This window comes from Neofelis nebulosa, chromosome 14, assembly GCF_028018385.1.
Source record: "Neofelis nebulosa isolate mNeoNeb1 chromosome 14, mNeoNeb1.pri, whole genome shotgun sequence".
Lineage (NCBI taxonomy): Eukaryota > Metazoa > Chordata > Mammalia > Carnivora > Felidae > Neofelis > Neofelis nebulosa.
In genome coordinates, this window is record NC_080795.1 from 11,371,495 (window position 1) to 11,443,583 (window position 72,089).

General features: G+C 39.2%; 2 long non-coding RNA genes across 3 annotated transcripts; one reads left to right on the forward strand and one right to left on the reverse strand.

The window, feature by feature from the left end:
* Positions 1-26,680: 26,680 nt before the first annotated feature.
* LOC131494919 (uncharacterized) lies at positions 26,681-34,879 on the reverse strand. Of its 2 annotated transcripts, XR_009253645.1 has the most exons (4): positions 34,522-34,879; positions 31,481-31,605; positions 29,976-30,052; positions 26,681-27,298 (listed from the first exon to the last, which is right to left on the reverse strand). It is a non-coding gene; the product is annotated as an uncharacterized LOC131494919 (long non-coding RNA). The 2 variants fall into 2 exon arrangements; XR_009253644.1 differs by lacking the exon at positions 34,522-34,879 and having other exon boundaries at positions 31,481-32,075.
* On the forward strand, positions 34,859-37,243 carry LOC131494918 (uncharacterized). Its single transcript, XR_009253643.1, has 3 exons — positions 34,859-35,060; positions 35,567-35,710; positions 37,028-37,243. It is a non-coding gene; the product is annotated as an uncharacterized LOC131494918 (long non-coding RNA).
* Positions 37,244-72,089: the final 34,846 nt, after the last annotated feature.

Sequence of the window (72,089 nt, forward strand, 5' to 3'; positions counted from 1 at the left end):
CCCTATGCAAGATATTTTTAAATAAATGACAGGAAACAAACAAGCAACCTATAACCTCAGAGTCTCAGACCTCAGGCATGCTGAGGGCATCTCATAAGTTGGATGTGCTTTAGGACAGTCTTTCATTTACCAAATAATGAGAATTCTCCAGTGGCCAATTTTCTCAAAATCTTTACCTAAGCTCTCTGTCACCAAGGGTCTACTTTGATCAGAAATAGAGTGGTATAGGTAATACTTTTATTGAGAAACTCAAAGACGAAGCAATGCCTTCTATAAAATAAAAGGAGGGAAAAGTATATGAAATGCTTTAATTCTTCCATGATATTTATTGGAAAGAAAACAACTTTCTGCTATAACAGTTAGGAAAAAATCTAAGATGATTCCAAGATGCTATTTAAATAGCAGACTCAGACCAATTCATCCATTCATTTGATAACACTATATTAATTGAATCCCTACTGTGAGCCAAAATAAATACAAAGCTCTCAACAAATTAACACTCTGTTTCTGAAAGAAATGTTTACTGATAAATTTCATGTCAAAGATAAAGAAGAATCAAGAATCCTGGGTACCTGGGTGGCTCAGTTGGTTAAGTGTCTGACTCTTGATTTTGGCTCAGTTCATGATCTCATGGGTTTGTGAGTTTGAGCCCTTGAGTCAGGCTCTATGGTGATAACATGGAGCTTTCTTGGGATTCTCTCTCTCCTTCTCTGTCTCCACTTCTCTCTCTCTCTCTCTTTCTCTCAATAAATAAAATAAATAAACTTAAAAAAAGATAAAGAATAATCTGTGGACCATGGAATCCAAGAAAAGAAAAATAACCTACCTCAGATTGGATGATAGATAAGGTCAACCTGTCACAAATCCAAAGGAAATCATAGATGGAGAAAGGGGGGAACAGCAGTTTCAAGGAAGGAAAGAACAAAGGTACAAATGCCAGGAGGATCACATCTCAGGTGCCTTTAATGGCAAGCAGTCTACACTTCAAGTTGTATGGGGTGAGGCTGGCATGTGGAGTGAATGATAGATAAAGCTAAAAAGAAAGATGTGGACCCGATTATGAAATGTCTTCTATGCCAAACTCAGTAGCTTAGACTTTCCTGAAGGCTATGAAAACACATTAACAGAATTTAATCATGAAAATGCCATGCATTTATTTGCATTTAATAACTCTCTGTAAGTCCTGTGAAAGATAAATTGCAAAGAAAAAAGTCTGAAGGCAGGGAGAAAATTCAAGAGGTTAATACAATAATCAAGGCAAGAAAAGATAAAGAGGTAAACTAAAGCAGTAACAAGTAGGGATGAAGAGGAAAGAATGTGTTCCAGACAAAATATAGAAAGAAGACAATAGGAGGTGGAGGTGGGGGGAGGGTTGCAGGAGGGAGGGGCTTAGACTGATTCTAGTTTTCTGGTTTAGGTGACTGGATACCATGGTATCACTGGTAAAATAATGGAAGGAACAATTTTGTAGAAGGTATGGAGTCCAGGTTTTGACACACTGATTTTGAGCTATGTGTAGAACAACCAAATGGAAAGGATCAGTTAGTGGCTGTGGTTATGGTTTTAAAGTTGAGAAAAGAAATCTGAGCAGTGGATATAAATTTGGGCACCACCAGGTTTAGGTAAATTTATGACAGTGAATGTATAAATAAGAAAAGAGAATGACCAAAGATTGCAATTTGGGAAAGACTGATACTTCAGCATTAGATCAAGACGATAAGTCATCAGAGGAGACTGAGAATGAGATACTAGAGGATAAGAGAAATAAAGAAATCAGGAGAGGGGAAAACTCAAAGGAGAGAATGGCCCACAGGCTGAGATATCATGGAGCAATCGTGTAAGGTAGGCAGAGAAGAAGGTGTGCATTATTTGGTGATTGGAAAGTTAATGATGGCTTCAGTTAGAGCAGTTTCCATTGAGTAGTGGAAAAGAACGAGGTACGTTGGTTTGAGAGGTGAATATATGAACATGTGGAAATGAGTGTTCATCATTTTAAGAAGTTTACCTTCAAATAGCAAGACAGATATAAAGTAGCTCTAAAGGCAAATGTAATTTTAAGATCTAGAGAGTATTAAGCCAAGTGAAATAAGCCAGTCAGAGGAAGACAAATACCATATGATCTCACTCATATATGGAATTTAAGAAACAAAATGAGGAACAAAGGGGGGAAAAGAGTGAGACCAAAAAACAGGCTCTTAACTATAGAGAACAAACTGAGGGCTACCAGAGGGGAGGTGGGTGGGGGCATGGGTTAAGTACGGATTGGAATTAAGGAGGGCACTTGTGATGAGCACTGGGTGATGTATGAAAGTGTTGAATCACCATATTGGACACCTGAAACTAATATAACACTGTATGTTGACTACACTTGAGTTAACATTAAATTTTTAAAAATTTTTAAGCAGTTCTGTAATAATTAAAGAGATTTTAATATGAAAAGAGCATATGGAAAAAGTTTTCGTGACACATGTGGACAAAATAAATGATGGAGCAAGGTTTCTAGAAGGTACAACGGATGGTTCCAGAGTATAGGAGGAGGTGATAGCTTGGGATATGAATACGTACCTCATAACCAACAGGGACACCATTTAGTAATCATCAAAATAGTGGATGGAAAGAATAAATGAATGAAAGACAACGGGCTTAATATTTCAAAGTCTCCATTTTCTCCCATAAAATATAGGGATAGAAATACCCATTTCACGGAACAGTACAATAATTATCAAGTTAAGATTTCAGATGTGAAGCAGTTAGTAGAGTGCCTGGCCTCAAGATAGCTTCTGTTGATTAGTAGGTCTTACTATTGTATTAGAGCCACCCACTAGCTTTCCACCATTGATAGTGATTTTTGCCAAGAGCCCCTCGTTGCATTTTCCCCAGATCAGAGTTTGTAACTCAAGTCCTTGAGAAAACGCAATAGCAGAAAGGGAATGACATAATCAGGTTCTGCTCTAGGAAAAAGGAAAAAGCAAGTCAAATTTTGTTTTGTCTTTGTGCTTTGAAATTATGCCTACTCTTACTCTTGTGGGCACACGCAAAAAAGCGAAAGACCCAGATCTTTCTTTAAAATGGGCAGTCATTTCCATTTTACCTCCAATAAAGGATCTCCCTTGGCAGTCTTAAAAGTTAACTAATAGCTAGATATGGGTGCAGCCAAAAGCAAGATGGGGCTTTCTCCCAGCCCCCTAACCCTGCTGGTCTGTTCCAACCTGTCAGCCCATATCCCAACATCTTAGGTTTACTCCTCTCTGTATTCCAAGCTTATGGAAGTGGATAGCTATCCACTTTGAAAGACACGCATACGTGTCTCCATTTTAATGCAGATGTTTCTCTCCTTAGCATTAAATAAAAAACCTTCTCTCTCAAACGTTCTTGCCAAATATTAAATGTATTCTACGTGTCAAATCTTATGTATATTCTACGTATTTCATATATTGTAAGTAATTTCCCAACTATATAATAAAAGTTATAAGATAAGGAAATACTTAACTGAAAAAAACATCTTTTTCAAACACAAACTAAGTGGTGCTATTATGATTAATCACAGGAATATAAATTGTTTATTTACAGCTTGACTATATTTAATTTTCTGACTCACTGTTGCCGTTGGTTTTGCAATTTTAATTCTGTTCTGATAAAATTTGGTAATGTGATAAAACTATTCAAGTCTTTTAATTTTGTACTAACAATATAATGAGTTTATTTCTATCTCAAAAAAAAATCCTTTTTCCCTTCTCCAATAACTCATTTGGCTATTGACATCAAGAATCCCAGATAATATAGTACTGTGATTCAGTTAAAAACAAAGGGCTCTTATTTTAAGGCTAACTTCTTCTTTCTTTTCTCCCTTCCTTACTTCATTTCTTCTTCTAACAGATAACATTTATCTAACTGTTGACCAGGGACATACTAGCCACCAAGGCAGATAGGAAAAAATGGTGAGATGTCTTTGGGAAGTTCACAGCTGCTGAGAGGACAGACATGCTATAAAAACCCAGTCAGGGCGCCTGGGTGTCTCAGTCGGTTAAGTATCCTACATGGGCTCAGGTCATGATCGCATGGTTTGTGGGTTGGAGCCTCACATTGAGCTCTGTGCTACAGCTCAGAGCCTGAAGCCTGCTTCAGATTCTGTGTCTCTCCCTCCGTCTGCCCCTCCCATGCTCATGCTCTGTCCCTCTCTGTCTCTCAATAATAAATACATGGTAAAAAAAAAAAAAATGAAACCCAGTCAAAGTGCTAAGTGAGTATAATGGGAAGGAAAGGGGGTCAGGGGCAGGTGGTGTTAGTGACTTCATGAAAGATCAAGGAAGCTTTCACAAAAGAGTTGTCATTGGATTTGAGCCTTGAAAGATGGCTAGAATACAACCAGATGAAGAAGACAAGAGATACATGAATATTCATAATAGCATTATTCAAAATGGCCCCAATACTAGAAGCAACCCAAGTGTTCATTCAAGAATGCATGGGTAAATGAAATTATAGTATACCCATACAATGGAATATTGTTCAACCACAAAAAGAATGAAGTACATGATACAACAAGGATGAATCATGAAAACTCTACACTAAATAGAAGAAGCCAGTCACAAAAGATCACATATTGTATGATTCCATATGAAATGTCCAAAATAGGCAGCTGTATATGAGACAGAAAGGTTAGTGGTTGACTAGGGCTGGTGACTGCCAATGGCTATGGATTTCTTTATAAGGGGATGAAAATCTTCTCAAATTAGATTGTGGTGGTGTTTGCACACCCTGTGAATTCACTAAAAACACTTCAAACAAGTAAATTATATGGTATGTGAATTATATCTCAATAAAACTGTTATAAAACAGATGAGAAGGGCTGCCTGGCTGGTTCAGTCAGTAAAGCATGTGACTGTTGCTCTTGATGTCAGAGTTCAAGCCCTATGTTGGGTATAGAGTTTACTTAAAAAAATTTTTTTTTAAAGATGAGAAGGTGTATTTTAGACAAAAGGAAAAGTCTATGTTCAGACTCGGTGGCATAAAACAGCTCAGTGAAGAGTTCCCTCTGCTGAACAATGAGCCACATAGTGGCAGGGGAAGACATACAATACTGGCTTCACCATTTAGTTGGTGAGATTTATGGGCAAGATGGAAACATCACACATCTTTACAGAGTGTGTTATAAGTGCATGTTTGGGAATAAAAAGTTGGGCGCAAGACTCAGGCATTCTAAAACCCACACTTCTGGAAAAAGGTGCACAGAAATCATGAACAATGCATAGTATTGCTGTTTACATTTATCAGCAATACACAAATATTCCTTTGAGCATACATGATGAATATTTACCAATATAAACAATGCTATTTTTAACAAAGGGAAATAATCAAAGCCAAATGTACCATATTTATATAAGATATAAATGAATGTACATAAGTCATGTTAATTGAAGACCAACAACATGTAGTTAAAAATATTTTGATTAAAAAATTGTCTTTCAGGGGTGCCTGGGTGGCTCAATCGGTTAAGCAGCCCACTCTTGATTTTGGCTCAACTCATGATTTCACAGTTTGTGAGTTCAAGCCCCACCACATCTGTGAGCACAGAGCCTGCTTTATATCCTGTCTCCCTCTCCCTGCCCCTACCCCACTCGTGCTCACTCTCTGTCTCTCAAAAATAAATAAATGTTAAAAAATTTAATAAAAATTGTATTTCTATAAATAAATAAAGTCAGATTGCTTTCAAGAACACCATATACTTGCAACCACTCAAGTCCTGGAGAATGAATTTTGAGATTTCTACCGCTGTGGCAGAATGTTAACAATGACACTAAGATAAAACATTTGCACAAGACACAACAAATGGAATTTTTCTCATATAGCAGGGTTTCTCCAAGTGTGGTTTGTGGACTATTTGCCTCCTAGCCTTAGCATATTTCAAACTCTGATTTCTGGGCCCTTACTGAGATGTAATGAATTGGGATCTGGAGGTAAGGGTGGAGAATCTGTGTGTTACTAAGTTGCTCAGGTAGTTCTGGCCTAAAGTCATCAGCTAAAGTCTCAGCAACTCATGGAAGACTTAGGAAGGAGATCATTCAAGATGGCAATTATTTAGACAAGTTTTGGGGGGGGTTGGGTTTTTTTGCTTATTTGTTTGTCTGTCTGTTTTTCCTGAAAATCCATACAAAGACAGTCATTCAAACTCATCTTGTGCCTGATCTCTCGTCCACTGGAATGTGAATGGCACAAGGGCAGGGCTTTATTCCTTCTGTATCAACTGCTATAACCCCAGCACCTAGAATGTTACTTTGTACCTAGTAGACATTCAGTAAGTACTCATTTAGTGAATAACTTGATGAGGCTATGTGTTTGTGTGCATATATATCATAATATATACACGTATAAGAATCATAGAAATTATTTTTATATACAAGATTTCTTTCCATTTAGAGAAAATTTATACAAGGTTCTCATTTAGTATGTCCTGTAGTATTCTTATTTTGCCTGAAAGTAAGTGCGTTACCTATAAGCTAAAGACAATGAGGAAATAAGGCTGTCTTTACTCTGCTGAAATCAACGTGCGGCTCTCGTTCTATAGCTTGCCTGTATCTGTCCTTTCAGAATAATAAAAGCAAGCATGCTCACAAAGGGCAGCCCATTAGGGGAGAAATTGTATTTTCATAACCAAGAACAGTACTTCCTTTTGGAAGTGCAAGTGCAAATGGATGAGGTTACATTTGATTTGAGTTTGTAGGAATTACAACTTGAAGCTTCTAGAAGCTTTCAAAGAGTTAGATGAAATCTCTGATTTTGAAAACCACAGGCCAGAGCTTCCATTGTGACCTCCAGGTGTTCCTCCATTGCAGTAGATTTTCTGGGGCAATCTCCCCCAGGTGGCTCGAGCACAACTCTAACACACATGGGGGACCAATGATACTTTTCAGATTCTATAAGATGATTCCTGTAGCCACTTCTTGCTTATATGGGCACAGACTGACAACTCAAAGTAAATGACTAAGGACTTAGTCATGTGAAAGTGAATATTCTATTTCAGGGGGATTTTCTCACCTATGCAACAATACTGTTAAGTAAATGCTACCATGTCTCAGTACCTAAAATTCACATAATGTCAACCACACACAACTAGATGCTTAGTTAATGATTTAAAATACAATGAAAAGGTGCTCATTGTTTCTTTCCACCGCAACCTATTCCACCTCCCGTATTTGGTCTCTCAAGTCACTGAACCCCCATTTCTTCTTTCTCCCTTATCCCACACATATTAGAAGTCATTAGGTCCAGCTTATTGTACCCTCTGCCTAATTCTGTCCATTTTTTCCAGCTCTTCTATCATTTTCCAAGTTTAGGCCACGATTCTATCTTAGCTAAATTATCACCATATCCCTGACAACCCTGCCTCTAATCTTGTCACGTCCCCATCCATTCTCCACTCTTCAGTATACTTCTTACCACTCTCTTAGGACACTGTGTGGCTCATGAGATCACGACCTGAGCTGAAATCAAGGGTCAGACGCTTAACTGAGCCACTCAGGTGCCCCAGTGATTTTTTTTATCTTTGGATAAATACCCACAAGTTGAATTTCTGGATCATATAGTAGTTCTGTTTTTAATTTTTTGAGGATAATTATTTTCTTAATAATTAAGCTTCCCAACTAGAAACTTTTCCATCATCTTTGATTCTTTTCTTTCTTACATTTCCAAATTTTATGTTTTCTGATTGCCAAATGCCTTCCAAAACCATCCACTTCACTGCTTATCAATCCTTAGTGGAACTCATGATTTCTTGATAGGAATCTTGAAAGAATCTTCTATCTGGTCTCACCACAATTCTTCCCAAAGGCCTTGACAAAAATAAAGCAGAGTCCTGCTACTCTTCATTGCCAACTAGCAGAAGGTAAATTTTCTTTTCTCACACAACAGATCCAGCCCAGTCTTGCCTTACTCTGGACTTCTGACCCATCTCCTTTCCTCTATCCCACACTGGTTGCAGACCCCCTAAATGTATCACTGTCACCCCCAATACGACTCCAGCTCTGTTCCTCCTCCTTGACATATCCTCTTTCCACCTCCAATCCCCTCTGTTCCGTCTCAAGAGCCCTTGAATCTGCCAATTCAAATAACTTCTCAACCTCCCCAAGCCGACTTTATCATCCATATCCCTTTACCTTGGTGATTTTCATAACATGTTCTAACTTACCAGTTTACATATTTGTCTCACTAGAATAGTAATTCTTTAGAGTGAGAGAGGCATAACTTACTCATCCTTTTATCATCCAACATCTACCACAGTGTGTGGGACATGATTGGCTCTCAGTTAATGTTTGTTGAATAATAAATGAAAATTTGAATGCAGAAATTATCATATGGCTTAAGCATATAAATCCAAAGCTGATCAATATTTAGGGGGGAGGGGTGGATGAGAAGACATATAGGAAATTCATTATCAAGCATCCTACACATACTACATTTTCCAGAGTGGTGACTTCTAATTTTTTTTTTTTTCACTAAGATGACCAATTTAGTTAACCATCTGCATTCATTATACTCATGTTTTGAAAAACCTGTGGATGTGCTGAGTTTTACGTATTTTACATTTCCTTTTCAGTAAAAAGAAAAGATCTTGTTACTGAGCCTGGGCTTTTCTTACCATTAAGAAAGGCTGAGCAAGCTATGGGGTAACATGGTTTGCACTGAGAAATGATAGGACAACTTCTCCTGGCCTATCAAGTCTTTCCTTATTCACCATCAAGTTGGATTGTGGAGTTTTTACACTTTTAAGTGGTAAAATGTTGAATATTGAAGGAATGGGTCCAAAAAGGTCCAAAAGAGGGAAGTAAATGGGTAAGGGCAGGGAGAAGGCACACTGAGTGTAGAACACTTTGGAGCTGAGTTTGACAATGGCTGGCTTCTTAAAGAATCATTCCAGAAGCCATTTATAACCCTGAAAGACTGTGAGTGGGGGGACTGGGACATTTTTTGAACTCAGGCACCAAAGTGATGACTTCCCGGGCTTCAAATCCTCTCCCACCAAATGTTTCAGGTTCCACATGAGGAAGCTTCCCCATAACATCTCAAGATACAGCTAGTTCCAGGAAACCCTACTCCAGAGCCTTCCAGTGTGTGCCACAAAGGGGTCACAGATGTACTTAGAACACGGATCCCCTCAGCCCCTGGGGAGGTCAGAGGAAGCTTAGGGCTCCTGGTTGGCCTTCTTCAGCCTTGAAAGTGCTGATCATAACCACAGAAATTACCACGGGAGTCTAGAGTACTGCCATGTAAGCATCGACTTCAGCCATCTGCAGTGCACACGAATGCCCATGTTAGACAAGTCCAGCTTTCTGAAAAGTCTTAAGGGACTCATAAATTATCTTGTCATGGGAGTTCTCAGGAGAAAAACCTTCCCAGTTATAAAAGGAGAATTACGCCAGGCCTGATTTTCCCAGACTCTTTAGACCTTAAAACCCCATGTATTCCCAATAGCCAGTTCATGAGCCAGGCTCGCCAGGTCTCCAGTAAGAGGCAAATACCAGAAATCATAAGGAAATAACTATAATTACACAACTGGCACTTACTGAATGCTTATTATGTGTCAGGTACCAGTTCATCCAATTCCTAATAACGTTGTCTGAGATAGGTAGTATTAATAACGTTATCAGGAAGCTGAGGCACAGAGTTGTTCAATTCCTTACCCAAAGTTATACAATCAGGAAGAACTAGGATTTACATCAAGGCAACATGACTCCAGACTTATGCTCTTAACCACATGCTGTACCATTTTAGCATCCTGTAGGTAAATGTAAAATATGGCCCAGTGGCAAGAGCTTCGTCTCTGTCTTTGGGTCTCAGAGCAGGTTTTACATCCACTGAGAGGACCACCATTATTACCCCACCTAAAACAGCCCAGTCCAGCCTGATTATCCTTGAGCCTTGATGTCTAATGAAATTTGCCCCATTAGGTTTTGGACTTACTTGGGACCTGTCACTCCTTTTTTTTTTTTTTTTTTTTTTCTTTTTCCTATATCTTCCTTTAGGAATGAGAATGCTATTCCATGCCTGTCATATGACTGTGTTTTGGAAGCATATAACATATTTGGTTTTACGGGTTTACAACTTGAGAGAAATTTTCCCCAGGATGAATTATACCTTGAGTCACACACATACTTGATTTAGATGATTCTTAGATGAGATCTTGGACTTTAAAGTTGATGCCAGAATGAGTAAAGACCTTGGGTGCTATTGGGATGGGATGAATGTATATAGAATGTGAAAAGGACAAGAGTTTAGGAGGCCAGGGATGGAATGCAATATATTGAATACTGGTATCCCCTCCAAGGTTCATGTGTTGAAACCTGACCCCCAATATAATAGTATTAGGAAGTAGGGCCCTTGGAAATGTGATTAGGTCAAAGGGTGGAGCCCTCATGCATAGGATTATTGCCCTTATACAAGGGGACCTTTGCCCTTATACAAAGAGACCCCAGTGGCACCTGGGTGGTTCAGTCAGTTAAGAGTTCCACTCTTGGTTTCGCTCAGGTCGTGATCTCACAGTTTCATGGGTTTAAGTCCCCCATGGGGATCTATGCTGGCAGCATAGAACCTGCTTGGGATTCTCTCTCTCTCCTCTCTCTGCCCTTCCCCCACTCGCACTGTCTAGGTCCCTCTCAAAATAAATAAATAAATAATCTTTTAAAAAAGAGAGAGGAGACCCAAAGAGCTCCCTCACCCCTTCTGCCCTGTGGGGACACACTGAAAATACCGTTGTCTATCAGCTTGGAAGCTGACGGGCCCTTACCAGACACCAAAGTTGGCAGCACCTTGATCTTGGATTTTCCAGCCTCCAGAACTGTGAAAAATAAATGTGTGCTGTTTCGAAGCCACCCAGTCTATGGTATTCTGTTACAGCAGCCCAAACTAATTAAGACAGACTTTCATTTACTAAATGGGCACGATGAAACTGCAGCACTGTAAATGTTTCCCAAACTTTATTGACATAAATTCCTTTTTTTTCCCCCCTCAGATCACCCTGTGATATATTAGATTTCCACAAGAAATGTTTTGGAACACACTGAATCTTAAAATTGTTAGGCATTTTTATTATTGTTCTACAATTACATAAACGGATCATTAAGTTGGCATTACCTGAAGCAGAACAAATGAAGCCAAATTAGATCCCCAAATCATATTGAATATTATGGTGGCTTGGATTAATGTGCAAAGCTTTGCTCCAACCTGGATAAATTTTAATAAATATCCTGTGTAGAACTCCATGATCACCAAGGAATACACTGCAACCTTTTGATAACTAGGTGATTCATCATGATAAGAAACGTTTGCAGAGGAAGCTCTCATTTTATTGTCACTTAGGTAGGATAATAAATTAGCACTGTACTCTGGAATAAGGCGTCCAATAAAGTTCTAACCCATAAAGAAATTCAGGGCATTAGGAAAATGAGCAGGCATAACTAGTTGCTATAGCCTATGGTGTTCCGAGTGGGAAATAAAATTGATTGCTGAAGGCAGAGAATGTCTTCTAAACTTTAAGTATTTTGGAATACCTACTATGTACGAGGCCCCCTGCTAAACACAGTAGCCTAGTCCTGGTAAACCGCTGCTTGTCCCAGAGGCTGCTACCTATCTGTGCCTCCCTTCTAACTTGATAGTAGGGTTTCTCGGGGAGTCACAGAGTTCAAGGCAGCACCTTTGAGGTGACAACACTGCCACCACATATGGGCTATACTTCGGACGTATCATGAGTTCTATTCCAGACCATGGCACTAAAGCAAATACTGCAACAAAGCAATTCAAATGAACGCTTTGGTTTTCCAGTGCATATAAAAGTTATGTTTGCACTATATTGTAGTCTATTAAGGGCAACAGCAGTATGTCTGCAAAACGAAGTACGCACCTCAATCTAAAAATTCTTTATTACTAAATACTAACCATCATCTGAGCTTGCAGCTGGGAGAGAACCTTGACTCAATGTTGATGGCTGCTAACTGATCGGGGTCGTTGTTGCTGAGTTGGTGCTGGTGGTTGGCATGGCTGTAGCAATTTCTTAAAATAAGTCACTGAAGTTTGCTACATCAGTTGACTTTTCCTTTCATAAGTTATTTCTCTATAGCATATGATGCCGTTCTGATAGCATTTTACCCATGGAACTCCTCTCAAAATTGGATTCAGTCCTCTCTAACCCTACTGCTGCTTCATCAACTAATTTATGTGATATTCTAACATCCTTTGTTGCCATTTCAACAGGCTTCACAGCATCCTCACTGGGGTAGATTCCATCTCAAGAAATCACTTTTTTTGCTCATCCATAAGAAACAACTCCTCATCTGCTCGAGTTTGATCATGCGACTGCAGCCATCCAGTCCCATTCTCTTGCTATTTTCACCACATCTGCAGCTGTTTCCTCCACCGGAGTCTTGAACCCCTCCGAGTCGTCCATGAGAGTTGGAATCAACTTCTTCCGAACTCCTGTGAATGTTGATGTTTTGACCTCTTCCCGTGAATCATGAGTGTTCTTGATGGCATCTAGACTGGCCAATCCTTTTCAGAAGGTTTTCAGTTACTTTGCTCAGATTCATCAGAGGAATCACTGTCTATGGCAGCTATCCCTAATGAAATGTATTTCTTAAATAATAAGATTTGAAAGTCAAAATTCCTCCTTAATCCATGGGCTGCAGAATAGATGCTGTTTTAGCAGACATGAAAACAATACTATTTCCACAGTACATCGCCATCAGAGCTCTTGGGTGACATTGTCAATGAGCAGTAATATTTTGAAAGGAACCTTTTTTCCTGAGCACTAGGTCTCAGCAGTGGGTTTTAACTATCCAATAAACCATGTTGGAAACAGATGTGCTGTCATCCAGGCTGTGTTGGCATTCCATTGATAGAGCACAGGCAGAGTAGATTCAGCATAATTCTGAAGGGCCCTAGGATGTTCAATGGTAAATGAGCATTGGCTTCAACTTGAAGTCACCAGCTGCATTAGCCCCTAGCAGGAGAGTCAGGCTGTCTTTCGAAGCTTTGAAGCCAGGCATTGACTTTTCTCTAGCTATGCAAAAGTCCTAGATGACACCTTCTTCCACTAGAAGGCTGTTTCAATTTATGTTGAAAACTCTCTTATTTAGTGTATCCATCTTCATTAATTATCTTAGCTAGCTCTTCTGGATGGCTTGCTGTAGCTTCTACGTCAGTGGTTTTGCTTCTTCACACTACCTTTTACGTTATGTTTACGTTATGTGGTTGGCTTCTGTCCTTAAACCTCATGAACCAATCTCTGTTAGCTTCAGACTTTCCTCCTGCAGCTTCTTCACCTCTCTCAGCCTTCACAGAGTTGAAAGAGATAGGGCCTTGCTCTGGATTAGGCTTCAGCTTAAGGGAATCTTGTGGCTGTTTTGATCTTCTATCCAGACCACTCAGACTTTCTCTACATCAGCAATAAAGCTGTTTCACTTTCTAATCGTATGTGTGTTCATTGGAGAAGCACTTTTAATTTCCTGCAAGAACTTCTCTTTGCATTCATGACTTGACTAACTGGTGCAAGAGGCCTAGCTTTTGGCCCATCTCGGCTTTCAGCTTGCCTTCATCACTGAACTTAATCATTTCTACCTTTTGACTTAAACTGACAGACGTGTGACTCTCTTTCACTTAAACACTTGGAGACCACTATAAGGTTATCAACTGGTCTAATAGCAATATTGTTGTGTCTCAGAGAACAGGAAAGCCTGAGAATAGAGAGAAATGGTGAATGGCTCTGAGCAGTCAGAACACACACAACATTTATCCATTAGGTTCGCTATCTTATATGAGGGTAGTTCACGGTGCCTCCAAATAACGACAAGAGTAACATCAAAGATCACTGATCACAGATCCCCATAACAAATATAATAATAAAGAGGAAGTTTGAAATACTTGAAAATTACCAAAACGTGGCGCAGAGGCACAAAGTGAGCAAATGCTGTTGCAAAAAAATGGTGCCGACAGACTTGCTCTGCTCATGGTTGCCACAAACCTTCAATGCATAAAATAACAACAATAGCAACAACAAAAAACAATGTCAGCAAAACACAATCAAGCAAAACATAATAGAACAAGGAATGCCTGTATATGTGCCCCAAGGTTATAGAGTTTTGTTTGCTTTAACCTGCTTCTGCACAAAACCCTTCTATGTAAGGGAGAAAATCAGACTACAGAGGGATACCAGAAAAAGATTGTAACATTCACATATTTATAATTTTGTACCAAAATACATATTTTACTGAGGAAATTAAATATGAGGCCAAGAGTCTTTGGATGTTTGTGCACATCTAAATGAACGTCTGGATTGTTTTTCTCTTAACCCAAATATTGTACTATTATGTGGCCAAAGCCTGTAGACAAATCCTTAGGAATCTGGACTCTGAAGATTTTGACTCAGATCCAACAGTCAATTAAATGAATGAGACTACAAGAAATAACTTGCAATTCTTGATTTAAAGCTAGCCAGTTTTCATCAACAACCCACTGAAGATTTATTTCAAGAGATCATGTGTTCTAATTTTCTGAGAGTTTCGTATCTATTCATACTCATATTTTATATATGTGATAATTGTCTGTAATTCTTAGTAGGTTTCATAATTAATATTTATGTTCTCTTCTATGCATTAGTACAGATTCCATTTGTCAGTTAACTTTATTGAAATATAATTAACATATAATAAAATACTCATATTTATAACTAGAGGTTAGTGAATTTTAACAAATATACACATCTATACAGCTACCAACCCAATATGTACATAGGTTTCTGTCATTCCAGAAAATTGTTTCATGCCCCTTTCCAGTTAATCTCCCCCTACCACCTGCTCCAGGCCATCATAGATCTGATTCTAATACCGATAGGCTATTTTTGCCTATTTTATTACTTAGTATTAATGGAATCATCCTATAAATTTATCTTATTTCACATACCACCTCTGTGGTTAGAATATGGATTTTTAATGACATGGAAGCTGTTGAATATAGACATTTGATGGTCTTTTCTTTAGGATTTGCTTCCTAAGAATCCTGTCCATTTGCTGCAAATGCCTTAATGGGAAAATATCGCCCACCAAATTTAGCATCCTGCCAAAAGTTATTTATAGGTTGTAAATTATCTAAAGACTTTTTCTTCCTTCCTTTCCAAAATTTGATCAAAATTTCCACTTCTCAGCCAGAAGAGATATTTGCCGTAAGCATTTGCAATCTGTCTAAATATGTAATAGTGCTGGTTTTTTTAAATTATACTTTTAATAGGTTTATTTTTAGTCTGGCTTACCCCAAAACCCATAAAAACACCCATACCGTTCCCCTGTCTTCTTGTTTATAATAACCTCTTATTTAAACTTTGAAACTTTTCCCCCTTTGACTCATCTTGTTAGCCTATTTTTCTCAGTTGGTTTCGTGTGTTTTTTGTTTCATTTTTTTCTTCGGTTATGCCAGTGGAAACTTAGTAATGTGTTTCCTAAGATAGAAGATTCTGAAATACACTCATCGTCATCAATTTTGATACACACCTCAGCGATCTGGTTACTCATACAAATAAGGAGCACGTTGTGTAAAGAGGAGAGGGGAAAAAAGAGAGAAAGAAAAAGATGCTTTTTGCAGTGTGGATAGAACCTCCTAGGCCTGAATCATTGTAGCACTAGGAAAAAAAAGACACAAACAGCAACGTAAACATGATTGTCAACAGTACCGTCCGCAATCATTCCCAAATTGGCCAGTGTGTCAACAAAGCAACCCCTGTTTAAGCAATACAACAGAAAATTGCAGAAGGCTACTGCCAAAATCTTGTAGGTTGCAACTGGCATCCACACTTGAGGAAACAGAGAGCTTCCCTGAACACATGAGGGGCAGGATAGGTGCTCTGCCCCTAATGATCAGCCTGGGAGCTAGACCACCCCTGTGGCACAGACACAAAGTCAAGAAGTCCATGCCTTTCAGAGGTACACCTCTGTCAAGGAGACAGAGATGAGAAGAGCATCCAGAAAGGCAAATGACAATAGTCATATATGGTAATAATGACCATATATCAGCATCTGTTAATCATATTTCTAGGTGCTACCGAGACAGCAATCCAAACGAATAAGAATTATTAGAAAATGAATAGATATGCAAACTAAGGCTCAGAAAAATTAGCCAGATTGCCCATGATCACTTGGCTCGAAGATGGCTTATCTGAGATTCAACTCACATCATCCCTTCTTTCAAATTAGTTACCACTTGTGAATGTTCATCATCTACCAAACACGGTACTAGGCAACCCCCTTGCCACTCACAACGGTAGATACGATCACCAGTGTTTCACAGAGAGACACAGATGCTGGGACAGGAGAAATAACGTTTGTGAAACCACTGGGAAAGGCAGAATGAGGATGCAAAACTTTGTGTATCGAGCTACAAAGCAGAAAAATGTGTATAAGCGTGTTGTCTCCCATTTGGCTTATAGTCCCCTCAACCTGAAGAAATTAGGAATTTGTTTTCAGGTGGAAAGCGAGCCTGTTCTTAAAATGGACACGAGTGCTTATCTTTCAGTTTTCAGCTTCTTCATCCCATAAGCTACAGATGAACTTTGGCAATGCAAGTTTGTGACTACATGATTTATAGCCTTATAAAGAAGGAAAAATATTTAAAGATAAAAGAAAAAGAAGGGAAAATAATAGACCATTATTGGGAAAGTTTCCTAACCTAGACTACAAACATCTGTTGCTATGTATTAAAAAGTAGATAGGTATGATAATATTTTTCTGAAGAATTATTCTAATGCAACAGAAGATACTCTCCAATTATGAACATAATTAAGTAAAGATTTCTTTCCAAAATAGAGGACTTTAAACTCAATGTCTTTAACGATAACTATGAAAAGAAAAGTAGGATAAAGCCATTATCTTTAGTGAACATGATGATTATCTATTTTTAAATATTCGAGTACAGGGGTGGTTGGGTGGCTCAAGCAGTTAAGCATCGATCTTCGGCCCAGGTCATAATCCCACGGTTCGTGAGTTCGAGCCCAACATCAGGCTGTCTCCTGTCAGCACAGAGCCTGCTTCAGATCCTCTGTCCCCCCTCTCTCTCTCTGCCCCTACCCAGCTGGTTCGTTTTCTCTCTCTCTCTCTCTCAAAATAAATAAATAAATAAATAAATAAATAAATAAATAAGCAAGCAAGCAAGTACAGGTTATTTTGCCAATGTAAACTTTGTATAAAAACAATCAACAACAATCATTTTATAAAATGCTGAACTGGATTCAGAAAGCATTGTAATTATACATAGACTTTCAGAGGCCCTTAACCAATAAGAAAGTTTGCTCAAGAAGTAGAATTTGAGCCTACACTATAAATCTAAGTCCCTTGGTGACATTGCTTTCACCAAAATAAAGTGTTTAAATATACACACAATTTGCTTAATAATATCCAGTCTGAAGTGAGCTATGGAAAGAAAGCAACTGACCATGCTCAGAATTTGCAGTTGTACATTTCTCTGCATATGTTCAGAATCGCAGTCCTGAGCAGGGTCCATGTTCCCGTGTGATTTTCAGCAAGCCACCTTAGCTCAAGTTATCAGAAACAGATGACAAATGGCTAAAAATATTTCTAAATAATGCTAAACCAGCAACAGCCCAGCTGACTCATCAAGTTTGGCAAATGCTGCCGAGAAATGCTAAAATAGTCTAACCTTTGGATCAACTGTCTTGTAATGCTGCTTCATCAGAACTAAAGCTCTTGTCCCAAATAAGAGGACAGAAACACGACTCTTAGCACCAGAGAAACTCAAGGGCACAATGTCGACAGAGCTCAGGCCCTTGCCTGTCTTCCGGGCGCTGAGGAGGGAAGGACAGGGTAGAATGGCCATCTCTGTATAAGCAATAGCTTCTCAGCTTAGAATCTTCATGTTTTTATCTCGTTCTTAGCTAAATCACTCTCACATCTTTTCATGGGAACTAAAAAAAGAGGAGGAAAAACAGTCACAGAATCAGGTGCGTGTCTTCCGAAAATTTTGGTTGTAAGAAGCGTTATCCTTGTGAGGTGCTCATTCCATCACTCCACGTAATCGTGCTCTCAGAGAAGATTCTTTTATCGTTGCCCCCTAGGTACCGAGAGATGGGATGATAGTGCTGATCCCAGACAGACAGCAAAAAAAGCACTGGAAGGTATTAGACCGGATTCATGGCTGTGCCACCTGACTAGGCGAAACAATAGGACTCGTGTCCGAGTAGGGCGAAGTGCGGCGACATCAGGGAAAGGGAAAGAAAGAGCAGGCATCTCCAGCCCTTAGTCGTTTTCTCCAGCTGACAAGCTGGATTCCTGCTCTATGCTAACAGGTTGTAGAACGCCCCCTCTTGCTGCTACTAATAACGATACCTGCAAGAAGGAAGCACAGAATCGTCTACCTTATCAAACCACAAATCTGAAACTGTCACAAAAAGTGCTGAGCTACTAATATTTATTCTGGGTATTTCCAACAGTAATCTCTTGTGAATGTGGGCACAACGTTACAAGAAAAACGGCTTACAGAAAAAGTTTAAAGCATCTGCAAATACTAGATTTTTCTAAAATATGTTTTTAATCCTGTCCAAATCAATCCCTGGCCATCCTGAGATCTACACATGATTAATTTCATTCGGGTCACGTCTAATGTTTTCTGAGAGACTGTCTTTCTGATCTTATGCCAAGGACAATAGCATTGTCTTATGTTCCCCCAATTTTTAATCATTAAATAATTCGGTTTTTATGTATTTATCGTATTGTTATCTTCCCTTTAAATTGTCAGACTTTACTTTTTCCCACATAGCTGCTGCAAATTTAATTTTTTCCTTTCTATTCAGCAACTAAAATGTTCAATTTGAATGAAGTAAATGTGATATCAGGAACTGTAGATGCCCTCCAAGTAAGACTAAATCTCTCACGCAAAGAAAGTGTTCTGCTATAAAATCTAACATAAAAGATTTCTCCCATATCCAGATTACTCTTGGGTTCTATCGACTTGGGCAGTGACACAGAGGTGACAGCATGGCAGAGTAGGCAGTTTGGACGGGTCATGTAGGACACTGAGACATAAGGACAGAACCTTGGCTCTGCGACTTATTTGCTGTGTGGCCTTGGGTAAACTACTTATTCTCTCTGAGCCTCAACTGCTTCACCTATGAACTGGGAGTAGTTATCCCCACTTATGGGTTTATTGTGAGGGACTGGCAAATGTTCTTTCTCTTTCCTTCCACGTAAGCAAAATGTATTTACCATGAGGTAAAGTGAAGCGAACGCCCATAACCACAAGGGACTGAAAACTTCCTCTCCTACCAATCTCCCTCCTACTCTCCCTATTCCAGTCGCCTTATTGTTCTTCCCCACAGCTTTAGATGGACTCTTCCTCTTCCAGGAATGTGTTTCCTCCAGACATCCCCAGACACAGCACCTCTTACACAACCTCGACGAGATCCACCCTGTGTAAAATTATAACCTTCCTTCCTTTCTTCTTTCCTACCTTCCTACCTTTCTTCCTTCCTTCCCTTCTCTCTTCCTTCTTACTCTTTAGTTATTGTTGATCTCACCTGCTACACTAACAAAAGTGCCACAAGGGCAGGGATATTTCTGTTTTGCTTGTTGATGTATCACAATTTCCTAGAACACCACATTATAGTTTTTCAGTAAATACCCTTTCCCTATTTTGCACTTAATAACGTGATATAAAGCTATGGAAGACAAGGCTAAAATTAAACAGCTCACTTTGCTATATCTGTGAACACCTTTCATGTTTGCTTAAACTTTATAAAGTTTCTGTAATAATTTTAGATTTACAGAGAAGTTACCAAGATAGTACAGAGAGTTCCCGTATATCCTTCACCCAGCTTCCCCTAATGATAACATCTTACATAACCATGGTACATTTGTCAAAACTAAGAAGTTAACATTCTGGCAGTACTTTTTAAACAAATTAATTGATAAAAAGCACCAACACATCAATGAAGCTTATGGTCATATGTTCATGCCATTAACCCAAAATAGATAGTGACAAGAACAGAGTGTCCTGAAATGATTTCACTTCCTCTCTTTTTTCTTTCACATTTGGTCATCTTGGAAATCCTTTCTATGTGAATAACATGTATATTTAAGGGCTTAGGTTGGTAGATTTGCAAAAGACTTTCCCACGAGGGAAATCTAGAAGACCCCTGAAAATCTCAGGTAGGAAAGCCTTTAGAACTCTTATAAAAATATCCTGTGACTGTCTACTAAATCACCAGCTGAAAAGAAAAGTTCCTTCGTTTCTGAAACAGTAGGATAAAGTACAGAGAGGACATGTAACATTATTCTTAACGAGAAGCTTGTTCTGTCTCTAACATGTAAATGTTTACTCAGTGCCCTGGGAAATGGTTCTAGAATGCCAAGGTGTTGACAAATTGCTAGGGACTCTGCTAAGCGCCCTCATTAGCTTAAGCTCAGATACAGTACCTCGCAAAGCACCCCCCCCCCCACGTTTCCCAATTTGTCAGCAGGAGATCTGCCGTACAGCAAGCCATCACTTTTCCCAGTCCGGAGCAAAAACAGCTGGGAAGATGCAAAGGCATGATGGCACTTGATCTGTGACTCAATTAAGCAGGATGGGACAGCTGTGCCTTTCGCAACTGCAAAACAGTCAGCAAGCACTCAGCACTCACAGAAGCTGGGTCTCCTCTTCTGTGCACCTAATCATCCTTGGTTCTGGGCTACCTTACCACCATCCCTTTATTTAATTCTCCCTCTTACCTTCCACCACCTCCAGTCTTGTTTCCGTTCAACTCCTTTTATTCGCTAATTCGACAACTGTTAGACACCATTTGCCAAACAGATTTACAGCCACTGTTTCACTTAATTCTGACCAAGGTCCCAGGACACATAACTATTTCATTTAATAAATGGGAAAAAAAAGGAAGTTCAAAGACCTTGAGAAACTTGCTCACATAAAATGACTGCTGGCAAGTGGCACAGTCCGTATTCAGACCCAGACCCGTGAGACCCCAAAGTCATTATCTTCTCCTTCTGTGATGTCCTACTGCATTTCAAGGAAAATAAAAATTACAAAGGAGTTCCTTTTTTTGTCAAATGATTTCATATAATTAAATAAATTTGTTGAATTGATGTTTTTTGGTCAAGAGTATCTTGATTGAGGGTAAAGCCACATTAATGGATTCTTGACCTCATGGACTTACCATTCTACCAATGCAGAGGGTGGGAAGGGGAGAGCAAAAGGGAAATATTTGCTTTTTTTTCAGCAGACGGTGGAGAAAACCAACAGAAAATGGGCCCTCAATTTGAATTTCTACCTCACAGAGATGTTCTCTGAACCCCAACTGAGTAAGAAACCTCATGCCCCACCCACCCTCGGCTCCCCAACTCAAAGCCTTTGCTCCTGAGGTCTCCTTGCCCTTACATCCTCCCCATACCCTGGGCTTTGATTTCTACTTCTCTGGTCTATCACACTGTGTTCTCCCACAATGGCATCTAGCATGATGCCTACATGCTCAGCAAATTTTTGATTCAGAGAACAATCTTCTCAAGACGGATATCCTAAGGACACATTACATAAACTATGGTTCACATTAGATAACTCAGTCATGGTCAAAGTGGCATCAGTGAGGAAGTGTTGGGAGAGGAGGCAGGGCAGTCAGAAAACAAAAACTCATCTTCTTACTCTCTCAAACTATTTTTAATGGTAATAATTATTTATTCTGAATCTCACAAAAGAAGGCCATGAAATTTATACTTGCTTTATCAAACTGGGGAATGGAAATCATTTTACTTCTCTGTGCTGCAATTTTTTTCATCTGCAGAGCAGGGAAAATAATCTTGCCTATAAGGACTGAGTAAGATCTTCCCTACTAACATACTGAGGACGTATCTGGCACATAGTAATCACTCAAAAGAAGTAGTTTTATCATTGTCAGTATTGTTAGTATTGGTATCTTTTAAATTTTAACTACCTTGAGCGTATCTCTGAGCCTCAGTTTCTCACCTGTGTGTAATTTGTGCACAACCTTTCATATTCCTTCCAGATATTAACTTCTAAGATTTAAAGTCTCTCAATATTTATATATTTCAAATTATCCCAGAATTAAATAAGAATCTCAGGCTCCTAATATTTTCTTCCACCACAGATTGTATATTTATATGACAATTTTATGTGTATATTTCTATGAATGAGTGTGTGGTGTGGAATAGAATAGTTTGACCCCACTAAAACTTATTTTTTACAACATTCTAAAGCAACAATCCAAACCTTTGGAATACTAAAAATATTTTTGTTTGGTTTTAATCTGATAGTCCATTGTTTGAAAGAAATCACTTTCAGAGAAAATTTAAATAAGATGTGCTCTCACCAATAGTTATTGCCTTCCTGAGATATTTTGAAATTCTAACTTTTTTATGGTTCTTTAAAGTAAATAACACTAAATTTAACCCAAAATCCAATATGTTGATATGAAAAAGTAATTTTTGATATACCATCACTTTTCTCTTGTTCTTAAAATAAGGTATTTTCAGCTTATCTATTTTCAAATAGTTCCTAAATAATAGTTTGCTTTGGATGATTGACTATAGGAATTTTGCCCATACAATACCTCCAAAGCATGACATTTTAAATCACATACTCCTTTCACTCGTGATATTTAAAGTGAATTTCATAGCGTTACACATTTTATCACTTGAAGATGGAATAAGATATTTACATGGGTTCCATCTCTACCTCCACAATTGAAAAAGTATGGCCAAGTCTTATTAAAAGCATGCATGCTTGGCTATTGAAGCTGAAAAGCAATACAGAAGAATGGTCTTAAATATACACGTTCAAGGGCGCACGCATGGAAATCAAGTCCCAGTGATGTAGGATGGCATACAGATCTTCCTTCTATGTGACCTTTCAGAGATCTCTGGGAGAACGTATTCAGTCAACTCCCCACTCCTGCACGGTACCACCCTCTTGCTTCCACCTCCCTGCCTCCCTGCCTTCTCAGTCACCTTTACTGGCCTCTCTTCCTTCAGCTTTTCCAGAAGCCTGCCAGTGAGCCCCCAAGTTTAGTCCTTGCCCCTTCTTTCATTCTAAATATTCTCTAGGCCCCCTCAAACGCTGGCCTGGCTTCCACCACCACTTCTGCGGTAACGAACTCCAAAACAGCATCTCTTGTCCATGCATCTGTCATGAGCGTCAGCTCTGTACAACCCATGCCCTACTAGACATTTCAATGAATGCAGCCCCCAGGCGAGCCAAGTTCCACACGTCTGAAACCACCTCGGTGTCTTTCCCTCAAGGTTACATGCTGGTATTATATGGCCCATCTTGTTAATGACGCTAAATTTCTTTGTCCTCAGTTTCCTCGTTTTAACAATTAAAAATCTGAATTTAGTATCCTGTAAACCTGTGAATCTTTGAGACAAGAATGAGAAGATAAAGCATCCATGGGAAATGCGGCACATCAACAAGCTGACGAATGAAATAGAAGATATCTAAAAGAAACACTCAGGGTGCTGGGTGGCTCAGTCAGTTAAGCGTCTGACTTCGGTTCGGGTCATGATTTCCCAGTTCATGGGTTCAAGCCCTATGTCCGGCTTTGTGCTGACAGCTTGGACCCTGGAGCCTGCTTCAGATTCTGTCTCCCTCTTACTCTGCCCCTCCCCTGCTGTGCTCTGTGTGTGTGTGTGTGTGTGTGTCTCTAAAAAATAAATAAACATTAAATTAAAAAAAATAATGGCTTTTGGGGAAAAAATAGAAGAAAAATAAAATAAAAGTACTCAAATCTCTATCAATTGAAAAGTATTACATGATTTAAACTTAGAAGAGCAATAGAATGGAGAAAAGAGAGGCAGAAATCTACAAGATGCATGCAAGAAAGCGTCAGGTAGCTTAGACTGTATAGAATAGAGGTGGCATGTTGGGAGGATTTAGGAAATAAATATCAGTTATGTGGGGCCAGGCTGGGAAAGGCCTTGAAAACTGCAGACGAGCTTGGCCTTAATGTGATTGGCAGCCAAGCAACATTAGTGTATTGTGAGGAATCACTATGAGAAGGGGTGACTGGATAGCAGGCTGTAAGATGGCCGAGAAGGGAAGAAAACGGACAGGACACTTGGTAAGAGGTTAGCGGCCTGTGCAGGCTTGAATCCCAGGTCAGCCACCTGACGCCACGTATGCCCTCTCAGCCTCAATTCCTTCTCTGTGAAACGGAGTGTAGTGACGAGGTGGAGGGAAGGCCGTGGAAGTAACTGTCAGCTCCTGTTGTGGTTTTAAAGGCATAAAGTATGTGATACAGTCATGAACAAGGTGGCAATGTGGCTGAGCGGAGGTCGCATCTGAGAGGTGCTTTGCAGGGGACAATATCAAGCCTGAATGCAAGAGGAAGAAATGGAAAATGTAAATCTCATGCTAGTAGCAGGGAAACTTAAAAGAATTACTGAACTTTAGCGAAAATCTGGATCAATTGGGAAGGGAATTTTGCCTGATGGAAAGAGTGCATGGTCACACTACCAGTCACCTTAGTTGGCTAAGTCATTGGATCATGGGTCATTTTATCACGTTTTGCAAACAGAGATATTTGGGAGAATAGAAGCCACTCATACAATCCTAAAATGAGAGAATAATGGTAGTTCCAGCTAGAAAATGATGAACAAGTTAATTTTTTACAAGTTTACTTGTAAGTTGGCATTTAGTATTTTATTGATTTTGCATATGGCCTCGGCTACATCATGTCAAAAACTCGGCACTTGACCCATTCCAGATAAATTCCTAAGGCCTTTCAGCTTTTGAAAACAAAGGGTAACATAATCTTAGGACAAACTTCATCAGGCACCAAATTATGCCTAAATAAAGAGGAACTAATTTGCACTGCAGGGTGGTAGTGAGGGTAGGGGTGTCTCTTTAACTGGTATTCCCTAGGTACAGAAAGGGACACCTGAATGCATTGCATTTGGGGGATTTGATGTTCAGAGTAAAACACGACCACAGAGTTTTCTAGAACTGTGATTTATCCACACACAATCAAGCATAGATTTCAGTGCAAAAGGGACTCACATAAAAGCAGTGTATAATGACACCAAAAATTGAACTCTGCATTGGGAATTGCTTTCTATATAAGAGAGACAAAACAGGAAAAATATTTGATGTATTTACTATCAACACTGCAGTAATAAAACTTCTCTGTGTTTTATAAAATCCATCTCTAAATGATGCATGCAGTATCTTTTAGATGTAAAATTGTATGTGATTCCAACATATTCAACCTCTCAATTAATATCAGGGTTTGTGAAGTCCTTATTCTAAATAGAGTGCTGCACTGGACACAGGAATACATCACTGAGCAAGAAAGGTACGAGTTCTGCCCTCAGAGCACTTACATACAATACCACTTGTGAGAGTTTTCAAGTTCAGACAACTTAAGTAGCACCAAAGGCTTTCCTTATAAGACAGCGGTAAACTCAAGATCAGAACCCACATCACCTACAGTTGAACATTCTATCAAACATATCATGGCCGTCTGACATGAAAACCAGCTGCACACCAGTCAATCCCCGGCCTCTGCAATCTGTCACCTGGTCCACCGCATCCCACCTCCAAGTCCTTCTACCCATGCTCTTCACATTTGTACCACCATCATCCAGTCCTTCTCGCCATATGTGTCTACCCCACTACGAGAGCGTCTTCACTGAGTGTTTGACATCTATTCCACCCACACCCACAGATACATTTCTCTATATAGAACCCGAGTGACCTTTCCAGACAGCATATTCTGATTATGTCACACACCCGTTTCTCATTCCCATGACCGAACCACTGCAATGCCTACAGTTTGCTCAGGCGACAGAGACCAAACTTTGTCATATGTTCTACAGGGTATTCTACATCTCCCAGTTTGTCTCACATCTTGTTTCCTCCCTCAGGTCACACTCCAGCCACACTGGGTTTCTAGCATTTTCTCAGCACACCACGTTCTCTTCCATCAGAGGTTGTACACATCGTACACGTGCTTTAATCTCTGTGAGAAGCAATTCTTCCATTTTCTCCTTCACCTTGTAAACTCGTCTTTCCTTTCCTAGATAGTAGCCCAATCATTACTTGCTTAGCGAGTCTCCCCTGATATCCTAGACAAAGTCAAATCTCAGAACACTCATTTGTCATAGTTTCAATTTTACACATGTATGTGTGATTACTAATATCCATTGCCCTTACAGGCTTTAGGGTGTTTGAACGGAGCTATACCCCAGGTAGCTAGAAAGTTGCCTGACATATAATAGGAATTCAAAGATTTGATTCAAACAGAAGACACCGTCTCTGTTTTTCCTCACTATTACATCCCAGTGCCCAACACTCAGTATAAGATTGCTATTTGCTAAGTAAATAACTAAACTGACAAATATTTATTAAGATTTAGAAAGGCCAAACAAGAAAAGCATGTCTCTGTCATGCTACTATATCATGTCAATATACATTGATAGAAAATATCTACAACATAGTTTTATATGAAAATAAAAGCATTTTAGATATATATATATATATATATATATATATATATATATCTAAATATGCCATGAACCATAAATATGGCATAAATATGGCATCTATATATCTAGATATGGCATGAACCCATTATCTTTTAGAGCTCCATGTAGGGGTGCGTGAGATTAGAAACTTCAGAAAGACATACGGCATCTCAGAGGGGACAAGGAGGCAGTTTTTATTTTTCATTTTGTCTCTTTCTGGCATTGTCTGAAATCTTAAAAATTGTCATGGGTTCGCTTTACATTCAGATGAAATAGTAACTATACCTAGTTTTATAAGCGAAAAAGAAAGAAATTTAGAAGACAACAGAACACAAAAATATTTTCAGACATAATTATGCACTCAATAGCTTTGCCACTTGGCAGCTTGTCAGAAGAAACTACTTGCAGATAGTCTTCGGCATTCAAAAACGAACTCAGAAGCAGCAATGAGCAAAATTGCTGATTATTTCTAAATGCAAACATATCCTATGAAAACATATGAAGAAATTTAGACAATTCCAATGTAGAAATGACAGGATGAAGGAAAAGAAGAGGTTGCTAATGTTAAGTTTTTGTTTGAAAGGACTTCTGGTAGACTTTAACCTTAGAGGAGAAATACATTTTTTGTGTGTATCCTAAAAATGTATAAGTAACACTATCGTATGTGCCTCTCAAGATGTGGTCTGAGGACTTGTGAGGGTCCCTGGGATCATTTCAGGGCGTCTGCACTGTCCAACTTTTTCCAAGCACGCATCTGCATGAGGCTTGATGGCATTCATATTCACCAACTGAAACGACATATCGGAACAGAATAAGTGCGGAAGCAGATCCAAGAATCCACCTCTCTTCTTTGGACACAGATATTAAAGACGTGTCAAATGTAGAACAATGCTCCTCTTCTCACTAACTGTTTTCGCTCAGGAAAATACATTTTTTCAAAAAACGCCATTACTTATGCTAACATATAGTAGGTTAAATTTTGTTTTTAACCAATAAGTAGTTCACATTTTTGCATATAGTAAATATTGAAAGATATAACCCACATAACCAAGAGGTCTTTGGAGTCCTAAATATATATTAAGAACGTAAAGGGTTTCCAAAACCAAAGTATTTGAGAACTGCTACACTGATATAATTGCTATATAACGTGTAATTTCCAATAAGCTAAGGGAAAAAAAGGAAAAAATTCGATCAGGACTTTTTTTTTTAATGTTTATTTATTTTTGATAGAAAGAGACAGAGCTTGAGCAGGGGAGGGGGCAGAGAGAGAGGGAGACACAGAATTGGAAGCAGGCTCCAGGCTCTGAGCTGTGAGCACAGAGCCCACACGGAGCTCAAACTCACGAAATGTGAGATCATGACCTGAGCCGAAGTTGGATGCTTAACTGACTGAACCACCCAAGTGCCCCAGGGCTTTTTGTTTTTTAATGACCAGATTCTCACTAGTTAATTAACACATCCAGCACTTCACATATTTATCATTTCTTTTTAGTGAGAACATTTAAGCTCTACTCTCTTAGCAAATTTTAATTATACAATACATTATTATCAACTATAGTCATCGTGTTTTACATTAGATCCTCAAACCTTATTCACTTTATAGCTGAAAATTTGTTCAATCAATTCTTTAGAACGAGAAAAGGGTAAAAAAATAACCCTTAAAAAAGCATAGTGAGTGGAAAACACAAAATAAAATGGCAAAAATAAGTCCAAATATATTAATAGAAATAAATATAAAAGGGTTAAATTCACCTATCAAAATATAATGTTTATTAGAGTTCCACAAAAATAAAATGACACAGAAAAAGTTAAAATAAAGGCAGATAATCACCTGAAGAAAGTCTAGGTTGACAAAACAAAATTTAAGCAAAAAAGCAAGAAAAAGGGGCAGAAGGAGCACTTCATGTTGAGAAAAAGAAAGTTCACCAAAAATATATAACGATTATGAATTTGACTATAATTTACAACATACCTCATGATAAGTAGAACAAAAAATAAAAGAATCACAAGAAGAAATTTATACCATAGTGATACTCGGAAAGTTTAAGCGTAATTTTCAAACCAATACATCAAGAAGACAACATTGACAGAGATTTGAATAACAACTTTAACAAGAAAATAGATCCAGAAATAGATCAGTTCCAAAAAATTAATACCATATGCACTCAGCCATCGTAAAGTTGATATCATATACACTGTCTCTAACCATAATGCAGTAAAACTGGGAATAAGATCCTGAATTGCACCTTTCCCACTCTTCCAAAAAAAACTGTATGAAAAATTTTTTAAAACTTCGAAATAATTCATTAGTAACAAAAAGTATGTAATTATTAGAACACAAAAATACATAGTAAACTTATGTAATATGAATATAGAAATATTTAGAAGTAAATTTCTATTTTAAACTCCTGTATTAGAATATAATAATAATTAAAAATATATGAGTTAAACAGTCAACTCAAGGAAGTAGAAAATAACAGTGAAACAAACTCAAAGAAAAAGAAAGAAGTAAGCATAGATTAAAGAAAACTTTGATGAAATAGAAAACATACAAACATGCACACATATGTACACAAAACAGTGGATATCAGCAGCGTAACAGATAGGTCAATATTTGATAAAATAAAACAGACAAACTTCTGGGAAGACTCATTCATGAAAATAATAACAATAGGAATTGTTAAGACTATTAACAGACTTAATACTTTTACTCAAAGGGGAATAGTCTGGACTAATAGTGGATAACATGTCAGTAAATAGAAACCCAGCTAAAATGGACAATTTTCTTAGAAATTAAATTTTTGAAAATCTAGACATAGTCAAAATAAATAAATAAATAAATAAATAAATAAATAAATAAAACCTGCAAATAGCTGAATAAGCATTAAAGAAAACTCTCTCTCCAAGACAGTCACAATGCTAAGTATTTTTTTTTTTACTAAATCTGAGAGTAATCCAAAATTCTTAACTTACACAAAATGTTCCAGAGAATGGAAATAGAGGAAAGGAATAGAAGAAGAAAAAAAGAATTTTATGAACCCCATCCAGCAGTGTTTCAAAACCTAAGATGTTGCAACAAAGTAGCAAGTATCCCAGGAATTCAAGAACGGTTTAACATTTGGTGATTTATTTGTGTTAATTGTCATATTACCATATGGAAAGTGGGGAAAGTCATTGAATTGAAAGTCATTCAATAAATTTAATTCATGATAAAAAATCTTAGGAAACATATTTTAGAAGGGAACTTCAATAGCCAAAAAAGAGGATTCATCTTATATCTGGCATCATGCTTAATGGGAAAAGTTTTGAAGCAGATATATTAAAGTCAGGCATAGGACCAGGATATCCACTGGTACTCCTAATATTCAACATTGCACCAGAGGTACCAGCCATTGTAATAAAATAGAATAAAAAATAAAGAAGTAGAAAAATTGTGAAGGAAAAGCCAACACTATCTTTACTCACATACAATGTGTTTGTGCAAAAGCCCAGAAGAATCTGCAGGCAATTTTTAAAATTAGTCTAGGAGTCCAGAAAGATTGCTAGAGGCAAACAAATGTACACAAATTAATAACATTTCTATATGCCAGCTATATCCAAATAAAAATATAATAACAATATTTCATTCAAAATAGCAATATAGGGGCTCCTGGGTGGTTCAGTTGGTTAAGCATCTGACTCTTGATTCCGGCTCAGGTTGTGATCTCATGGTTCATTAGATTGAGCCCCGCATTGGGCTCTGTGCCGACAGGGCAGAGCCTTCTTGGGATTCTCTCTCTCCCTTTCTCTCTCTCTCTGCCCCTCCCATGCTTGCTCACACACACATACACACACACACACACACACACACTCTCTCTCTCTCTCTCTCTCTCTCTCTCTCAAAATAAATAAAAATAAACTTTTAAAAAAGAGTTTATTTTTTTAAAAATAAAATAAATAGCAATATAATCTACAGAGCACCAAGAAAGCCAGAAATTACCTTTACATAATGAGTAGAACCCATGGAGTCAGATCAGTTTGGTTTCAATTCATCTCCTTCAATAAGTAGCCTCATGACTTTGGTCAAATGACTCAATCTCTCCAGACTGATTTTTCTCATTTGGAAAATGGGAACAATAATTGGCACTTTTCTCAGAGGGTTCATATGAAGATTAAATGAAATAATACATGCAAACTACTCAAAATGATATGTGGCTCAATTTGTGTGGTAGTGGTAGCAACACTTTTTTTAGTGTTTATTTATTTTTGAGAGAGACAGAGACAATGCGAGTGGGTTAGGGGCAGAGAGAGAGGGAGACACAGAATCCGAAGCAGGCTCCAGGCTCTGAGCCATCAGCACAGAGCCCCACGCAGGGCTCAAACTCACAGACCACGAGATCATGACCTGAGCCGAAGCCGGACCCTCAACCGACTGCGCCACCGAGGCGCCCCAAGCATTTGTAATAGACATATAGGCAAACCCTATTGAATTGGAATAGACTTGGAAAAATTTGGGTAGACAAGTCCATTATCTTGAAGATGTTTAATTTCCCCACTTTCTTCTATCAATTCATTTATAATCAAAATGCCAATAAGATTTTACAGAATTTGAAATACTAAATCTATTATTGTAAGGAAGAATAAAGGCATAAGAAAAACCAATATAATTTTGAAATATAACAAGAATACCAGGAATCAAAATATATTACAGAGTTATAGTAATAATAGACAGTACTAGTTAAGGGAAATGTCCGTGAAGATCAAAAACAATTTCTTGTGCATACATGAACTTGGAATGTGATAACATTGAAATAAGTGGGGAGTATTTTTTCAATAAATGGGACAACTGGTTTTCCTACGAAACATTACAAAAATAGATCTTTATTTCATATCATACACATTTCAAAATAAGAATAAATTATTTTTACATTTCTAAATGTTCACAAAATTCAACAACAGCATCTCCAGTGGTTACAGTCTACCAGACATACCTCAGACAGGAAGGGACGGACAGACCACGCAGCTCAGCTCCGTTCCCCAGAAATTTATTTTTCTTTCACCACTACTCTGCTAGCCTCGGTGGGGGAGGGGGAAAGGATGACGCTTCTCCTTTACACTGGCTCAAAAAAATACACAATATGATTTTCATGACTATCTATCTGTGTCATGACTAACGGGTTAAATAGTGGAGGAAACTGTCCAGGGAGACAGTAGGGAGAAAATGAAGCCGGTGCTGTGATCGAGCTGAGCCGTCAGGCTCCGGTCTCAGACGCCCTCATATTCCCACCTACTAAGCTGCCTACTGACACTTCTGCTTTCCCTCTGGTTCAGTGGGAAAAGGGGTCCTGCCACAGCGCAGTCCAACCCATCCGGTTGTGTTTAAGTCCTATCTCCTCCCACTTTCTTAAGGAACTTCAGAAAATTTAGCTTTTCTGTAGCTTGCTGTATCGGGCCAGGGTGGGGAGGGCCAGAGGTGGGGGTGAGGCTACTCTGTTCCTGATGAGATGGCAACACGTTAGCTCCTTCAACATGCACCACACATCCACAAGGAAATCTGGGAAGACGGGGCGAGGTTCTTGTTGCTACCTCATTTTCACTAAAAAAAAAAAAAAAAAAAAAAAAAAAAAAAGTGAATTGTGTTTTGTTTTGTTTTAACCTACATAAAGAGAATTTTTGCCAACTTATCCTTTACTGAATACTAAAAGCAGGATCATGCCAGAAGTACATGAATTTCAAACTGATCTGTAAATATTGCTATCATAATCATGTCCACTTGTAGGTATTAACTAACTGTAGCTGCTTCCTCGCCGCCCAGACGTTACAAACAAAAGTCTAGGGAGCCAGCGTGCCCTCCAGGGCTGTCCTGGCGAAGCACACAGCACGGCTTAATCTGAGTCACGGGCACTTTAAAAAAGAGCTTTCTCCCTTCTTTTCCCAAAGAGGAATCTAGTAGCATTTCTTACAGTTAATTATCTGTTCTCCTCTTTTTAATTGGAAAGAGGCTTTCAAGTGACTCATAACAAAAATTTGACCTCAGTAAAAACAGAAAGCTAGGGCAATTGTTCAACAGTGTGGTTTTTTGAACAGTTAATACTATTTTCATCCGTATAAAATTCCAACTCTGTCAAACAAGGAAGGTGATATAAGCCAAGAAATACATATCCTACCACTTTCACTTTTATGATTTTGGAAACCATTAAATAACTGAAGAAAAAAAAAGAAAAGATGAAATGCAGCCAAGTAAGAGAGAGAATGGGACTCTGTGTCTTTAAGCGAGGCAGAAAAATAAAACCCAATCATTCCAAATGTATTGCTTTAGTCATCTGGTTTCATTCTATTAATGACCTTTAACATCTGCAAAAATATTGTGAAAAGCTAATTTTGTTTGTACTGAGGTGGTGCAGAACAGTTTCTGGCTGTCACTCTAGGATATGCTATAAAATAAAATTGTCTTTCTGGGAGTCTGACAAAAACCTACTGTACGAATCCAGTTTATTTACAACATCTAGGAATGAAAAGAAAACAGAATTTTACAACATGCCAACATGCGAAAAATGAATAGTACTTACACATTTGTGTGTGTGTGTGTATTAGCAATACACATACTCCTATCTCCCAAGATTAAAGATTTTTTAATAACATTTTATGACACTCAACAAAAATTCTAAGCAGCAAACCTATTTCTCGATAAACGTTATGCTATTAAAATATGAGAAAGCGTTATTCAACATAATATGTTTTGATTTACTGCAGGAGCTCTTAGAAGGGCGAAATGGACTCATTTCCTCGGTTTGACAAGCCTTATGTTTCTATTACTTAAATAAGAATCTTTGTAAAGAGGTAGTGTCATCAGGGTTAATGTATTGACTTTATATCCTTAGAGGCCAAGGTTAAAAATATGCCAAAGAGCCATCAAAAAGAATAAATCTACTCATGCTGGCCTTGTCCTTACATCCTCATTCTCAACTACACTATCCAATCTTGTGAATGATTTGTGGACCCTGCCTAGAAGTGTCTGGGCGTCAAGAATGTAGAGCTTTCATGGTTCAGGAGTTTGATGAGCACAGTAGGCCCAGCTCAGGGACCATAGAATAGTGGATGTCAACGCTGGGAGAGGACTTGAAACCATGTAGCCAAGGCTCCAGCCTGATAATTAAGTCCTTCTGACCACATACATGCATGCCCTGAGGCCACACACACGGATGCTTGATAACTTCTAATACAAGGGAATTCACTACCTTTTAAGGCGGCATGCTATCTTGAGAAAGCTGTCAGAAAGTTTTCAAAACATTAAGCTGAGACATTTCTTCTGGAAGATCTCCCTTGGGACAACAGACAATCCCCTGCTTCATCATCATCATCCTTTGTATTTGAAAACAGGTCAAATTTGTCTGGTTCCATTAACATGTGGCCTATGGCCTCACTTAAGATCCACTCATTATCAGAGATTTTCAGCCAGTTACACATAGGTGAGTGTGGACTAAGAGATAAATAGATGGTAAGTGGACCTGCAGGTATAGACATCCTGAAAAATGATCACTGAGTCAGAAGACTATCACTTTCCTTGACTAGGGCATCAACCTCTTGGTAATATTCAGTACCAATTGGCAGATACGTCACAGCGTTTACCCCTACTGAGTCGACCAGCCAAAACCACTAAGCTTTTTACAATAAGTTCCTAAACTTATCTCCTGAATCTGCGATGACGATTTTCAGGACCTAGCTCAGAACTTCACATCATGTGTTTGAAATTTGATATTATTCAGTTGGACCGGTAATCCCAGGAGGTTGTAGCTTATACAAAACTGCAAGAAAAAATACCCAACCTTTCTGGCCATTTGATCCTCGACATCACCCAACACCCTGTCAAGAGCACCCAAGGATGGGGAAGGAACCCACACTTACCCAGTGGTAATTACATGAGAGTTTTCCCCCCTCCCCCGTTGTCTTTACCCTGTTTTATTTTGGCCTCCTAACTGTAGTCATAATATAGGAAGTTTCAAAGTTGCACTGAGTGGTGCCAAATAAATACCTGAAAGGTAGACTTCTCTGTATGGACAGGGAGAGGCAACGCCCTACAAGCAATCTTCAAGTCAGCTGACATGGTTTCTAGATGAATAAAGCGTTATTTTAACCTTTCCTTTCTGGTCACCTATTCTCACTCCCCTCAGTGATCATACCCCAACATTTTTGCAACAGCACAATGAATGGACTTGAGAGTGATGTATTTTCTTTTCATCTCCAAATATGTACAGTTTCATAATGGGCCATCTGTCATTTTGCTATTCCATGTAGACAACAATGCCCTAAAGTTTTGTTGTCATAGCAACCACACCAAAGTATCCAAAGCAAACTCTGTAGTCTTTCCTACTCTCGGATTCCACGCAACATAGGGAGGGGATGGGGGCTAAAATTTCGGAATATTTAAGTTCCTAGCATTTGTTACCTGTTCACAATTAATGCTCAACCTAGTGCACCTCAAACCTCAATGAACTAGATTATAACATTTTTTTTTTTTTTTTAAGGAGGAGCAAAACTGTCTTCTGTAAGCTGTGATTTATTTCATTTCAGGTTAGTTTTGTTAGAGACAAGTTAAGTCTTGGTTTGAATTCTGGAGAGATACATGTAGCAATCAAACCTTCCTTTTCACTTTGCTGAAGACCAATTTTAGAGGAGGCAAGAAAAAATTCAGCTCATTGTTCATATTCTTGTCTCCCATCTCATAGCATCCAGAGTGCCTGTGCCACATTATAGCAGGATAAAGGAACCGCGAGTGGATTCTGTGAAGAAGGGGGAGGGGGGGAGCACAGTTTTTAATCTTGATTTACTTTATTTCTTTTTTTCAGAGACCATCTTTTACTTATCTTTAACTTCTTTCCTGTCCCATAGGCATGGAAATGATTCATTTTCTTTCCCTTTCATTTGCAATCTTTAACAGCTTTCCCAGAAGGGGTGTCTGCATGGCACCGCGTGATACTGTTTCATAGGGAAATAAGTTGAATCTCCTTGCTCTTCTTTCTAATGTCTTTCAAGCATTTTTTAATCATTTTTTTTTCTTATTTCTTAAAAAAATTAAGAAACTGAAAGTCGCCCAAGTAGGAGGAGGAAAGGAAACAAGTTGTAAGGATATTACAGGCCATCGCAGAAATGTGGTCAAGGAATACAAGTAGGGGGGCTGTAGGAGTGAAGAGAAAGCCACTGATTGCAGAAAATACCTTAGGGTAAGCATTCATGCAACAAGATGGCGGGCACTGTCGTTGGCTATGGAAGGAACACAAAAATGGGTACAATACTATCCTGACTACTGAGGGTGTGGGAAGTGGACTCTTTCACAGGCAGGGATGAAATAGATACAACTATCTGATAGGGTAATTTGGCAGTATATATTTTTTGAAATGTAAATACTTTTATTTCATTTTTATTATACTTGCAATACATACTCATGATTTACAATGTTGAAAAAGAAAGAAAATATATTTAAAAAATATTCATAGTCTCACCACCTGAAGACAATCACTCTTAATTTTGGCATGCACTTTTCTAGATTTTCTCAGCTATATAATAACATAGCTGTTTTATATATATATTATATATATATATATAATATATATATATAACGTCTATTTAGATATAACATCTATGTAAAAGCTTATATATATTTATGTGTACATATAAATTGATATATATTCATATATATTTATAAATATTATATGTATGTGTGTGTATATATATATATAGCCAAAAACATGTTTTATATACATATATATATGTATATAAAATAAAATTCCGGATTGTCTCCCTTAATATGATGACACAATACTTTCTACATTAGCACAGATGTATAAACATCATTTTTAAAAATTGTGTGACTGTCTATAACGTGGTTATACCCTAATTAATATCCTCTAAACCAGATGCTAAACCTTAAAAAAAATGGTATCCACTAGCTTTTCCACTTTTGACTTCTTTTCTTAAAATATATTCACCAAGTGGAATTAAGATTTCCAGGACAAAGAAATTGTATCAAAATCAGTGGGTACCAATTTACATTTCATACCAGCTTTTCTTTTTTTTTTTTTTTTTTAATTTTTTTTTTCAACGTTTATTTATTTTTGGGACAGAGAGAGACAGAGCATGAACGGGGGAGGGACAGAGAGAGAGGGAGACACAGAATCTGAAACAGGCTCCAGGCTCTGAGCCATCAGCCCAGAGCCTGACGCGGGGCTCGAACTCACGGACCGTGAGATCGTGACCTGGCTGAAGTCGGACGCTTAACCGACTGCGCCACCCAGGCGCCCCGATACCAGCTTTTCATAATACTTTTTGGCATTCTGTTTTTCTTGCCCTGTGGCTGACGTATGATTTACTGAGTATTAGAACCACATGCCCAGGTAAATCCTTCCGGGGTCTTCTAGAGTCTGCATTTTTTTGTACTCTTTGTCTCAAGTCACATCTACCTTAATTTTATTCCTCCCTACCACCTTTCTCAATCAGTTCACTAAAAGAGTGAAATGCTCCCAATGTTTTTCACCTTCTAGGGACTTCATTAACATCTTGTGAATGTTCCTTCAAGTTTGATTGAACAAGGGCGATTTTCCTCCGCACAACTGATAGAGTTCGAATATGCTGGATCCGGTATTATTTTAGATTAATTTAATCTTCATGCTTTCAATGTTCAGCCCCTGATCTATTTCCTCTGATGGTCTGCTGTAACAATCCAGACTTCTTAATAAAGATGTATCCCCTGCAGTGAAGGCGTGCTTAATAAATAATAAAAATGATGTTGTCCTTTTCCAGATGAACATCCTTCTGCAGAACATGGAAATCCCACTCTATCTTAAGCTCATCTGAGTAATTAAGAAAATCCTCAGGTTCTGCTATGGTATCAAAAGTGTGCCGGAACATCTAGTTCTCCTGGATACTTTTCTGGATACTCCTGTGGTTTACTTTTCATGCACACCCTGTGAGTTTCATGCAATCCTCTACTGTTTTCTGACACCACAGCATACACAGTGAGGTCCAGCACCCAAGGTCCTTGGATCCCAGAGATGACTGTGGCTTTCCCCTCTTCTTGTGGCCAACTATCTGCCATAGAGAGTCCTCTTTGTGCTACTTGTGCTGTGAATGCTTCAAGAGTCACTTTACTAAAATAGACGGAAAAATATTCTCGGCCCAATAACATCACAGTCTGCAGCCTGAGGCACAAAATCATGTTGACATTTGCCTTCAGTATATTTTAGAGATTTTCTTGACACACTCCTATTATTTTTATAAGCTATTAAATGGAACTCATTTATCCCACGTCTTAGGTAGAAACCTTGGGGGTCTGGACTGAAGGATCATTTGAGAGAAAGCATACTTAAAAATCGCCTCCTTGACTTTCACCACCCATCGGTATATTCCTTGCCTTGAATCCCCTAGAATCCTCATAAGAATCAGTGCTTGAGTTGCTGATCCCACATCCCTCTAAATAAGCCTGGTAGTGTGTCTGATCCCATAACATGCACAGTTGGGGGTCTGCTTGTAGACACCCACTGCATAAAGCATTTATACATAAGGAACTCTGTGCAATCCAGAAATGAGATACTGAAAGCTAATTTGTATGGAATGCTTGAATGCTTCATCTGCACAAAGGGAAGACATGCAGCTTAGACGTGTTAGTCAACTTGTCCAAAGGGAATGACAAAACTAGGATTCAAACTGAGATCTGTTGACTCTGGAGGCTATGCTATTAACCTCCACACTGCTCTTGACATGCGCTAAAGAAGAATATTATGAGGAGTTCAAAAGAATGAGATATTGGTCATTCTCAGGGTAGTGGTCTATTGAGGAAGTTTAACTGAACTTGGCCCTTGAAGGAGGAGTAGAGTGCTAAAATATGGAGACTTGGAGACGTATGTAGGCTTAGAGAAGATTCAGATTAAAATCCTGAAAAAGAAGGATTCTAAGGGATTATCTAGGAGATGTTAAAGGAACTAAGAACTTTAGGTTTGTGAACAGGAAGTTGAGACAATCATGTTACCATGATATTCCTTCATGAAGGGTACTTCCCCAGAAGGCAGAAAACAACAAAGCTTGTAAGCTAACACATTAGAGATTTTAACCTTTAAAAATGATGAAACAGAGTGATAAAGTAACAGAATGTTTTGCCAGTAAAGACGGACATATCGTCTTGAAGGGCTTAAGGGGAACAAGCATTCCCTAATTCCCCATGGAGACCTGGAAAAGTTCCTCAGTGTGGGGTTATCCAAGCCCAAGAGTGCAAGTCTCCCATTCAGACAGACTGAACTTCCTCTTTAGAGGTGGAGACGTAAAACGGGAGAGTCTGTTCTAAAAGGGTCTGTTTGCAGTTCATGCATTTGACGTTCGTGCACCTGAAGCCTTCAAGTGATACAAGTGGTGTGTGTTAGTGTACGTACATAAGCTTGTCTATATGCTTTCATGCTTGTATACATGTATTTATGTATATGTGCATGCAATTGAAAACATCATAAATTACTCTTTTTACAGGACTTTACATTGATAGCACGGCTTAAAATGATGGAAACCACGTAGGTAGCATTACTCAGTCTTTCTTTGGAAAAGGCATGTCTCTCCTTGGAAATCTATGACTGAGGTAAGGAATCGTGAGCAATATAAGATACCAGTTAACCTTTATACCTAGCTCTGCATTCTAAACCAGAAAAATAAAGGCTGCTGAACACATTCATCTCACTGCCTCAATTACGTGAAGTGGATAATCAGCTTAGCACTGTAAGGAAGATACTGAATATGTGTTGATTTTTCTTTGGTATTGATTGCTGTGCTTTGACATACTGTTCTCGTTATTATGCTCCGAGGCACCACCTGGCATCATTGTCTGTCTTTCCTCACACGTCACGTGATCATCCTTTTTGCAGTTGTTTCTTCATTGTATGTAGTTTCCAGTGCACACGCCTAGAGTTTAAGACCCGGCTTATTGGTTTAAGTGACAACAGTTTATAAAGTCCTGTTTGATGAAAACTATACAGTTTTCGACAGATATCTCTGAAATTCACTGGCAGATTTTTCTAGAGTGTATTTTCTTTTCTCGTTTCTCTCAAGAAAAATGCCTTTTCTCATTTTAGAAAACACTTCCATTTCTGAATAGGTCATGGTCCAAATGTAAGTTGCAAATGCACCACGGTACACATTCTTCTCATAAATACCTTAATGTGAACAACCAAAACCTGTGTACATGTTTATTGAATAGCAACTATCGTGAGAATTATTACCGTCAGCTTCCACAAAGAAGCATATGCTTAAATAGGTCACTTGTCTCTGCCTACGCACCTGTCTACCTGGCATCAGGCAGGCCATATGTGTCCCCCTCCTCCCAATAATCAGCAAAACTTGTTCCCTGCACTTGGGGCACCTGAGGTCCAGGCATCTGAATCAGTCCAGCACCTGAATTGTTCCAAAAGAGAACTCTCTAAAAACCCTGCAGTTGTCCTTGTAAGCAGTCCCCCATCAAGTCAAAATGCTGCCAGAAATCTGTCCCAACCAACTCCCTAACCTTTAATGTGTAAGTATAGGAGCATATCAGCCTTGTATGTTTCCATGGTTCACATTTTGCCAAAAGATGAACTGTGTTGACTCCCCATAATCTATTAGTCTGAGAAAGTCCATCAGTCCAACCCCACCAGGGCCTGAGACCTAGTATTTTTCGGGCTGTGAGCCAGTAAGAGCCGAGCTCCTGAGCATTCCCAAAGCCCCAACCCCCACCCTTACTAAGTATGTGCCTCCTTGTCTGCTATCAAATGTGCTTGGGACTGAGCTTCTGAACACCACCGTGAGCACAGACTTTCCATCCCCCACCCCAACATACCCATGTGACATCTCTCACAATTCTCCCGATCCTTTGTAACTTGCTGTGTTCTTGCTCCCTGGACAGAACCACTGCACTGCCCTGGCTTAGTCGCCACATCCCACAATTCTTCTGTGACAAACCACATAGCCAAATGGCTGATGATGAGTCCCCTGCTTGCCCACGAGAACTAGCAATTCAGCTTATAGCAGACGCTCTTATATGGAAGTTGGTCTTTAGAAATTCCTCAACCAGAAAATGTCACAATTGCTTCTTCATAGGGAAACTAGAGCCTGCCCTCCCTGGAGATGTGAACTTTACTTTGGAACTGAAAAAAATGCCCACCTTAAAAATGGAAGCTGAAAAAAAAAAAAAAAAAAAAAAAAAATGGAAGCTGCAAAGATGAATTACAGCTGAGGAAACAACACTGTGCCTTCTAAACCATGAGAAATGCACTAGTTGTTGACATATTTAATCTCAAATGGAGATACTTAAGAAAGGACTAACGGGGCGCCTGGGTGGCGCAGTCGGTTAAGCGTCCGACTTCAGCCAGGTCACGATCTCGCGGTCCGTGAGTTCGAGCCCCGCGTCCGGCTCTGGGCTGACGGCTCGGAGCCTGGAGCCTGTTTCCGATTCTGTGTCTCCCTCTCTCTCTGCCCCTTCCCCGTTCATGCTCTGTCTCTCTCTGTCCCAAAAATAAATTTAAAAAAACGTTGAAAAAAAGAAAGGACTATCACTGGGGGCTGTATACTCAGCACAGTCATGCTTATTAGCATACACCTTCTTCCAACATGAAGTGGCCCTCTGACTTCTCTAGAAAAGTAAGTTGTCCATGCTAAGGAAGAAGCTAGGTTTTTTTAAATTTTTTTTTTCACGTTTATTTATTTTTGAGACAGAGAGAGACAGAGCATGAACAGGGGAGGGGCAGAGAGAGAGGGAGACACAGAATCTGAAACAGGCTCCAGGCTCTGAGCTGTCAGCACAGAGCCCGACGCGGGGCTCCAACTCACGGATCGTGAGATCATGACCTGAGCCGAAGTCGGACACTTACCCGACTGAGCCACCCAGGCGCCCCAAGGAAGAAGCTAGTTTCAAAGAAAGAGTTTTCACGTTATACATCTCTTCCCACAAAACATACACACACAATTGTTTCGATTGTCTTAGGAATTGGCCAGGACAATAAGATTTAGAATTTCAAGTAAGCCAATGCTCTTAGTTCATCAGTTGATGTCTAAGACCAGCAAAACCGGTGAATTGACCAGTTTCTGTTTTCACATTAAAATGTTTTTTGGCAACGTGGGGATTTGTAGACATTTATCATTTTTCTTCTCTGAGATAACACAGAAGTCGATATTTTGGGTGTTCAGGACTCTTAGCCTCTCCATAAGGAAAGGTTTCCATCCAATCTCTAACTACTGGACAAGCAATGAGGAGGGTAAATTTTCATCGAAGGCCCGATCTTGAACAGCGGGAACGTGAGACATTCCAAATTGTTGGTGTTCATTTGGTGCCTGCAGTGGACCAAGAGCTAGAAACTTGGGTTACGAGCTGCCTTGCAAAAATATACAAAGAGAATAGAAGGTAGTGAAAAGGTTGTTGCAACAGGCTTCCTCTCTTTTGCCTTCTCTCCTCAAAGCATATCTGTTATGGAAGTAGGTCTTTGGGTTTCCATGTAGCTCGGACCCAGATTCTGCCTCCCCCTTTCCCATCAAATTGCCAAGGCACCAGGGCAGAGATTCACTGAGGTCAGCGTCGGGCTTTTGCCAACGATGGACGGTGTGTGTTATCATATCAGTGCAGTGAGCCGCATGGGAGGGGGAGGGATACAGGAAGTCAGACTTTGATATTTCTTTCTGCTGGAACCTACTGTCAGATATCAAGTCACTATCGATACTATTCATATTGCTGAAAACAAAACCATCTTCAGGTTTTATCACTGACATCTCTTCAACCAGTCTTCCTTCTACTCTCGAATCAGTGTCAACATGCAGAGTTAAAACCTGCCCAGCCCCAATTAAAAGCCTTCTTACGCTTGGTCTGGTAGCACTGATTTGTTTCCTCTTTTCTTCTCCCTACCTCCACGTTTTCCTCTGATTCAAGAGGCAAGTTCATTTCCCGGTTAGGTCTCTTATTAGTCGCGTGAACTTGAGCAAACCACCTCTTTTCTCCAAGTTCGTTTTCAGATGAGAAAAATGGGAGGAAATAATGCTTGTTTCACAAAGTTGTTTAGAAAATCAGATAAGATATTCCTATGTGAAAGTTCTTTGATGAAAGATACAGAGTGCGTAAACACTTTCCACAATTGGGGCTGCTCCCTCAACATGTCAGAACCTTCGCTCTTGTCCTGCATCAAAATACTCCTAATAAGTCACATCTTTAATAAAATCCATAGGACTTATATTTGTTCCCAATAAATAAAAGCTGCCTATTGGTATGCACAACGGGAGGCCAAGTAGCTACTTTTCCTACGGCCAGATATTTTTAAACTTCCTATTTATTTTTACAAAGCAAGTGTGTGTCTCAGAATCAAAATCAACATATTCAAAAGCAGTGATCGTGCCTTAGCAAGTAGAGATCCGGGTTCTATCTTAACCGGCACAAGCCTTTACTTGGATTAGTAACAGTGCAGTCGACAGATGTAAAAAATCAGAACCCACGAATTTGAAGATTATTTTTGTTGTGCTTTCTCAAATGAAAGAGTGCATTTTGGAGAGTAAAGAGTCAAATCCCTCCCCTGCCTGAGCTACCATGCAAGCCCACTGCTTCCTCTGGCTGCTATCAGCCTCTCATAATGTAAAACATTTCTTCATTTCCAGCAGATAATACTTTCAGTGAAAAGGTAATTTTTGAAGTCTATTACTTGCATTCTTAGCGAAGAGCACAATGTAGCATTTTGTTCTAATATGCCATTGAAATTGTTTGAGTAGGTACACCATGGAATCAAATACAAAATGTCAAAATGGTTTCCATTAACTATGCACATTTGCACTGCTTCCGTTAATGGCCATGTTTTTGTTCTTTTCCTTCATCGTTACGTCTATAAGATGAAATGATTCAGTTGATGTAACTGAAAAGTACGTTGAAAAGGTAGAGAGCAAATTACAAAAGCATCAAGCCACAATTCCACCCACATACTTTATTTTATAATGAAGTTTAATAATGATGGAAACTGTCGCTAGATTTAAACATCAGTCATTTCAGCAATTGTAGTTAATGTGAATATTTCATACCGAGTAATGTTTTATAAAAACATGGCAGGGATTGTGTATTATAGCGAACTGCAATGTCATAATGAAATCTTAACTAGATGCTATTATTGTAATATATATTATGTTAAGAGGAATTTACTTCAACTTGAAAAGATAATGTAAGTACTGTTTCCTTCAACATTGTAAGTTCAGATAAAACCATTTTACTTGGAAGAAGGTGGGTTTTTTTTTTCTTTTCTAGAATTAGCATGCACACAAATGAACACCCACTACTTATGAGAATAGGCGTTGTGCTGACGTCTCTTGGTGGGAAATTCACAACAAAAACATAATTATTGTCGCTCTTTGACAAAAAAATAATGAACTCCAGAAAGACATTTGTGGTTCTTACACAGTATATGTTTTTCAAGCCCCGGAAGTATTTGAGTTGCCCCTTCTGTCTACCTTGAAAAGAAAGGGCATTCCTAATGACAGAACCCTAGACCCAAACCTAAAGCAGCTCAGTTCCAAGGGGAGAGAGCCCATGGCGGAGCGAGGAAGGCTGAGCCAGGTGGTCATGCTTGCTGAGTCATTCAGCAGGCAGCCTTTCTTTGCTTTGCTTCCTGATAGTCCGGGTTCCTGCTGATGACTGCAAAGCAGGCATGGTAATATCAAAGGAAGGCAGCACCTGAACACTCTCTCATTTTCCACCGCCTACCCACTTTCCACCCCACTCAGGGCAGTCTCTGCCCACATCAAAAAGGTTTAGCAAATCCCCGAGAGTGCTGAGGGCCATTTCACTTCATGCTCACATGACGAAGAAGGAAGCAGGAAGTACATTTTCACCTCCGAGTACCACCCCCTTCTCTCTCCTAGCCTAGGAGAAAAGTGGTGAAAGGCAGCAGCCTGCTTGCCGTGGCACCACATTTGCCCGCAGTCCACAGCAGTTCTGGAGAGATCAGGAACTAAGAGCCGTGAGCTGGCCACAGCGTTCCTGCCCTGGGCATGCACTCAGGTCGTTCCCGGCACGTTTACCGCACAAAAAGTTCCTCCTTGTTCGCTTTGGTTCCCTGAGTTCTCTGCGCTTCTGTGTGCATTTTCATATTTGAACTGGCTAAATGCCCCAGATTCCATAAAACAGCCAGAACAGTTAGTCTTTGCCGCCAGATGGCAGTATAATACCATTCAAGTATGGAGAGAGGTTTTTAAAAAATGGGCTTAAGGGACTTTGGATAAGTACTACTCAGTAAGCTATCCCCTGAAACTAGATATCATTTCCTTTGAATATTTAATACTGATCTATTTAAGATAAAGGGATCTACAGCTATGGTAAAAGAACCCTGTTTTGTTTAGCTACTGCTGTGCAACAAACCACTCAACAAAACTGACTGGCTTAAAGGGGTAATGATTGATTATTTACCAAAATTCTGTACATTCAGCTGGCTGTTCTTCTGGGTTTCTCTTCTGCTTCACAGGATGGAGCGAAGGTCTTTCACCGAGCACTTGCAGCTGGGACCATGGCTGGGGCTGGAACTTCTAAGATGTCTTTTCATCCTCTAAGGCCCCTGCCTACTTCCACTTGGCCGTCGCCATTTCAGTCTAGCACAAGTTTCCCTACAGCATGGCAACTGGCTTCCAAAAGATAGCCTTCCAAGTGAACAAGGCCCATTGTGCAAATGATTATAAAGGTTCTGCTTATATCTCACTTGCTAGCGTTCTATTGGCCAAAGCAAGTCAAGTGGCCAAGCCCGTGGTCAACTTGAGAGGGATCACATGTGGATATAAACATCAGGAGGCAGGGCCAGCAATGGGACGGTCTACCATAGATCCACAAAAGGATTTACAACTCAGAAGGAACAAAGAATCAGAAAATTCTCCAATTCTGATTTGCATTAGAAATGTCATAAACAGGAGCCCTTGAGTAGCTCAGTCAGTTGAGCATTCAGCTCTTGATTTCGGTCTAGGTCATGATCCCAGGGTCATGGGACCAAGCCTTGCATCAACGCAGAGCCTCTCTGTCTCTCTCCCTCCCTCTGCCCCTCTCCCCAGTTCACATGCTCTCTCTCTCTCTCAAATAAAAACTAAAATTAAAAAAAGAAATGTCATAAATAGATTCCTTCTTGTTTCAATAATCATAGATAAGACACATGGTGCTGACAAGCTTTTAAAATGTCAGAAAGATAGGCCTTCCGGTCTTTGCACTTCAGTAGAAGGGCAAAATTCCAGTCTCTGGCCTTAGAATCACAAAACTCCAAATTCAACTTTTTCAGGACACCCATCGTTGGTCAAGCTAAAAGGGAACAGTAGAGCTAAGTAAACTTACAAACGACAGCCTCATCAACCAGATATAAATTCGATAGGTTTCAAAGACAGACGTACCTGATTTACAAATGGAGACTATCTGCAGGCCCAATCTCGATAGATAAATCTCCCCAGGAAAACAAATTATAAACGCAGAGGTTGTTTTATGAACACAAATTTGGAGCAAGGGGAGATGAATATTCTCACTGGATACTTCCATTAAAGTTAATGAATTGTCCCTCTCTGTTCTACAAACATCTCTATTTTAAGAACTGACTCAGTTCTGTTAAATTACAGCAACACTGCCTCTTCAGAGGACTAAAAACACACTGATATAACACTATTTTCGCTAGCAATGATTATGAACAGGATTAACAATGACAGTCAAATTTTTTTCTCAATATTACATGTTGCAGAAAGCCAGTAATGTTTTTTTGTCCAAGATAATATTCATATTTATTATGCATGACCCAGAAAGTACTGTTGACACATAATGTTGATTCAGTAATGAGCGCACTTCCATTTTTAATCTGATAATCCCCATGGCTAACAGGTTGCCACAGCCAAATGATGCTTTTGTAGTTCAGTTAACATCTGCCGATGATTGAACCTAAGGACAGTATCCATCAACAATTGCAAATTTGCTTCCCAGAATCGAGATTACAACCAAACAGCAAGGCTTTGCATCCTCTAAGGCAGTCTATTAAATTCATTTACATATGAAATTTATACCCTCTACAAATATAGCTGATACATGCCACTGTTATTCCTGACCTTTCAGTGAATTCAAAACAAAATGGGCAAAGGGGGATTTACTGAAACTCTTCAGTAAGAGTTTGTGTTTTTGTTGGTGCATTAAGATAACAAGCCCACAGTCTGAGAAGTGGAATATGTGGATTTTACATAGAGCTTTTCCTTCTATGAAATCTGTAGGCCAAACTCTCAAAATTCAGCTTTCATGAAGGGAGTGCAATTTTTCTATGATGATTGTTCTTCCTCCCATGGCAAAATATTCTTCATTATATTATAGACTTGATTAAGTGATTCGTTAGATGAGGATGGAGAAATCGTCAACCCATTAACTGTGTCATATGTAAAAAAGTTTGGTCTCTTTATTTATTATTATTATTATTATTATTATTATTATTTTTAATTTATTTTTGGGACAGAGAGAGACAGAGCATGAACGGGGGAGGGGCAGAGAGAGAGGGAGACACAGAATCGGAAGCGGGCTCCAGGCTCCGAGCCGTCAGCCCGGAGCCCGACGCGGGGCTCGAACTCACGGACCGCGAGATCGTGACCTGAGCCGAAGTCGGCCGCTCAACCGACTGCGCCACCCAGGCGCCCCGAGTTTGGTCTCTTTAAATATCAAATAGCTCATGTGTCAACATTAAATTTCCAGTTCCCAAAACATGGCTCCACAAGTCTTTCTCAAGAAATGTATTTATCTGAGCATTTGTGGAACGGATGTTCCATGCATGAAGAGCCAGTAAGTGACTCTGCACTATGGAACCACATTGACCATTTTAAGCACCCAATTCTTGGATTTGCAACCCACAAGGAAACATCTCACATTTGAATGGTCTGCTATCACCTCGAATCCAACCTGTTCAGTTAGCATTGATCAATCATGTTCACGAGGTACTCTGAGAAATGCCAGGGGTTCTCCGAGCTAACCAAGAGGCCACAGAGTTGAGAGGGAATCATGTCGAACTCAAGATTGCCACCTCCCTTCGAGTAGAGAAATTCTTCTTTTATTTGTTTTATAGAATTATTTCCCCTTAAGCTCTTTGGATAAAGGGGAGCAAATATTGAGCACAGAGTAAATGCTCTGGTAAACATTATCATAACAACAATACCTCTATCTCCTGCGTGGGCAGATTTCTCCACTGTAACACAGACCCACCGAATCAAATGCTCTGGAAAAACCATCTGCATTTTAATTTTCCCCAATGAATCGCATGCAGGTGAAGCTAGAAACACTGACCCAGAGGGACTGATTGGTATTTAGTATATACAAGAGGAACATCACTGCTACTTTCAAGAATTAGAAGTGGAAGCGGACAAGTGAGAGGATACCAGTTTTGTGCGGTCCAAAAAGCAGAACGAGGATCTTGGTAAAAGCGAGAAGCGAATTTTGGCTCAATACAAAAAACTTTCCAACGACGTCTGTGCAAAGACTGTGTAGGCTTCTTTGAGAAATAGTTGTCTGCCCCCTTGTGCCTGAGATTGATTGTTCATTTAATTGTAGACTTCTCCAGGATGTTTGTAGAGGTTACTTGAGCATCTTTTGGGATGCTTAGACTACCTTCCAACCTTAAGTGTCATGATTCTGGGCATTATGTCACACGTGGAAGCAGACGTTTTCTAAATAACATTCATCCCCAGGTGCTTTTAGTTCTTCCTCACCTTCACCCAATACATTTGTTCAAAGAAGAGTCTTTTTCAAAGATTTTGGTATGCGGAGGGCTCTTTGGAAGATAGCTTCAGATATCCTCAGATCAGGATACTACACCATGTATCCTGAAAGCATAGGTACATGTCTTAGAAAAATACACAGGAAGCCCTCTCTCAGGGGACAGAACCACACTGTATGGGACAGAGCAAGAGTTTCCACTTGGTGCCCGTGTCCACCAGCAACCATTCCTTAAACAGTTCAACCACGCTCACGGGGCTCTTGAAATTAATCCTTGAACCCTGATGGAACCATTATGTTCCTTCGCACAGCTGCTACCGTGAGTCTCATAAGACACCACCTTGCTTATAAGACCAGAACGTTAACCATATGTTAGGACTGAAAACACAAGGTAAAAAGGCATAAAATCTAGACTGTTTCCATGCCACTATAGCAAGTATTAAAAAATATATACCTACACACTTTTATAATATAGATTTGTGGAAGGATGAAAATGCTGCTCTCATTTATAGTTTCCTCTCAGAACGGACACTTATTTATAAATGAATGGTTCTGTAATCACCCAATGGCACCTTCATAAATCTCTCCAATGTATGGTACCCTGTAACACATCTGATGAGAAATGTGTTTACTCTTTCAGGATTAAAAATAGAAAAACACAATAGAACAAGTTCATTGGCAGGTTCAGGTGGCCACTTAGTTTATAATAGAATCAGGAAATGAAAGTGCCCTGTGGTGCAGTAAAAAACTCTACTAGAACCCATTTTTTAGCTAACACAAGCAAAGCACGCTGGTGAGTTTCCTAAGTTGTCAGCATTAAAAAAAAAAAAAAAATTAACTGTATACCTCCTTTCAATCAGCTAAATATTTATTCAAATCTTCAGCTTGTTATTTCTTCATTAACAAGGTTTCCCCTGCTGCTCAGCAGAATATGTGAGGAACTTTGCAAATGTCAGAAGCACTCAAGTTGAATCAACCAGGGGAAGTGATAAAAAAAGCCTCATAATCAAGTGGAACTACAATAGTGGCACATTTCAAGCTGGGAAATAATAGATCAATACACAAGGCTCTTTCCCGTGGGGTAATACTGCTATTTGTTCTTATTTTGTGATTTGTTTTTACTCATCAGATCACAAGTACAATGCATTTCTGTGTTAACCTTCAATTTGTAAATGATCATTTGTATTCGAAGCCTCAGAACACTGCAACAGAGAAAAGAGAGTGCAATTTTCAAAGAAAGGCGGAGTCTTGTGAACAAAGGAGAACAACATAAAATAAGCAAGGCATTTTAGGGAAAGAATTAGTGCTTTAGGAGCTCCTGGCTAGTGTGTGACTCTCTCCTTCTAATAGATAAACCAAGCCTAATGAGGCAGTGTTTGTGGTGCTGGACAAATATAACTGTTTTCTCCTCATAGGAAAAAAATATTTACAGCTTTGGTTTAATTTGGCATTAGGAAAGTTTAGCATGTTCGTTTGCTTGTTTTGGAAGAAAAAATTGTTCATTATCTCAAAAGTGCAGATGTTTTACCTTGAATTTTGTGGTTTGGTAAGGATCTTAGTTTGTGAGAGCTCAGCTGTTTCTGATCTAATACAAAACCTTATCACTGATTTCTTTTACATAATTCTGTGTCAGCTTCAGCACCATTGTCCAATAATAAAACACGCTTTAGTCCATTTATCTTTTGACCAGTTTTCTTACATCATTTCACATGTATATTACAATCTAACAGCTCCCAGTTATTAAAAAAAAAAAACCTAGTTCATAAACATGAACCATAGATACAAACCACAGATAAATCTTTGCAGACCGTTATTTCTTCATAAAAGATAATGAAACAATATCAAGACAGAAATTCAAAACACTTCTCCAAAATCACAAAGAAGAAAAAGTTTCCATGTACAGATAAATAAATGAACCCGTGAGATTTTCACAGTGATCATGCACACCTTTCTTAGGAAAATTCTGTCCATTTTTCTCTTTCCAAGTACAAACAGACTTTTCTCTGCCAGAAAGTGTCTTTTTAAAAATAAGGATGTGACCCGCCACGAAAAGGAACAAGTGGCTGGTCACCCGGGAACTCTTCATTGCTAACTGATGACAGTGATGATGTTGTGAGAAGCTTCCAGAAGGACCCAATGGGAACCGTTCGCATGGAAGTGCTGGAGAAATCCAAAACTCACCCTATCAGTGTTTCAGCAGGACTTTCAAATCTTCAAATGTAGGAAGAAGAAAGAAGGGTCAGCAGCCAGGACACAGGTAAAGGTTAGTTTTTAATCCCCAGTGCCCATGTTCATTCATGGCCCCTAGAGGAGATTCTCAGACCTGGCCTCAGCATACTGGCCTTGCCCCTCTGGGAGGGGTTAGCACTATCCCAAAGGACAAACTCTGTAGAAGACAGACAAGAAATGAGGGCAAATTTGTATTACTCCCACCATGCTGCCTTTTGAAGACCCTGTCCTCAGGGTTAGACACACCAGCCCACTGTTCCCAGGCAAAGAGGTGACAGTTGCTGACCTGTACGAAAGGTTGGGGCACTGGGGGAGGAATGGGGGAATGGCTTATTTAATGAGGAGAAAAAGAAAAGTGTAATTCAAGGAGCAGCGTTTGATTACTCTGCTATTGTAGGGATCGATCTTCCATAACAAACACATGAAACATTAACAGAACAAAATGATTGCAAAGTCATCTTAAGACAAGGTCTATGCATGAACTAAATTAGGGGCTGTGGATAAAATCAGACAATACTTGGATTAACTTCATCCTTTCCTTTGCATTCAGATTCTGCTCAGGATGTTCTATAGGAAAGATCACGAGGTGCGTAGCTTGGGGCCAATATTTCCCAAGTAGAGCAAAGATGCTTCACTGGACTCCAGTGTTCAGGGAGATCTGCCTTTACTAGATGTTGTGAGTGGCTTTGTACAATAAGCTGGTTTCTTTTGTCAGACGAGTTCTCTTTCAAGCTGGCTGAGAGTTTATTTTTTACTCTGTATGAAAATTCTACAGAGAACCTAATAGCACAGAATGGAGTCCAGAAATCATTTGTAATACTCAACCACAACATGGATTTTATTTTATGCCTCCTTCTAAATAAGTCTTTTCTAAATATATTTTAGAGGGCTGACGGCACATAAAAGGGAGCTATTAAGGAGAACCACAGGGTGTCCGTGATGGGAAGGGCTGATTATCACTGACAGCCTCCAACTTTGGAATTCATGGAAAGGCAAACCACAAATATTTCAGAGAGACTAGCAAGCAGATAAATTTTATGCCACATTGCCCTTCTCCCTTCTCCTCTTCCCTCTCCCCTGCCTTCCCAATTTCTTCTCAAATGGTACATCTGGGTGAGGTGTTCTGGGAAGCCTTCTTGTGTCAACACAATCAACATAATGCAGACACGTCAGCATCTTTTTAAAAGGTAAGCTTGCTCAGTCCAGAGCAGCCTTCTAATTAGAAAGTGCTATATTTATTTATACCCTCCTTTGCACGGCATTAGGAGGCATTATTCTGCAGTAGGATACTCTGAGAAAAGCTCCGTGCTTTCCAAACGCTGGATTTCAGGGAGGTCCTCGGCAAAACTGTGAAGCGAATTTGAATCTTTTCCTTCATTCAGGTTTCAGTCTGTGACCTTGCACCCAGATCCCATGAATAGAACATTGTCCTCACAGGGCAGAGGCTCAATAACTGGACATTTTCTGGGTCCCTGAATTTGTACAATGAGATATCAACTCCAATCTGTGAGCACAATGCTCCAGTGGCTGCAAGAAATGGCAGCAATATTGATGTCTTTCAATGTAGATCACATCATTCACCCTGCAGAGCTCAATAAAATGATACTGTAGTTAACAAGTTTTATAACACAAAGTTACTTTAAAACATGGAACTAATCAGAGGGAAGCCTGTGTGTGCATGTCACTGCCAGGTTTAATTGTCAATAAATAAACAAAGATTTGCTTCACCTATTGTCATGTATATCCAGTAAGTCATTAATCTAAACTAATGAAGCTTAAGATATATGACAGACAGTTTTTATGGAGCGCCTCCTTAATGATATGTTTGCTTTTCATTTCAATGCCAAGAGCCCATTATCAAGAAAGCAGCACATTATGGTCCAAACGCATTGAAATCGACAGCACTACCCTTTGTTCTGAGTTCACAATAAGCCGTGCTTACACTTACATATTCATGTACTCTCGGAGATGAAAAGCGTTAGTTAGAAATGGATAAAGGAGGCGGGGGGGGGGGGGGGGTGGGGGTGGGGTGGGGTGGGGGGGGGGGCATGCGTCTCATGCTCCTGTTCTGCTGTGGGGTTTCCCCCCTCTGGATTTTTTAAGCTCACCTGGAAAGAAAAAGGAAACTAAACCCAGTCCAATTCATGCACACAACCATTTTGAAAAACGTGAGTGAATTTGTATCATAAACACAATGAGTCCTAATCACTAAGGAACACAAACCAGGGAAGCCAAGCTGCAACCGAGTAGCCGCCAGATAATAAAAGCAAGGCTTCTACAATTATTTCAATGTTTGCATTAGTCCTAAAGCTTTGATGGTTTCCAAAGATGAAGCAATTATTTCTTATTCTGCTTGCAGTGCGGAGGAGAATAACGTGGACAAGTTAACACCTGTCAAACAATAATGGTCCCAATACCTGGTAACACGACAAATGCGAAAGAGTTGATCCTTTGGGCCAACGCCACCCAGAGACGATGGTTGTAGGCTCCAAAGGCCAAATGAAAGATTCAGTCACGTTGCAGTTGGTTTACATAAATCTGGAGAATTGTGCCTTAAAGGAGACTAGATTCCAGGAGGACACAATATATCTGTGTGTAGGAAAGGACGAAGGACTATTACTATGTATGACCAGGAATCTAGACTACCTTGTTTCTCAGTGCATTTCCAGCACCTTCCATAGTCCCTGGCTCAGGGAGGGTACTTTGTGAACGTTTACTTAGTTATGTAAGTGAGAGGAAGAGAAAGGAAGAGAAAGATTTTTTAAAACTTCCCTGGAAACACCTTCTTCTCTTCCATTCCATTCTGTCATTTTCTCTAGTAAAAGCAGGAAGGCCTCCACTGTCAAGTGCTTTCTCTTCTCTGTCTTTGGGGTCTTGCAAGAAGGGCCTTTATGAAATCATACTTCGGGGCGCCTGGGTGGCTCAGTCGGTTGAGCGTCCGACTTCGGCCCAGGTCATGATCTCACAGTTTGTGAGTTCGAGCCCCGTGTCGGGCTCTGTGCTGACAGCTCAGAGCCTGGAGCCTGCTTCAGATTCTGTGTCTCCCTCTCTCTCTGCCCCCTCCTGCTCATTTTCTTTCTCTCTCAGAGTAAATAAACCTTAAAAAAAAAAAGACCTAAATAATGGGGTGGGACAACCAAAAGATTGGTTACATAAGTGTTCAGTTCAGAAGCTGGAGACAGTCATCTCGAATATTGAAAGTGGTGAGGTCCTTGAAAGGTGGCAAGTGATATTGATTGCGACAAGACAGCAAAAGATGACAGTGCACCCAGAGAAAAGTCTCCAAAACTTATCCAAGATGAAATCCGTTCCGTGATCAGACGGATCACAGCTACAGTGACATTCCTGCCACTGTTGGAAGTTTCCTGTTCCACTGATTTGTACAAGGATATGGTTGTACCTGAAAAATGGAAAGGGTTGGGACTACCGTTCATTACAAATTCTGAGGAGGTCTGTCTTCATTCATCTGCCACCACGATCCACAAAGAAAATAGCATGGTGGCCTACAAAATTCTTGTCAATGACTGAGGATAAGATAAGGACAATGATGTACTGGTAATTCTCACATGTGATTTTCCTGAAACCAAGCCAACCAGAGTTGATACATTTTGTTTCATTGGTTAATTTTTAGATTGGGGGTGGGGGTGGGGGCAACATAACACTAGACTTCCGTTGAACTGTACGTAATTGTTCCATTTTTGGGTACCTGTATGACTTTATACAGGGTTGACATAAATTATTGCACACTGTTCAAAAGGGAACTAACAGATTAACCCAGCATTGTTATGTCAATTCCTTTAAGGTGGTAACTGTAGATGGAAAGCTGTTGCTATAAAGCTAAATACCTTCTTAAATCAGCCCTTTTGGTCGAGTATCTTGACTCAGAATATAGGTGGGGAGATATTTAAATATAAAATACAACAAAAGAAGTCTGAATATTCAGAGTCTTTGTTTAGATCCTGAAGTTATCTAATGAGAACCCATAAGTAATGAACTGCTGCTTCTATTAGGTCCTAGCCATTTGTTTCATTTGTCTAGTTTCCATACTGAAAACATTTTCAATTACTTGATTTTAATTTATGGTAACTTGAATCTACAAAGCTATGGATATTTCTATATATATCCATATATATAGATAGATATAAATTCTGTATCTATATCGGTATCTAATTCTCTGTCTATATCCTATATCACAGGATATAAGTTCCTGTGATATAGAACTCTCAGAAATGTTTTTTTAATTAAAGTTTTATAAAATCAAGCTTAAAAAAAAAATAACCCTGATGACCACCAGCCCCTCTATCTTGGACTGTGCCACAGGCATCCCGGACAGAAAGAAGCCATCTGATTCTTTAATTTTTTTTTTAATGTTTATTTTTGAGAGAGAGAGAGAGAGAGACAGACAGAGACAGAGAGAGAGAGAGAGCAGGGAAGGGGCAGAGAGAGAAGGAGACACAGAATCCAAAGCAGGCTCCAGGCTCTGAGCTGTCAGCACAGAGCCTGACGCGGGACTTAAACCCACGAACGGCGAGATCATGACCCAAGCTGAAGCTGGAAGTTTAACCAACCCAGGTGCCCCAGGAAGCCATGTGATTCTTTAGAGTTCTGGAAAAAGTACCCTACATGCTCTTTTCATCATTTAGTTCAGGACTTCTCAAACTTTGTGACCAAGGTGGTATTCCTAATGTGTAAGCCTCAATAATATATATTAAACATATTATCCAAGCAAGCTTAAAGAAAGGGATTTCTGGTTAATAAAGCATTGTGTTTAGTAAACAGTTTCTGGGCATGAAGAAAATGAGTTGTAATTACTAAAGCAGTTATATTAAAATCCTCTAGAACAGGCTTTCTCAACTTGACCACTATTAACATTTTAAGCTAAATTATTCTGTTTTAGGGGCTGTCTTGTGCATTGTAGGATGTTAAGCAGCCTCCTTGGCCTCCACCTACTAGATGTCAGTAGTGTTCCCCAGGCTTAACAAACAAAACTATCTCCACACATTGCCAAATGTCCCCCAGGGGAAAGAATCACCGTCAGCTGAGAATCCCTGCTCTAAACATTCATATTTAATGAGCATAATCTAACCTTGTTTTGGTGAGACAAAAGGCACCTTAGAATCCTTTTGTGACTTACATAAGAAGATGAGATCAAAGACAGTTTAACATTCTAATTTAATGAAACATCACATCACAAAGCTAACAGTAATATTAAGTAGTGAATATTTGTCTATTAGATCCGCCTCTGAGGAAAACATTCATTATTTATACCATTTTGCAAATGAGAAGACTCACGGCTCAGGGAGCTGAAGTGACATGTCCAAAAACAAGTTATGAAGTCTTGGGTGAATGTTCTGGGCCCACAGAAATCCTGGGCCACTACAGATCCTGCCTCCTGTTGAAATAACACAGACTCTTGGACTTGCATTTCCTCAAAACTACATGAGCCACCTCATGATGACAACCCCATTCATAATGTCTTAAATTTTTTTTCAGCTTTCCCTTTCACAGGCAACATGCTTTTAATGCCAGAATTTCATTGGACATGAGGGGCGCCTGGGTGGTTCAGTCAGTAAAGCATCCAACTTCGGTTCAGGTCACGAGCTCCCCGTTTGTGGGTTTGAGCCCCACAAGGGGCTCTGTGCTGACAGCTCGGAGCCTGCAGCCTGCTTCGGATTCTGTGTCTCCCCCTCTCTCTATTCCCCCCCACCCACTCATGCTCTGTCTTTCTCTGCCTCTCAAAAGTTAATAAATGTTAAAAAAAATTTTTTTAATTAAAATAAAAAGAATTTCACTGGACATGAGATAGTGATTTAAACCGCAAGATGTGTGAATCCTTTAGAATCTTGGGGCAGCTAAAGAAAATCAAGATGTCAGGAGCCAACGAAAAAGGCTTTGGACTTCCTTGGACAATGGACAAGTATGTCAGGAGCCAAATGCAAACCAAAGTGAAAAATATATTCGGCTAAGACTTAACAAAGATATTGTAACACCTCACTTGGGTTTCACATTGAAAGGGACATTTTCTCTATTATCTCCTTTTATAAGTATGTAGTGCAGTACAAATCCGTCCCCTCTTGTCCTAACTAGCTGTCTTAAAAACAGTTATTTCCAAATCTCTGTACTATCACCACTGAAATGGTTAACCCAGAATTGATAGTAGCCACAGCTCAAGTATTAGCTTTGGTCCCAAAACAGGGTCAGCTCCCATGACCATGACTTGAGCCTAATATCAAGAGTGTTTACAGGTAGACGGGTGCTGAAAAAGAGGAGTCCCCCCACCACCGCCATCCCAAAGAGAAGCCATTCAATCACTTAGCTTTTCTAAACACCTACTACCTGCTGCTCCTTCCCACTTGCTGAGTAATTAACATCTTAGATAACTCTCTCCCAGGAGATAATAACCCCAGAAGTAAAAGCTGTGTCTCTGCTTCTAGGAGTCCCTCCTGCAGAACCAGTCAAAACAGGAATGTTCCAGGGCCCTTCACTCCCAAGGAGAGTTAGTGTCACTAAGGCTGAAGAGATCCCTCTTCGTTTTGAAAGCTGAGCTGCTTTTCTTTTCTTTTTAGATTTTTTAAAAATGTTTATTTATTTTGAGACAGAGACAGAGAGAGAGAGAGAGAGAGAGAGAAGGGGAGGGGTAGAGAGAGTGGTGGGGAGAGAGAACCCCAAGCAGACTCCTTGCCAACGCAGAGCCTGACACGGGGCTCAGTCTCACAAATCATAAGATCATGACCTGAGCCAAAATCAGGAGTCAGATGCTTAACTGACTGAACCATGCAGGTGCCCTAAAAACTGAGTCACTTTTCACATCTACCTAAGCATTTCTTCTCATGGTCTCCACCACTCTTCACTCACACTGGGCCCTGTCCTCTGCTAAGATGTCCCAGATTATAGGTGGTGGGACATGGGAACCTGGAAAAAGATCCCAGCCACCAGGTTCTTTCTTGCCTACCCCTTCGGGACCTCACCCTCCACCCCTGCACTCAGGGGTTGGTCCCATGAGCACCTTCTAGTTTTTTGTCTTTCTTGATCAAGAGGAAAGTTAAACCCTTAGTTGCTAAATTTCATTATTATAGACTAATACATATATATATATATATATATATACATATATATATATGCATATATATATATACATATATATAAACTTATTAAATACAACAATATCACATGTAAGTTTTAGTATTATTCTCACTTTACAGAGGAAGAAAATAGGTCTACAAATTTTCACTACTGAATACACAACTAGGAAGTTGTGGAAATCAAACCCAGGCCTTCTGGCCACAATCATGTGAGCAGTTCCCCTTCTTTGTTTTCTCTACTTCTCAAGAAGAATCTCAGTATAGTGGGCTTTTCATCCCCATCACCAGGAGGTGTATTATAAGCTGAAGATCTCTCAAATACCACTTCTCCACAAAGCCTGTCTTAGTCCCCAAAACCAAGCATGATCTCCCTGTCCCGAAAATCCCTATCACAGCCTGTGTTTTCCTGAGTCATGGCCCCCAGTTAGCCTGTGTCTATCTGTTTGACTTATTTGGTTGATCTTTGAATTTGTGTTTCCAGGGGACAGGTTGCACATCTTGCAAAGCTCTGGAACAAAAATGGTCGCTGATGTGTATGAAATGGTTCCAATGTGATGGGCCTTCTGCTCAGTGCTTTTTTTGATGGTGTATCTTGCTTGATCTTCATCATAAATCCATGAAGTTACTTTCATCATTATCTCATTATCTAAATGGATAATTGAAGCTCAGAAGGGCTGAGAGCTTGGCCCAATGTCTTCTTGCCAATGGTAGCAGACTTTGAGCAGAGTTTTATCCTTCTTCCCATTGCACGATAGTACCTCTTTGTGGTGCCTGCTGTGTGCGGACCGGGCTGGGTTCATAGCGTGGGTTCATAGTGGTGTTCAAGTTCCTTGAAGGCACTATCACTTAGCAGAGTAAATCTAAAGCAAACCCCTAGATCTGAATCAGTGTCTTCTCCACCTCTTACTATGTAACGCTAGATGGCCGACGAAGCTTTTTATGCTGCAGAGGTTTCTTTATCTGTGAAATTAATATTATTATTATATATTAGTCTTAATATTATATAACAGCATCTATCTAACAGAGTTAATGTGAGGATTAGATGAGTTAGTGCATGCAAAGTACTCAGAACATAGACTAATCTGACATAATAAAGATTATTTATCTCCAACTCTATTCCATTCCCAATTATTACTCAAATTGCCTACATTTTCATGCATCACATATGCATGTGTTTGTGTATGAAATTAGGTAATTAAAGTGTTTTTTGATGACAATGACAGACATGCAAAATCATTCACCAACAGTTCAGTGAGGATTAATACACAAAACTATTGTACTTAATTTCATAGCTTCTAGATTAGATTCAACCTGAGATAATACATATCTTCAGAAGTCATGTTTGACCAAGCTACTGGCATTTCCTGAAGGGCAAGAACTCCCTCTTTAGCTTCTGTTTGGGTTATAGCTTCTGCATGGAAGCTTTCCATGGTTATACAGAAATGGGTCAACTGAAGAAAAAAATGGCAACATTTTTAGCCCCTTTCTTCACTCTTTTACTCATTGGTGATCCCCTCACCTCTGCCTCGCAAAGTCAAATTTTGCTGTCCAGTGTTTGTTCTCTTACTCACTGTCTAACCTCCTTGCTCCAAAAAAATGCCTCTCTCTCAATCAAATTAGAAAGTTTTGGATGACAGTTAATTATAATTCTCCATTGATTTAATAATCAGTTTCCAGTGTAAATGATTTTCAATACATAAGCTCATCCAAACTTTCAGTCTCAACTAATGAAATGAAAGCTTCTTTTTCTTTTAAAAGAAATTCCAAAAAATGACACCAGCAGAGAGAAAACGTGATCGGAAAAAATTCTGGAAAAAATAAAGTCATCAAAGTACTCCCCTTGACGCCTACAAAAAGTCCCAGGCCAAGATGGTTGAATAAAATTCTACCAATCCTTCAAAGACCAGATGACCTCAATGTTTCTGAAATTGTTTGCGATACAGGAAATGAAAGAAATGTTCAGGGTTGCTGTCTATGAAATAAGTATAACATATATACCTAAAGATCCTGAAAAATATCACATACACATATGAACCTACAGAAGAACAATCTCACAAATATCAGTGAAAAGTTACTAAATAAAATATTAGCAAACAGAACGAAAGAGCACATTTTGAAAATCATAATACATCATGACCAGGTAAAATTCAATCCAGGAATATAAGAAGTCACATTAATGTAATTCACCGTATTATAAATCTAAGTAAGAAAATCATATCATTATCTCCATACATGCTAAAATATCTTCTAAAACTTTCAATGCTCATTTAAAAATACATTATATATATATAGAGAGAGAACAATTTATATAAAGAGAACAAACTAGACCCCTTTCACTAAGTCAGGACTAAGGCTAACATCCCCTCTACAATAACTACTATTTTTTTAATGTTTATTTATTTTTGAGAGAGAGAGAGAGACAGAGCACAAGTGGGGGACGGGTAGAGAGGGGGAGACAGAATCTGAAGCAGGTTCCAGGCTCCGAGCTGTCAGCACAGAGCCAGGTGCAGGTGCTCAAACCCACAAACCGTGAGATCGTGACCTGAACCTAAGTCAGACGCTTAACTGACTGAGCCACCCAGGCCCCCCACTACTATTTTTAACTGCCCTGGAGCCATAGCCATCTAAAAAAAGGAAAACAATTAAAAGCATAAGAATTGGGGGGAAAGGAAGTAAAATTATCTCTATTTTGTAGATGACATGATAGTGGACCTTTAAAACCTAGAGAACCAATGATAAAACTAACACAAACATCAAAGAAATTAAGTAATCTATTAAGATATAAAATTAGCATACAAAAGGTAAATAGCCTTGAAAAACACAAAATGATACCAGTTGGAAGATATACTGAAAGAGGAAAACCCACTTAAAGTAACAAAAATAAAATATACTTAGAAATAAACTTTAAAAAGAAAACTTTGGAGGTGCCTGGCGGCTCAGTCAGTTAAGCGTCTGACTTCGGCTCAGGTCATGGTCTCACAGTTCGTGAGTTTAAGCCCCACATCAGGCTCCATGCCGACAGCTCAGAGCCTGGAGCCTGCTTCAGATTCTGTGTCTTCCTCTCTTTCTCTGTTCCTCCCCTATTTGTATTCTGTCTCTCTGTCTCTCTGTTTCTCTGTCTCTCTCTCTCTCTCTCACAAACAAATACACATTAAAAAAAAATTTTATAGAGGTTCCCCAGTTCAAGAGCCCTGTGTCAGGCTCTGTGCTGACAGCTCAGAGCCTGGAGCCTACTTCGGAATCTGTGTCTCCCTCTCCCCTGTTCACGCTCTGTCTCTCTTTCTGAAAAATAAATAAACATTAAAAAATTATTTTAATAAAAAAATAAATAAATAAAAAAATTTTTTAAAAGGGCAAGAGGGAGGTTAAGGGAAGATCTTCTTTACATAAGAATGCCAACTAACAGGGCACCTGGGTGGCTCAGTTAGCTAGGCATCTGACTTCAGCTCAGGTCATGATCTTGCGGTTCCTGAGTCTGAGCCCTGTGTTGGGCTCTGTGCTGACAGCTCAGAGCCTGGAGGCTGCTTCAGATTCTGTGTCTCCATCTCTCTGTCCTTCCCCCAATTGTGCTCTGTGTCTCTCTCTCAAAAATAAATAAACAATTTTAAAAAATGTTTAAAAAAGAATGCCAACTAACAAGCTCAGAAGAAATGATAGAATAAGAAATGTGCCATTTTCCAACTCAAATGTAATAATTTATTTAGGCAAGGCTCATTAAGGCTCATGGGTCCTAAAACCGTTACATAAAATATGATTGAGGAACATATTTGCATGTTCTCAGTGTATTATCCCACATTTTAGTCATTACAAAGGAAAAAAAATAGACTGATTCCACTGATAAATGCCACTTTAACCAAATGATCAAACTTAGTCTCCACCCCCACTCTTCATTATAAAGTTTTAACTTTTTACTTTATTCATTATAAAGTTTTTACTTAACTTTTTATAAAGTATTCCCTTTATAGTTTTATCTAAGACCCCTATTTAATACTTTAAACAACAGATAGTTCAAACTATCTGCACTATATACACTCTGTGTTTTCCGATATATGTATACCTCTGATAAAGTTTAATTTATAAATTAGTTATAGTAAGAGATTAACAACAATAACAAAATAGAATATAGCAAAATACTATGATACAATTACCTGAATGTACTCTCTCTCAAAGTATCATATTGTACTCACCCCTCTTTTTCTCGTGATAATGTGAGATGATAAGATGCCTGCATGAGATGAGGTAAGTGACATAGGCAGTGTGACAAAGTGTTAGGCTACTATTGACCTTTTGATGATATGTCAGAGAGGATCATCTACTTCTGGACTACTGTTGACCATAGTCTTAACTAGGACCGTGGTCATAGTTGACCATGCTGTTGTCCAGACTGGAAAGCAAAACTGCAAATTGGGGCGACCACTATATCACCAATAATTAGGTGACCATTTCCCACTTTACCTGGGACATGCCCAGTTTTCACCTCCTATCTTAGAGCACTTGTTAACAATACCTCTTGTCTGTAAACTGTACTGTCACTCTTATGATAATATGCCTGTTAATATTATATAATAAAAATTACATAAAATCCCTTATGTAGTGTTCTTGCCAAAATTTTTAAACCTTTATTTAATCAGGAGGAAACAATCAGACAAATGAAAAATATGGAACATTTTCCAAGACAAGTGCTTTGGATGCACAAAATGTCCGTGTTATCAAAGAAAAAAATCTTTGTGTGCTAATTATATCATGGGTGAGTAGAATATTCTTGTTTCTTAAGAGATAAGTGCTGGGGCACCTGGGTGGCTCAGTCGGTGAAGCGTCCGACTTTGGCTCAGGTCATGATCTCATGGTTTGTGGGTTTGAGCCCCACATCAGGCTCTATGCTGACAGCTCAGAACCTGGAGCCTGCTTCAGATTCTGTGTCTCCATCTCTCTCTGGCCCTCCCCGCCCCTTTCAAAAATAAATAAACATTAAAAAAAGAGAGAGAAATAAATGCTGACAAATTTAGACAGCATATAATTGGGTCTTGCTTTTTTATCCAGTCAAAAAATCTCTATATTTAAATTGGACCGTTATATTTGGACCATTTATATTTAATATAATAATCAGTATACAGTAAAACCTTGGTTGGCAAGCATAATTTGTTCCAGAAACATGATTGTAATCCAAAGCACTCATATATCAAAGTGAGCTTCAAGAACCACTGGCTCAGTTGTGATCATGTGACATTCAGTGTCATGTACTAGTCGTATTGCAAGAACATCACTCATTTATCAAGTTAAAATTTATTAGAAACGTTTGCTCGTCTTGCAGAACAATCACAGAACAAGCTCCTCGCAATCCAAGGTTTTTCCGTATTTGGGTTTAAATCCACCATCTTGCTAGGTGTTTTCATTTGTCCCCTCTATTCTTTGTTATCTCATTCTGTTTTCCCTTCTATTTTTTTGATTGAGACTTTTTTTTCATGTTCCATTCTTTCCCCATCTTGATTTAATGACCATATGTCTTTGTTTATTTTAGTGGTTGTATTTTTTTTTTGTATCTGTAAGTTCTATGTGGTATTTTAATTTCTCTTATTTCTCATTTCTCTTCCCATTATGTGCATATTTTCTTTTAAATAGTTATATGTTGTTATCATATATGTTCCATCATCATCCCCACTTCTGGATCTGTTGCTACTGATTAATTTTCTCCCAGTTTCAGGTCATGTTATCCTGCTTCTTGGCATACACAGCAATTTTATTGAATCCTGGACATTGTGAATGCCAAGTGGTATTGTCTCTGGATTTTGTGGTATCCCTTAAAGAATTTGGGGCTTTATTTTAGCAGACAGTGTTACATATACCTCAATTTTCTCCCTTCAAGACTTGTTTATAAACTTTTCTAGTTAGACTTCACTCAGGAATAGTTCAGCATCCCTAAGTCATTATCCGCCTGGGGTCTCTGTTCAACGTCCTAGTGGATCAACTCCACTCTGACTGATTGGAGCACGGGATTCCCCCACATTGTGTGAATATCGGTAATTGTTCAGCTTACAGTTATCTGCTCACTTTTGCTCAGCCATGTGAAGCATATGCTCTGAAAAATGTTAAGAAAAATCATTATACCTTCTCCTGGAGCCTTTTTTTCTGAGCAGCTCCTGCCTTTCTGCAACTTCTAACAAGAACAGTCCCCCTAAACTCTAATCTCCATCTCTTCAACTCAGCAAGTTTGTATGGTTCCTGTGTCTTCCGTCCAGGAGTTTGCTTGTGGGCAGAAACCTGGAGAGGCTGTAGGGTTTTTTGTGTTTTTTTTTTTTTTTTTTTTTTGCTTTGGTTTGGTTCTTATCTCTGTAATCATAGTTCTGTGTTATCTGCTGTTCAGTGTCCGAAAGCAGTTGTTTTGTATATTTGGCCCATTTTTAAAGTTTCTTTAAGAGGATAAGTCTAGGGCACGTGGGTGGCTCAGTTAGTTGAGCATCTGACTTCAGCTCAGGTCACGCGCTTGCAGTTCACGAGTTCAAGCCCCACAATGGGCTCACTACTGTCAGTACAGAGCCCACTTCAGATCCCATCCCTCTCCCCGCCCCCACTTTTGCTCTCTCTGAAATAAATAAAACATTTAAAAAGAGAGAGAGAGAGAGAGAGAGAGAGAGAGAGGATAAGTCTAGCCCTTGTTATCCATCGTGGCTGGAAGTGGAGATCTATGCTAAGATATTTAGGAATGATGTCTCATGATGCCTATAACTTAATGTCAAAAATTTAGCAGACAGAGAGTAAAAGAGAGAGAAAGCAAATGTGGCAAAATGTTAACTAGTAAACCTAGGTTAAGGCTACACAAGTATTAGGTTTAATATTATGCAGTTCATTTTCTTGGCTTGAAAATTTTCAAAGTAAAAACTTGAGGAAAAAAAATGACAAGGCTATGCTACTGTTTCTGGCAATAATCTGAAATTTTTCACAAAAATATTTTAGAATTTTTTTTCTGATTATAATTTTATTAGCTCTGGTTAGAGAAAAACATATGGAGATTTAAGTAGGTTTTTCCTCATGAAACAACACCACCTCACTTGCCATGAACAATACAGAAAAGCATTTTGTATGTAGGTTATTGCCTGCCCCCTGATAGAGGTCCAGGTCTGTATCAACAAGAAAACCTTGAAGCCTTATCACCAGTAGTATATGATGAAAAATATAATTTTTAATGTTTTTTAAATTTATTTTTGAGAGAGACAGAGACAGAGCACGAGGGGGTAGGAGCAGAGAGAGAGGGAGACACAGAATCCGAAACAGGCTCCAGGCTCTGAGCTGTCAGCACAAAGCCCGACACGGGGCTCGAACTCACAAACCGTGAGATCATGACCTGAGCCGAAGCTGGACACTCAACCGACTGAGCCACCCAGGCGCCCCAAAAATATAATTTTTAATGAACTTATTGCATCTGCAAGCCAGGGAACCCAGATATAAGGAGCAAATGCAGAGAGATTGTGGTGGTAGATAAATATCTCACCTTTGTACAATAAAGCTGATTCAAAGAAAACTGATACAACCTAATATCCTGGGATCTAGGCCTTTCAGCTTGCTGCCCACCTCCAAGTCCCGAAAAGGAGTTCATCCCGCAGTCAAGAAGATGGACAGAAGTCACAGTAAATTGGATAAATTACTTCCCATTTTTTGTTGATAAATATAGAAGAAATAAAGAAGACTTACGGAAAAATAAACCCTAACAAGGAAAAAGAAATATCATTATGAAGGTCCAGGGGAGAAAATGTCTTTAAAAAACTTTATCACAAGAGACAGAAGTAAATACTTTCCTTAACATACAACATCTTCAATAAAACATAAGCAAAAATCGCCACCTTAAAGTGGTACAAAGAGCCATAGGGGACCAATAGGGTGATGTGACTGGAAGGCAGGATGAAATTAAAACATTAAGATCTAGCAAGGAAACAGAGTAGGATGAGACAAAGATGCATTTAGAGAGTATTAAATTATCGGGCTTTAACCCACATTGGAAGCTGTTTAAAAGAAAACAAAAGAAACACATTAATCCTATAGATGACAAACCTTAGAAGTGTTTTCAAAATATAGAGAACAAAAAACCAAAAGAAGCATGATGAAATGAAAGAACAGACAATGGAGAAAATAACTAGGACAATTGAAAAAGAATAAATAGGGACAAGACGAAATAAGAGAGATCAAAAGTGCCCACTGTGTTCCAGAGAAAATAAATGGAATGAAACACATACCATGACACAACACAGGAAAAAATTGAATTTCAAGAATAAGAATAATGCTTACAAGCATTGTTTCAGGGTAAAAAAAAAAAATTCCTAAAACCATAAGATAACTTTTTACATTTCAAGTTAGCAAAAATTTTATGATGCCCTCGTTAAGGGCACAAAATTTGGTGGGACGTAGGTATGAATTCAAGTACTGGCCCTCTCATTGTTAAGCTAAGTGATTTGGGCAAAATATTTGATGTATCCATGCCTTGGTTTCCTCGTCTGAAAAATGGGGATAATAATAGAGCTGATTTCATAGGGTTGTTGGAAAGATTAGAGATACTTTCATCAAGTGATGGTGCCAATCTACAGGAAGTACACCATAAAAGGTTAATGAGTATGAACATTCTACTTATTCTTGGTGAGACTGTGGTAAAACAGGCCTAACCATTCTGTCACCCGATTCTGATATGTGGGTTTGGGGAGTGTGCAGTTCTCAGACACCAGTTGGGTATCCCACCACTCAACTCAATTCTGACACTGTGTACCGCAAGATAACATCTGATCCTGTGAGTTAAAGGCTCAGTCACACAAAACTACCTCCCTTTCGGATGCCAATCGAAAATTCAAATTGTCACCTGTGATTCTGACTGAATGGCTATAAATCAGAGCTTCCCACCATCCCCTCCCTGGGTTCCATTAATTTGCTAGAGTGGCTCACAAAAGTCGGAGAAACATTTCACTTACTAGATTACTGGTTTAAAGGGACATAACTCAGGAACAGCCAGAGGTAGGAGATGCACAGGGCAAAATAGTAGGAATGAACACGTGCTCCCATGCCCTCTCCAGACTTGCCCCTCTCCCCACACCTCCGTGCATTCACCAACCTAGAATCCTCCAAAACTATTCTCTTTGGGATTTTATGGAGGCTTCATTACATAGGCACGACTGATCACATCATTGGCCATTGGCGATCCATCATTCAACATCCCCTCCACCGCTGCCCCTCTGTTCTCACAGGAGGTCTCACGGTGGGACTGAATATTCCAATCCTTTAATCACAAATTGGCTCTCCTGGCAACCAGACCAGATCCTGAGACTACCTAATGGGTTTTCCAAAACTACCTCATTAACACAAAAAAAGACAAATTTATTGTTCTCTTGGCTTAGGAAATTCCAAGGCTTTTGGGAACTCTGTGCCAGAAACAGGACAAAGACCAAATATCAACTTCTCATCATAAATCACAGTATCACAGGGCCCTTACACACTATTGGTCAATGACAAACTATCAGTAAACATCGTGAACCTCAAAGTCTTTGAATTCTTAAAACTTGCAGTTCCTTTAAAAAAATCTAACCCAGGGGCACCTGGATGGCTCAGGTGGTTAAGTACCTGACTTGGGCTCAAGTCACGATCCCAGGGTTCATGGGTTCAAGGCCCGTAGTGGGCTCTGTGCTGACAGCTTGGAGCCTGTTTAGGATTCTCTCTCTCCCACTCCCTCTACCCCCACCCCTCTCATGCACTCTCTCAAAAATAAATTTAAAACAATTTTTTTAATCTAATCCAAAGAAGTAATGGAAAATGAAAGATCTATATACAAACATATTCATCACAATCTCTCTCTTTTTAATTTTAAAGTGTGTTTAAAAATGCATAAAAGAAGTAAAATACCTTTTTAACAGGTATCAAGTTTTGTTACATTATCTGATGACCTTTATTTTATTTCTGATTTTTTATTTCAACAAATAAAATATTAGCTCTCCATGTTTTCCTTTTCCTACCTCCCCAAAGGTACCACTGTTCTAAGGTTGCTGACCGTCATGCTTCTAGGTATATTCGCTTTCTCAATACATAATGTCTTCAACAGTATTGGTTGGGAGTCTCCTGTTGCTGCTGGGACTTGTTCTAGATGTCTGAGATACATCAGCGAACAAAAAGACAACAATCCCTGCTGTAATGGAGCTTACTTTCTAGGTGGGGGGCAGGGTCAGGGGAGGAGACAGAAAATAACACACTTCAACAGAGATATTCTATAGTACTTTCGAAGGTAAGCGACAGAATCTATAGGAGAAACGGGATCTGAAAAGAGTATGTTTAGAGTGGGCTTAACTGGGAAGATGCCATTTGAGTGAAGACTCGAAGGAGGTAAGCTATGTAGCTATAAAGGGAAAGAGTGTTCCACACAGAGAGAATAGCCAGAGCAAAAGCCCATACCTGTGTGTTCAAGAGACAAGGGGCTCAGTGCAGCTGTGGTGTAGGGAGTGAGGGAGCCAGTAGTAGGTACATAAGCAAGGGAGACAGAGTCCGAATGCAAGAGGAGGCAGTGGATGGAAGGCTTTTAAGCCTTTGTAAGACACTTGTCTTCTATTCTTAGAGAAACAAAAGGCCATTCAAAGATTTTGAGCTGATATGATGCGATCTGGCCTACCTTTTATTTTTAATGTTTATGTACTTTTTTTTTTTTTTTTTGAGAGAGAGAGAGATAAAGAGAGAGAGTGTAAGCAGGCGCTATGGGGCAGAGAGAGACGGAGACACAGAATCCAAAGCAGGCTCTGAGCTGTCAGCACAAAGCCCAATGCAGGGCTTGAACTCACAAACAGTGAGATCATGACCTGAGCTGAAGTCGGCTGCTTAAGTGACTAAGCCACCAAGGCACGTTTGGCCTGCACTTTGAAAGAATAAATCTGGTGTCTGTACTTACTGTGGAAACACAGGGTGGAAACAAAGGTACCGGGTGGGAGGCAGACAAAGTCAACGAAGGGAGAGATGGGATGAGTTGGAACAAGATGGTAGCAGTAAAGGTGATGCGTGTGGTCAGACACTGGATGTATTTTGAAGATAGAGCCGATGAGATTTTCTACAAAAACTGAACATGGGCTTTAATGAACAACTGAAAGAATGGACTTGTCATTAACTGGGATGGAAACAACCACAGGTAGGAGATACCTTGGGGAGAATATCAGGACATGTTAGGTCTGAGATGTCCCTCAGCCATCTGAAATGTCTGGTAGGATGGGAAACATACGAGTCTTGAGTTCAGGAAAGATGACTGAGATGGAAATAGCCATTTGAGTGCCATCATCAGCCTACAGATGGTATTTAAAGCCAGGGACGCAAAGCAAGAAAGAGAACCTGGGATTGGTGATGGCAGCACTCCAACCTCGAGAGGGCTGGGAGTCGAGGACGTAAGACAGTAGGAGGAGGACAGTAGGAGGAAAGACAAGACAATGGGGTGGCTTGGAAGCCAAGTGAAGAAAGTGCATCAGGGAGAAGAAATGATCACGTGAAGCTAATGAAGCCAGACATTAGATCTAGGGACAGGGAGGTCACTGAGAGCCTTGAAAAGAGCTGTTTCAGTACAATAAGGAAAGTGGCAACCTGACTGGAGACAATGGGAGGAGACAACTGGCGATTTCTGTGGATTTTGCTTCAAGGGGGGAAGAGATAAATGACATGTTAGCCCCAAGGGATGGGGGGCGGGGAGTAAATAGATTTTTTTTTTAAACCATGGCAGTGGTCCTGGAGAGCAGGAAACAATGAGGACGCAGAGGAGATTGGGGAGAATTACTGGAGCAGAGTCCCTGCGTAGGGAAAAGGCCTTGAGCCTCAGGTACAAATGAGAGGGCTGGCTTTAGGCAAATCATGGTTATTTCATCTCTGGCATCAGTCAGTAGATTATCCATAAACAAGATACAGTATACTTAGGCTTTAAAGCTTTTCATACCATGAATTTCTTGTCACTTTCTTCTTGATCCTAACCTTAAGTTTTAGGGGTTCACCCTCCTTGACTCCTTGCCTGGCTTGTTCATTTCATACTTGCTACACTGTACTGCTGTTACTATATACTCAGTACCTAAGTCTGTGCATTATTCCGCGGTGTAGATAAATTTTAACGTATTATCTACACCCTATTGAAGGGACAATTAGCTACTGTAAACAATGCAGCAACGTACAGGTTTCCTTCTACAACACGTAGGCAAGGATTTCTTTCAAGGAGAGGATTAAAATCACATTACAAAGCTATATATACGATATGCACAGCTCCAATGCTATTAAATATTGCCAAACTGCTACAAAAAGATGACCTGGAGAGTCATTATATACAGCAAAAAGTTATCAACTGTGTAAACTTTCCCAAAACAACACAAGTAAATGATGTTTTATATAGTCACAGGATACAATATCATGTAACCATTAGGATTACCAAGTTTTCTTAAAACAGCTAATCAGGATGTTTATTATATAACTCAGTATCTAAAAAGCAGAAGAGGAAATCATTTGTATTACTAAAAGGTTAATTTTTTAATGCGGCTTTGCATAGAAAAATGATTGAATGTAAATACTGTCAACATTGTAACAGTCATTACTTCTGAATGATGAGATATCGAGTAGCTTTTTTTTCCTTGTTTTTACCTTTCTATATATTCTACATTTTCCGCACAAACATACATTCCTTTATGTAGACTATTAGTATGGTTATTAAAAGAATTTCACAACGAATATCAAAATCTTAAAAACAACAAAAAAAAGTACAAACTCAGGCTTATAATCAGGTAAGTTGCAGTGAACGTTCCTTTGGACAAGTTTCACCCACTTGCTTCCAGCACCTTGGGGCGCCCTACTTACTGTACCGTGTGAATGATCTAAGAATAAAAATGCAGTTTTCCCTTCCAGGATAGAAACACCAGCTACAATTGTACTACGGTGTGTCAACCACTGCTTCAACTATAGCTGTTCTTCACTCAGCTGTTTTTTCTTTTTGTCACCAGTGATTCCTCACCGGGGCCAAAAAATTCAGGTAGAACGAATTATGTCACTTCGTTTAGCACTTCGGCCCTTCATTAGACAATAGAAACTGGCGAAACTGTAGCAGAATCAAGCGGACTGTGTGAAAATCCTGGGTGCTGATGCTCTTTCGTTTGACCTTATAAGGGCTCTTTCTTCTTCAGAGTCAAAGTCATGGGGTTTTCATTCTGTTCTCAACAACAGAATAACACCGAAGTACGAAATGATACCAGGGAGGAGGTACATTTCAGCCGTTTCAATCTCTCTGTTGTAAAGTATTCTTTTAGTTTTTTATGGAAATGTCATACAAACTTACCATCTACCAAAAAAGAAAAAGAAAAAAGAAAAAGCAAATAGTACTGCTTGTATCTCACTTCTATTTTTGATACATAGAATTTAAACTATTTTTAAAATCCTCTTCGGTTTGTCTGGCAATGCTATCTCTTCACCTTTATTTCCCAGCTTCTGTGAGATAATAAAAAGAAACCTCCCCATCTTTATAGAAACATTTACATACAATCTTGAAGTGAACAAACGGCCACAAAGTCTATTTCCATTAGTGCAAGAAACAAAGAAGGGCTTTCAACCTAGAAATGTCAGGCACCATTACTTTCTGTATGGTATGAAAATGCTACATCTGTTGATGTCAAAGATAGCAATATGTCTATCTACATATGAACGCTGATGATCGTGGTATGCTTTAACAGACTCCTGGCAAGCCACAAATAGTAATTGTTTTCATAAATGGCCAGCATAAAAGCCAGTACAATATGGACTTTTGCAACAAAAATCACCTAAACTGACTTTGAAAAATTTACCAGTGAGCTTGCATTTATCATTACAATATTGTGCAAAGAGCCAGTGATAAGTGGAGATGACCTTATTTCAGTAATAGCAAATTGCATCATTATGGGTTTCATTGCAGGCGTGTGTGTGTGTGTGTCTGATGTAATATATATTTTATGTTTCCACATCACAACAGATATATGTAGCACAATAAAAATGCCCAGATACAAGTCTAAATGCTTCTTGGTTATCATAGCAGGAATTCTCTGTATAAAGATAAAACTATATAGAATGAGAATTAGCAGTCCAAAAACGCACAATAAAAAATGTAAAGGTCATATTTTAAGCTGCCTTCCATACAGCCTGTTCATTTGTAATTTCAGCTTCTGTCTAAAATGCCTACTTACATACACATCATATTAACTTTAAATTATCATTAATATACACAAGTCAGCAATTTAAGTATGGAACAATTTAAGTATGGAAGTTGACCTGAGAAGATAATCTTACTTTTGACTTTTTCAAGATCTCTCAATCAGCATGAAAAATGAGGAAAAATGAGTATGAAAACACTAAATGAGCATCGTCTCATTATCTCAAAGATCTAGATCGTAGGCCTTGGTCATTCCTAATCTCAGCCAAAAAGATAATGCCAGCTCCAGCTACCTGAAACCATGTGTATTGAATTGGACTCAAGGACAGCTGAAACCAAGAACAAGTTCAAGATTCTCACTCTGCTTTTCTTCTCCCCTGCAATTCGTTATCTCCTCTGCAGTCCTACCTTCC